The following is a 72089-nucleotide window of genomic DNA, read 5'->3' as shown; positions in this document are numbered from 1 at the left end:
TCGGCGTCGCCGGCTCCCGGCAGCGGCCCTCGGGCAGCTGGCGCTGGCCGCCTCTCCGGGAGGGAGACGCGAGCGGGGCGGTGATGCTGAAGGGGCCGGCCGGGGCTGGACGCTGGGCTCCCACCCGCCGGTGCACCGCCGCGACTCGGCCGGGCGCTCCCCGCCAGGGGGCGGCGCAGCGCGGGGCGAGCGGGCGGCGGCGGGCGGCGGCGCGACGGCGGGGGCGGTAGGGGAGCCGGCTTGGAGTCGCTGGCCTCACCTGGGCACGTCGTCGGCCCCCAGCCCCCACCCCCACGGCGCCTCCTCTAGTCCAGGGTCCGCCGACGCCGCCTCATCTGCATCTCCAACTCGCCACGTTTGCTATGTTGCCTTTTGGAGACAAAACAAGGTACTTCCTTAAGCATCCTCCCCCTCTTTCCCCACTTTCCCCGGGGGCGCGGTGGGGGCCGGGTGCAGGGTGCTTGCACCCAGGTCACACCGGCGGGGCGATGCTTCGTTGAAAATGTGCTCTGTGACATTTCTGTCTTCCTCTACCTTCCTGCAGATGTAATACTTTGAGGTCTTAGATGGGGCGCTTTTTAACTCCGTTGCTCCTAACGAATGTTCAGTGGGTGTCGAGTTGATCACTTTTGGGGGGTTTTAACAGAGGCGATGGCTTCGGGACAGATCTTATCTCCTCTGTTTAATTACTCAGCCTGCCTTTTAAAATCCTCTTCCCGCTTTCGCCTTCTATCAAAATACTAAATCTGGAGCGAGCCAGGGGATAAATCCTGAATGGAAAGTGGTTCCCTTTCGAAGGGCACTTTTCTGCGGGGTTGGGGTGAGGCACTAAGACCATCTAGGTCTGGAATTATCGATTGCTGGGAGCCAGCAGTTTTGAGAGGTCTCCTCCTCCGAGGCCATCTGTCCCCGTTTTCCTTTCACCCTTGCATACTTCCACCCTTCCGCCCTTAATGAATTATAGCGCATAGTATAATGTGGAGTGGGCAGGAGAACGGGGCTGATATTTTAAATGTGTAGAGGGATGTTCTTTAGGCAGATTATTAAGAAAGAACAAAATTATTTATTTTAAACTCAGCGTAAATGTCCTTTTTCTTTTTTTCTCCCCTCTCCCTTTAAATACATAAACTTGGGATTGTTTGGTGGCAGCTTTTAACTCATACATAACAACACTTCACTTTGAGAGCCCGCCAAAAGTTTGAGTAACGTTTTTTTGGTTTTTTTTGTTGGTTTTTTTCCGGAAAATAAATTGAACGAGTTGTTACATTTCTTTTCACATTACTTTTTTCTCCCAAATAGCATAGGATTAAAATCCCAGTTCTCAAAATTACACTGCTTAGCGTAAAATGTAGATCATTGAGACTTTGTTAAAGGTTTTCTCTTCAGTTAGGGTTTTTATATCATAGTTGATGTGGACAATACGCTGAAACGCTTTCTGTGGTATATATATGTGTGTGTGTGTAATCTTGGGAGAAGAGTTTATGTTGAGTTCAAGTTGAAAAACGAAAGTGTAAGATAATCAAGAGTAGTGTAGGCCCTCAATTTTAGGAGTTATACATAAAGCGCTGAAAGTAGTCAGTGTGAAGAATATAATCTGTCTTGTCTGTAGCCAGAGATTTTTCACCGAACAGTACTCCAGTTTGGGCTTCTATTTGATGGCATGACCTGGAGACACAGAATGAGAGGTTGAACATTAGCAAATTATAAAAATGCCAACCTGCTGAACACAGTGTGATTCACATGGTTGTGGTAAAAGCTTATTGGAGACACTTTGTTTACAGCTGTTTTTTGTTGTGGTTTTTGGTTTTTGGTTTTTAACGAAAAGCTCACATTACTTTGCTTTTTCCCCTTTTGTTAGACTATGTATAAAATGAACACTGTATGTGATTTGGGAAACCCTTGAAAGAGAATAGTTCTGTAGAGGCATTTGGTGTGTTTTAAGATTTAAAATAAATTTGCATTCACTTAGAATGGCCAGCTGTGCCTGTAAACAGGCTGGTTGGTAGAATTATTTCTACCTTATTTGATTTAATTGTTGTTTGACATTCATGCATGCTTCTCTGTTCTCTCCCCAAACTGAATGGTCTGCACTCAATAGTAAGTCATTGAATAGAAGGAAGGTTCTGGCCCTCCTTAACTCTCATGTAAACACCTGTGAATTTTGGTTGACCTTGAAAGCAATTATCGCTGCTATATTTTACATTATTTCCTATAATTATCTTTCCTTAAAAGCTATAGCTTGTAGCACACAAATAGATGCTTTTTAGCAATCAAAACCTGTTTCAGTGAATTTTGAGAGTGTCAGTTGAACATTTCATAATATAATCTATTGGCATAAAAATTAACTTGAGACTAGTAACTAAAACCTATGGAAAACTTCCACCCTCGCTATTATAGAAAACTTTGCAGTCCTGCAGGTTTGGGATGCTGTGTTCATTAAGGGCGTTAATGCTTGTACATTCACAGATGGAGCCTTTTTGGTGCTAATGCCACTTTAACAGCTGTTGTTATTCTTGACAGCATATTAGAATAATTTATCTTTCATTAGTTACTAATCAGCTCTGTGATTGTGGGCGATGTTTTTGATCCTTTAGTATTGTAGGGGTAATATGATTGACTTTTATTGCGTTGTTTTGCACTAGGCAAAAGCTTGAGAATATTTGGCATATACTGGAAATAGGAGATATTAAGTGAGGACAACTTTTTATGACTACTTGGATCAAAGTCCAGAAACAGAAGTTTTACACTCCCATGTAGTTTTCTATGATAGACTTTTTATTTGACATTGCAAAGCTGTGGTGAATTAGTTGATGTTTCAGGTCCTGTGTTTGGGATTTTCTTTTTCTCTTTCTTTCTTTTTCTTTTTTCTTTCTTTCTTTCTTCCTTCCTTCCTTCCTTCCTTTCTATCTTTCTTTCTTTCTTTCTTTTTCTCTTTCTCTTTTTCTTCCTTCCTTTCTCTTTCTCTTTCTTTTTTCTTTCTTTCTTTTTCTTTCTCTTTCTTCCTTCCTTCCTTTCTTCCTTTCTCTCTTCCTCTCTATCTCTCCTTCTCTCTCTCTTTCTCTTTCTTCCTTCCTTCCTTCCTGTGTCTGTCTCTCTCTGTGTGTGTCTCTAAAAGCTATAACCTTTTATTTGCATGATATTTATCTTCAAGTCAGATGATGGGTGTAAAATAAATCTTGCTATTCGATCTTAAAAATGTTTCTATGATCATATAGGAATATAAACTTTTCACAATTTTCAAATGAGTTGCTAAGCATATTTTGTTAAGCAGTCACTAATACTGAAGATAATAAAGTCCTGTGGGCATTGACTCAGTCTGGCTTTGATATTATTTCTATTTTCATTATGGTAATTCTGGTGTAATAATGTCCTTTTATCCGTGTATTGCTTATGACCAGGGTCCTTATAGCCAGCTCTAAGACACCTTTTAGTGCCCTAAAAGTACTCATGTGGATTGAATTTGCATAGGATTGAATCTGGAAGAATCCATAGGAGCCCCTGAAATGTTTCTCATTGCTCTTCTATCACCAGTGTTCTCAGGGTTTCATATTCAGTTCCATTTTGAAAGCCCCCAATACAAGATCATGATTCCTAAAACTGTGGCAGAACTAATCAGTGGCAATTAGTCATTCAAATCTATTTGCTTAGTGTAACACTTAAATAGGCTTGTAGTACAATTCAGTAGCTTTTTTTTGTTTTTGATCTGAAGATCTATAGAGATTGCCAGTATTTTCTTAATATTGTTTTCAGTACCTAAAGATGAGCAGTTTTTAGCATTTTGATTATGTTGTGCAACCAAATTTCCTTTCTAAATAGTTCCACCTGAAGAAATGACTTGAGTCTGGTTTCTGATACGATTTCTTTTAAAATATGTGAAAATGCTTTCAAGTTGTATGGGTAAAGTTTGTACCTTCACCCTTATCTGATTACAGAGAGTATGTCTTACTAAGATGCATGCTTCCCTTCTTCTAGATTTGAAAACACGAATTAACCTAAACATGCTTGAACTTCCTAATACTTTTTAATAATGCTTGGGAAAGAGTTCTTTCGTATGAGAAAAGTCTTTAAAAAAACTGCTTGGTATTTATTAGTTTGTCCCTCAAATATTTTTCAAACTAACAATTTATTAAACCCCTAACTGTTGCGTTAAGTTAGATTTTTTCTTTGTTCTCAGGGCTAATTGTAGGATAAAACCTCTTGCTTTGGTAAGGGCTTCAGGGCAATTAAATAAATCACTGAGTTGATTGATAGTGGACGGTTGAAAAATGACTAATTTTTGAATTTAGACTGCACACTAGCTACTGACTTTGCAGGACTTCCTATGAGATTACTTTAGCTGGACAGATGTTGATTCAGTTGATCAATGTTACAGCTGATTGATGTGGCCTTGGAAATATCTGTTAAATCAGATTCTCAGTAAAAAAAAAAAAAAAAAAAGTGCCTATGAATTACAACCTAAGAATAAAAATTGAAGAAACTCTTTCCACATGAGTCATTCGTTTGATATTTAGCTCTGTAATCTTATTTACTGACTTGGTATTCTCACTTTATTTTGAATCATATTTTTTTTCATGGTGTGAGTGCTTTATTCATTTTCTCTAACTGGTAGGAATTTCTACTTATTGCCAACTAAATATTTAAGGCAGGTAAGGTAAACTAAGTGTTACGTTCATAAGAATCATCCTGATGAATAGTCTAAAAAGCTTTATAAAAAGCCTTCTGTATATGGATGTATACATAGATGTATATATACACATACCCCATTTTGTAGTTTGTAGTGAACATGCTTTTTAAAGTCTTAGGTGCCATTGTTAGCTTCTGTATTCTTTGAGACCTTTCCCTTATTTCTGAATTGTAAAGTAAAATTAACTTTTTGCAAATTGTCTTCTCGGAATAATTTTATTATATCTAAACTTGAGAAAGAAAAGATCCCTATCTGATCTCATATCCCTGGTAATAATTAGTTTTTAAAAAGTCATCATTTCTACTTTCTGTTGAATAAGTATACTGAGGTTATAAGAAGAGAAAAAACCCTGATTTTTTAAGCTGATGAAATAATTAAAACACACAGGATCTTTGAACTGTAGAGTTAGAGGAGATCATGTCCAGTGTTTCTCAAATTTAAGTAATGTTTACCTTGTAAGAAAGACATTCTTATTGATCCCCAGTATCTTCGTTAAAAAGCTTTTGGTCACAAGTGACAGAAACTCATCTTAAACTCATACAAAATTAACTGACAATTGACATTCCTGGAGTTTGGTTTGGGTGTGAAATTCACCTGATGAAATAATCTTGTCAACATTCTTTTTGTCTGTATATCTATCTAATCAATCTTCCTTCCTTCATTCCTTCTCTCCTTCCCTCCCTCCCTCCCTCCCTCCATCCCTGCTTCCCTCCATCCCTTTGGCCCTATGCAGCTTTGGCTTTATTCTCAGGCAGGCTTTCTTTGTGCACTGGAAAAGTTTCTCCTTGGCAAGTTTATGTGGGTCTTAAACTTCTGATGTTTGAGAAGTACCTTCTTATCCATATCAGTCATCTCAAGATTACTTGGCCTTGCTTGCATGACTTGCCTGCTCTGGACCTGTCACTGTGTCAGGAAGAATAGGGGTGTCTCACTACTTTTCTGGGGCAGGTCGCCCATAGTGTGATTCGTCAGTGGGGGAGGAGAAATTCCCCAAAGAAAGTGATGTCAGCACCTCCAGAGGTTCCAGAGATCTGCCATACCTAGTACTGACTTTCTCTTATTTTAATGTTAGTTAAATGTGGAATTCTTAAGAGTAGGTATAAGTTAATCCTAGTTATACCAATTATACAGCTAATACCAAAAAAAGTGTATAAGTTAATTATGAATTAAATGATAAAACTCTAGCCAAATGTAAATTGACAGGCTTCATTAAATCATCCTGGTAAGGGTGACTGTGGCCCTGATTCCCCTGCGGGGGTCTGGTGAGGTCCGCTTGCCTTGGCTGCAGTTGCCTCCTGATGATTGTTTCTCCCAATGGGGCCCTCTTAACAGTCGTGCAACTTTTAGTGCCATAGCACAGTACACCAGCTTTGGGGTTTTATTTGGCTTGAAAGCATATTTGCATATTAAATCTACTTTTTTTTCTCTTTACCCCCGAACCATTGGGCTGCAGTGTGATTGTAAACAGAAATATAAACTTGACTGCTAAAATTGCAGGATAGTATTTGGTTATAAGGTGGTCATCCCAATCATTTAAAGTATATGTCTTGTACTTTTTTTTTTTTAGGTTTTAATTGTCATTAGTGTGAAAACGCAAAACTGAAGCATTTCCATAGAAAAACTACAGATCTTCAAAACATACTTGCTTTGGACTGTCCCGGCTTCTCGTACCTTAGATTGAGACATGCCAATCTAGTCCAGTCTTTCCCATATCTAAGCTGCAAAACAAATCGGTTTACATATTTACAGTATAGATTTTGCTTATTAGGTTTTCTTTCAGATGTAAGTAGGTTTTCCATGAAAGAACATTTTTCATATATGTGATTGTGAATGCATGGAAAATTATAAAACATGTCTCTTCCAACTCTTGGTCAAATTTGAATGTAAAAATATGAAGCAGTTGTGCATTTTATTTATATTTGGTCCCAGTAAGCGTCTCAGATGTTTTCATAGCTGGAGAACACTTGGGAACATCAAATAACTTTAGGCAGCATTTGTTTCTAAACCATGCCAGAAGCAAAGGAACTACTCACTGTAACATCAGAGTAGAGATTATTGGAGGAATCACTTGGAGGTGTCCCAGATCGCCCCTGTTTCATTTAATACCCTGTTATAGTATGTGAATCTTTTATTCATCCAAACCATTGCTTTTTTTTCTTTCCTTTTTTTTTTTAATTGAAGTATAGTTGATTTACAGTGTTGTGTTAGTTTCAGGTTTACAGCGAAGTGATTCATCTTTTTCAGATTCGTTTTCATTGTAGTCAACCATTGCTTCTTAAAGGGGATGCTGTTTGGCATTCGGTAGTGATACTTTTTGTTGTTGTGAGAAACTGTTCCGCGTGTTGCAGGATGTTTAACATCCCTGGGCCCCAGAAACTAAATGTCAGGAGCACCCCGATTATTGTGGCACACATTTCCACATGACCCCCAAAGGCTGGCACCACTACTTGGTTAGGAGCCACTGTTCTGAACCCTTTAAAATTTACTTCTATTTATGGTGGTTAAGGGCCCCAGATAAGATAGATTTAAGCTTCAACCCCAGAACTACCGCTTTCTTAAAAGTACCTTTAGGTACTTTATTTGCTTTCTCTGCAAAATGGGAATAATAGCATTGACTTCTAGTGTTCTTAAGGAATTTAAAGGAACTAATACATATTTCCTTATCTTTTTTAGACTGATTTTCAGTAGGTTACTGTTTATTTTACTGAGAATCATCAGTGCCTTAATTATAATTGCAAACTTTGAGAGTCACCCCCTTATTCTGATAAGTGGGAATTAGAACAACAGAACAGGGACTTAATAGACTTTGTGTCCTTCTCATTTTTTAGATGAGTTTTTATTAATGGTTGGAACAGAACCTTTTGTGGATTGTGTAAGGTACTGGAAAGGGAATTGAAATGGGAGTCCAGACCTCCTGCCTGTGTTCCCAGCTTTGTGACTGGCCCAGGTTAATAAATCTTGGCTTTAAAATGGGAGATAGGAGGGGGTGAGAAATCAAAGCAGAGAAATTCATAAATGAGTTTAACAATCTCTTTCAGCTCTAAGCTTTCTTGATTCTCACCAGGAGAGCAGAATATCAGCTTCTCAGATTGAATAGTTTCCTTCTTTAAGTATTTTCCAAGTATGAGTGGTGGATCTAGGTCAATTATGCAAACAACACAACTAGAACTGTGTAAAATTAGGATCCAAGAGCAGAAGAAATATCTAACATTATATTTTATGTGAGTTATTTTTACGTTTTTCCTACAGATCATTTTATCACATTTCCCTATGTTATCAACCATCCCTTTTTAGACAGGAAATTAGTGTACTCTTTGTAATTCTGGTTTTAAGTGGTTAATTCCCATCAGTGATGGAAAAAGGCACTGGAGAGAAAGAGAAAGCGGTCATGTTTTAATAGTAGACTTAAAAACATGATTGTGCACTGTGTTTGTGGATCATTCAGGGCCTGTAACTGTTTCCTTTGTTTTGTTTGAGGCACCCTGCAGATCTCTGTAATGTTACTCAAGGGTAACATCCTTGAGGCCCAGATATCAGCCTACCTATAGAATTCCCCCAAGTAAGCCCCCTTGGGTGGGAGCTAAAGTGGACCAATTTTAATCCCCAAATCTCCTGTAGCAGAGTGTTAAAGCATTGTTTTTATCAAGTGTTGATATTTAAAACCATTCTCCAGTTTAGAGGTATGGTTGTTATGAAATATTGCTATGGTTTTTATCATAAGTAATTAGTTGTATATTTTATCACATTTGTTGTCAAACAGTTTTATTATATCTGTGATGTTTTGAAAAACTCATCACCGAAATTCTAACTTATTTTTAAAAATTAAATTCTGAGCAGTAATAGAAAGACAGTGATTTTTCTCAAGAAACAAAACACAACACTGTTCAGCTCTTAATCTTTGTGCATTATTCAGAAAATTATGTCATATGTAAGTGTAGTTATTGGTCTAGGGAGTCTATGTTTTTTCAGTTCTAATTTGAGAAAATACCAACATTGAAACAATTTTTTTTTTTGCACAAGTGTTTCTATAGAGAAATTAGTGCTTTTAAACTAGGAGCTTAAAAAGAAACAAATGGGTAACATCTCATTATTCTGTAGAAACCCATGAATAAGTTATTTTTATTTTTACAAAATAAATTTTGAAAATATATTTCAGTTAATGTTCGATTAACTTGGGAATTTCCTGGTGGTCCGGTGTTTAGGACTCAGTGCTTTCAGTGCCAATGGCCTGGGTTCGATCCTTGGTCAGGGAACTAAGATCCCACAGGCTGCATGGCGTGGCCAGAAAAAAAAAATTCAGTTAACTTAAAAACAGTAATGACCACATATTAAACACTGTGTACTAGACTCTATGCTATTACTTTATAGGCATCATTTCCCTTAATTTTCTGAAGAACGCGATGAGGGTTAATGCCATTATCTCTATTTTATAGAGAGTGAATAATGCGCCTGAGGTCTTATCTCAGAAGCAGCTCTGGGGTTGAAGCCTCAGTCTGTCCCACCAAGAGCCCTTACCCACCAATCTCTACTGAAGTTTAATATTCAATATTAACGGAAGCAAAGCAAAGACTCATAGATTTAATGTCGTGAGGAATTTAACTCAGGAAGAGGCTAAAGTTTCTCCTAGGGCCTCTTAATGTGCAAGCACGTTACTAAATGAGGTGCCTAAAGACTTTGCCCAAGTGGGTTTCGTTTCCATATATAATTTTAGAGTATGAAAAGTGGGACCTCGCCAATGACATTTTAAAATAGAACGGCTGAAAACTTGGGTACTGTACTGTTACCATTATATTTTTAGTATTAGAACACAAATACCCTAAGTACAGTATATTTTCAAAGAATTTTTATCCTCTGATACATTATTTTAGGCAAGAGTACGAAACACATTAAACTAGTTGCTCTACAAGTAGATTTCATCTAATTATATTTTTAACCCGTGAGAATTATGTTCACATCAGAATTTTACACTGCTTTGTAAATTTTTCTTTGCCTTACTTTTCTAGATGCCAGGAAATAGTCTATAAAACCTAGACAAAGTATTTAAATTATTTTTCCCTTTCAAGGCATCTGGAATACTGAATATGTACTTTAAGGTATTTCTGTCTTTTTAAGATGAGTGAGCACAGTAAAAGCTATTGCTTCGTGGAGCCCCTTTGTACACAGTTGCGAGTGCATGTGTGTTTGTGTGTGTGTGTGTGTCTCCCTTTTGCTAACCGTATTTGAAATGGTATGTGAGAATTTGCATCCCACTATGCAGTAAGTTTTGCATATTCTATTTAATACTTCTAGATAGTAAGCATTTGGAAGAAGCTATGACTTGTTTAGATTAGTGGGAAATTTCTAGAACACAAATTATAAACTGTAGTTTTCCTCCCTGGGATAGGTAATAATATTGAGTGAAAATTAGAAATTGCAAAAGGGGGAAAGTTGTCATTCATAACAGAGTATGTGCCATCATCTGGTGACATTCCATTTTTTCAGTGGATATTACTAATCAGTTTATAAAATTTTTGTAGAATATGAGATGAAGCATAGCTCATATCTAAAACTTAAACCTATTTAAATATCCCGTAAAAAGATATTCTTAGCTTGGTACCATTAAATTTAATCATTAACTTAATTGAATCTATCATTTTAAGAATGATACACTTTTCATCTTCTTTAAAAATATGAGCACACAGGATGTGTAGGAATGAAATATGTAGCACTTTGTTTCTACCATGTGTGTAATTTTGATGAGATAACTCTTTGTTACAACCGTTGTAAAAATGACAATTTACCTCCTAGGCTTTCTACCCCCCAGAATTTCTTCGATGCTTTTTTCTTATCATTCACGAATGAATTTATTCTTTCCATTTCTCTGTGTATTACCAAAGATCCCAAATGCCCGACACTGGAAATGTCAAGCTCAGCCTTTTCCTGCAGCAGCTGCTAGAACCTGGCCGCCTGGCCTTTTGAGTGCATGAACTCATTTAGTTTTGTAGGGTGCTCCAGCCACAATGAACATTGTCTTGAAGGATGCAGTGCCGTTGGGGCTTTACAGAAGCCTCCTGAAATCAAAATATGTTAAACGTTATTCCTCATGACACTGATTTTTGTATTAAATCATCATTGCACGGGTGGGACTCTTGAGCTGCAAGCGTCTTCAGTAAAGTAGAATACTAAGATAGTAGACTTCTGATTGGATTCATTGTTTTAAGAGATTCGGGGTTTAAAATCCAAGTCACATTTATGATAACTCATGGCACGTTTTGATCAGCTTCCAGTGGCTGTATTTCCAGCTATCTAATTAATTTCAATCTTTTGGGTTCTTTACTTGCTCAGGAAGGGAAAGGATCCCTTCGTGAGCCCTGAGCAGCATCTCTGGTACCTGTACGTTTGAAAGCACAGATGGTATTCACATTCATGTTACCTGAGTGAAGTAACTCCCAACATTGATGTTGGCACCCTCCAGGGTTTCTCCAGTTATTTTAAGACATATTGTAGAAGTTTAAAAACAAAACTACATCGAATTTACCCATTTTACAAAGGTGTATAATGCAACTCATTTATGAGGTGAGAAATTTTGTGTGTAATAAAATGTGGAAGGAAATAACTGACTGGAGAATAAGAAAACAGATTTCGGTGAGGAGAGAAGGAATGACTTAGATGGGGTGTTAAACATCGGGATCTTGTCATCGATGATAAATTCTTGGCGTTAATTTTTATTGCATTTCCCTTGGCTGTGGGTTTTTTTCAAGGGTCCCGGGCCTGTTGTCCTTCATTAACCAGGGCCTGTTGTCTTTCATTAACAGCCTTGTAAAAGTTAAATCAACTCAAAGACTTCAAGAGGTCTGTTCTGCTTTCGATTGCAGGGCAGTTAGCAAGGACTTGCTGATACCTGAAAGCAGAGTCACTAAGTTATCAGTGCTTGTAGGAGAGGGTAGAATACCTTTGTGGAACGTGCATCCATTTTGTTCTTTTCGTTCAAGTGGCTAGGATGTAATTTATGTAGAGTTATGATGTAACTCTTCTTTTTAGAGGGAGAACTCAGTGGGATCTATAATAAGTGACAATCTGCAGTATCTGCTTTGGACAAGTACTCTGGATGCTCAGGGTGCAGGTAGTCAGCCTGTTTCCAAACCCTCTTAGGCCCACTCAGCCTGTGGGCCTGTACCACCAGGAATACAACCTTTTTCTCCCTCACTTTCTCTGATTCTCTTGGCTGGACTTTAGGAGGGAGTGAACAGCCATGGCTCCTTACCCCAGCCCTACGTCTCCACTGGAATGAATCCTAAGGGTCTAGGAGATAGCAACATCTTCAATATATGGAAGAGATTTTGAAATGCTTCCACGTGCGTTTTCTAACTTGACTCGCACACCAACCCTGTGCGGTGAGTGAAGGAGGAAGAAGTCTTTTGCCTGTTTAAAAATGAGGAAGCTGAGGGGCAAAAGGAGATGACAAGAGTTGACCAACCTAATCCTCATCACCTACTGGCCCGTTCATCATGTAAGCAGGCTTCATGACCTGTTCATATGGCTGACCGTGTGTACAATGAAGAACTTGTACTCTGGAGAAAATGAACTCCAGAGAAGTTGTGATTGGTTCAGCCTCACGTCTGTGTATTCTTATAGTTGGAACTAGAGTTCTCTCCTGATGGCCAGTTTGGTATTCTTGACTTCATACTCTGCTGAAGAAAGTCAGCACCTTGCGCTTCATGAAGAAGTTAGAATAGGCAGTATTTCCCCTATTATACAGAGGATGAAATCGAAACTCAGAAGAAGAAAATTGTTTGCCACTGGTCACAAATCCCATTGGTAGCAAAAGCTAAGATACAGATTGGAATTTAGGATTTATGGCTGAAAAACACAGCTTCCCGGGGTGTGGTTGTAAGTCCCAAGAGTTTTTAGCACTTAGTCAGCCTCCCTTTTATAAGTAGATTGCAGTTTGTTTTTTTCTCTAGTAAATATATGGTATAGTTTGGACAGTAAAATGAAAAAGCTTGATTTAAGGAAGACTTTTATGCCACAAATTATTAATCCAAGAGCTTTCAAAAGGTTCAGTTATCTTACACAGGATCCTTTGTGCTCTTTCAATGATAAAATTAGTATTAGTGATTTGATAGCCTGGAGCTCATTAGCATGCTGCATAGAACCTGCTTTTTTCTTTGTTGTCTACCTGCCAACAGTTTCACTTGGGAAAAATAGAATATCGAGTGACTAGTGTGGCCAGCTAAAATATAGGACACCCAGTAAAATTTGAATTTTAGATACTGCTGATATTAAAAAATTATTCATTGTTTACCTGAAACTGAGTTTTAACTGGATTATCCAGGATTTTTATTTGCTAAATCTAGCAGCCCTGAGAATTATTCTTCTCTTGAACACATTTATTATATATTCTTTTCAGTGAATCATTTTCGGTTTGTAAAACATTTTATGCTTTCAGAGAAACATAGGCATGGGATTCAGTCAGTTTTTTTTCAGGACACTATCCTTAAGAATCTTGGTTCTCTGAATCCCTTGAGGCAGTGTTTTTACCTCAGTGGTTAAGTGTGCTGTCCTTTTATGATCTGGATGGAAAGAATTTAGTTAGAGGATGTGTATTATAGGTGATTTTATTTTCTCTATGCCTTGTGTGTTTAAATTTGATCTTTGACTCTTTCAGATGCAGCTAGACATTATGAAGTGTCTTCGTGACAAACATTGATGTTCTGGGAACTTTTAGGTTCTTGTAGGCCGTAAGACTTGGATTAGGAGACCCAGATTTGATTCCAGGTTTTGTTACCAGCTTGCAGAATGTGTTTGGTTCAGCCATTTAATTTAGCTTCATAATTTAGAAACTGGGATTGTGCATGCCTGCTTCACGAGGTTTAAATAAAATGGTGCTTTTTTTTCCCTTCCAATATCACTAATGTAAATACTTTTCAAAATCTCAGAGACTCAAGGAAGAGAAAGAAGGGAAAACAGAGATCCTGTCTCAGGCCAAAGAAGTGATTTGCCCCATCAGAGCTACCAGCCAGGTTTCTTGAATCCCATCTGGTATATTACCCTCATATTTGACATGTTCATCTTTCCATCTTTTTTCATTCATATGCAGTTACATATAACTTCATATGACAGCAAATTCAGTGTGTGTGTAAATTAGCTGCTGGACACAATATAAGCTTCAGTTTGGGGAGGAGAGGTCTGGGCTTGCTCACTCCTGTATCCCTAGTGCCTGACACACTCAAGGACCTTCATGAGAATAATTTATTCTAGAAAAAAAAGGACACAGAAGTGAATCCAATTAAAACGGAAAAATATCAGTGAAAAGGCTTTGATTGGAACTTTATCTTGAAAAATGGAACCATGGGTTATAAGAGTAAATTTACCTTATTTTAGATTTAAGAAGATTTAGATTATAATGAAAACTCCAAGCTATTAAAATAAACAATTTTCTGGCAAGGCTGTATCGTAAACACAAGTATCTTTACTTCTTATTTGGCATTCTCAGCAGGATCCTAAAGAGAGTCTTTTTTCCTCAAATATAGTTTTTTAAAATTAATATTTGACGTTTTTCCAGCAGCCTTTCTTAATCTAGAATGAAGTTCTTTGAATAGAATTCTCTTTTCATGTGTTTGTTATATCATGATCCTTGTTGATTTTTTTCCAGTTGTTAGCTGTTTTTTAATTGGACTTAACCCTTAATTATCAGTGGCTTTATGTAATATTAGAATAGTTCTCCAATATCACCTTGGTTTACTTCTAGAAATTCTATATCTTACATAAGAGTGTAAAATTTCAGTCTGCAGGTGATTTGTATTTGCAGAGATTAAAGTATTAAAAAACAATCAACAGGAGATGATAGATATTAGTCTTAGGAAGGAAGGCCCACTTCATGCAGCCACATAGGTCATGCACTGCAAAACCTCAAGGGATGCCTAAAGGGAGAGAGGTGGGAGAGAGGATTTAATTTCATTTATGCTTGGTTTATAAGTGATTGTTTTGATGTTATGATAACATATGTTTTCCTATGCAGGGACATATCTACAGGGACTCAGATAATCAATAATGTGGTCATGAGAAAACCCTTCCCTCCATGACTGGTAGTTAATAAAAATTGTTGATTGAGTCACTGAATATACCAGATCTATTTTTCCTGAGTCATTTAATACTGAGTTCATCTCTCCAAGAAAATATCTAGAAGTAAAACACTTGTGACACAATACAAATATAATACAAAACACCTAACAAAGAATTTTTGGAAACTGGCTTAGTTTAAGACATATATTAGGCCCTATAGGATATCCTATAGGGTAAATTAGCCATGGTCAGTTATGAGACTCACATCCAAAGGAAGATGAACATTAATAGCTAAAACACAATGTTGATTTTCTGTAACAAATATACCAGCATTCAGATTTTCAAAGGACTATTGTCCCTTTTAATGCAGTTAATTTAGGAGGCTTCATTTATTTATTCATTCACACATATATTTATCAAGGACTTAGTATGTGCAAGGCAGTTTCTAAGTACAGACATGCAGCCGTGAACAAGACAGACAAGTATGACATTTACATCTCCTCGGAGGAGGCAGACAATAAACCAACAGATTGGTAAACAAGAAAAATAGACGATAGTAAGAATTCAGATAGCGTGGGGGGAGAACATAGTGTGTCGAGGCCACTTGAGGTGGAGTGATCAGGGAAGACCTGTCTGCGCAGGGGCTGAGGAGCTGCGATCAGCCGGGTGCAGGTGAGTAGAGTGGTCCAGACTGGGGGCAGTTAGAGTTTGATGTGATGAGGAGTATCAAGGGGCCGGCATGGGCGAGAGGGGCTATGGTAGGGGATAGAAAGAGTTTGAGTTTGAGTCTCAATTCAGTGAGAAGCCAAGTAGGGTAGTTAAGATGTTAAGGTTTTCTTTGTTCAAAGATGACTCTGGCTGCTGTGTGGAGAATGGATTGAAGGGAGGCTAGTATAATATCAGAGAGACCAGTTAAGGGGCTGTGGCCACAGTCCCAGGTGAGAGGTGGTGGGCTTGGATCAGGGAGGTAGTACAGGAGATAGAAATGAACAGACTAGAATATAGGGTTTTGAAAGTCACGTAGACAAGACTTGGCTGCTGGATTGGACGTGTGAGTTGAAAGAAACAAATTCAGAGTAACTCCTAGATGTTTGAGTAGCTAGGGAGATCATGGTGCTACTTATTAATATGAAGAAAACTGTCAAGGAGTGAGGTTGAAGCAAGACGAAGGATGGGCCATTAGGAATTCTGATTTCACGATTTTAAGGTGTCTGTTTAGATGTTCACATGGAGTTGTCAAGTAGGTGGTTTGATTAAAAAATTTAAAAGTCGATCACCATTTTTCAATGAGAGGATAAGAAAAGTTGAGGCTGTGTTTCAGGTTTGTAGATGAAATAGTTAAAATGCCTATTTTTTGTATACATTTGAGAATTTAAGTTACATGTACACACTTTTAAATCACATGAGACGTTAAGTTAAATGTATTCTTTTTTCTGTCTTACATTTTATGAAACAGCTTATTCAAATGCTTCCTGTGCATTTTTCACATACATGTCTGACATCAGTGTCTTTGGCACTGCTGCTGTGATTCTGGAGGTAATGCAAGCATTTCCCAAAGTATGTCCCCCTCATTTCTGTCGAAGTTTTTGAGATACAGCATTATTTTATTATCAGTGTATGTTCTCATCGCTGGAAATTTTGTCCCAAGCCTTGTGATGAATTTATAAAACATTAGGCAATTATATTTTAAAAGATTCTGTGCTGTAGGTATACACCGGGGATCTGTACAGTATACTTACTACATTGCTTTTCTAAAAATAAATTTATTTATTTATTTATTTATTTATTTATTTATTTATTGGCTGCGTTAGGTCTTCATTGCTACGTGCGGGCTTTCTCTAGTTGCGGAAAGCAGAGGCTACTCTTCGTTGTGGTGCCATGGGCTTTTTAGTACAGTGGCTTCTCTTGTTGCAGAGCATGGGCTCTAGGTGCATGGGCTTCAGTAGTTGTGGTGCACGGGCTTAGTTGCTCCGTGGCATGTGGGATCTTCCCAGACCAGAAATTGAACCCGTCTGTGTTCCCTGCACTAGCATGCGGATAATTTTTTTTTTTTTTAATTTTTTGGTTATCTTTGTGTCATTTTTTTAAATTTAAGCTCTTTTTTGGAATATAATTGCTTTACAGTGCTGTGCCAATTTTTAAGGTACACCAAAATGAATCAGCTGTATTTATACACATATCCCCAACCTCCCGTGACTCCCTCCAACCCTCCCTATCCCGGCCCTCTAAGTCATCACCCATCATCGAGTTTGTCTCCTTATGTTATGCAGGAACTTCTCATGAGCTATATATTTTACATTTGGTTGTGTATATATGTCAAAGCTACTCTCTCACTTCGTCCCAGCTTCCCCATTCCTTCCCCCTCCCCCAACCCTGTGTGCTCAAGTCCATACTCTACATCTGCATCTTTATTCTTGCCCTGTCACTGGGTTCATCAGTACCATTTTTATTTTTTAGATTCCATATGTATGAGTTAGCATACAGTATTTGTTTTTCTCTTTCTGGCTTACTTTGCTCTGCATGACCGACTCTAGGTCTATCCACCTCATTACAAATAACTCAATTTCATTCTTTTTTATGGCTGAGTAATATTCCATTGTATATATGTGCCACAACTTCTTTATTCATCTGTTGATGGGCATTTAGGTTGCTTCCACGTCCTGGCTGTTGTAAGCAGTGCTGCAATGAACATTATGGTACATGTTTCTTTTGGGATTATGGTTTGCTTTGGGTATATGCCTAGTATTGGAATTGCTGGGTCATATGTTAGTTCCATTTTTAGTTTTTTAAGGAACCTCCAAACTGTTTTCCATCGTGGCTGTACCCCAACTTACATTCCCACCAGCAGTGCAGGAGAGTTCCCTTTTCTCCACACCCTCTCCAGCATTTATTGTTTTTAGTTGTTTTGATGATGGCCATTCTGATTGGTGTGAGGTGATACCTCATTGTGGCTTTGACTTGCATTTCTCTAATGAGTAGTGATGTTGAGCATCTTTTCATGTGTTTGTTGGCCATCTGCAGGTCTTCTTTGGAGAAATGTCTATTTAGGTCTTCTGCCCATTTGTGGATTGGGTTATTTGCTTTTTTGGTATTAAGCTGCATGAGCTGCTTGTATATTTTGGAGATTAATCCTTTGTCCGTTGCTTCATTGGCAAATATTTTCTCCCATTCTGAGGGTTGTCTTCTAGTCCTGTTTATGGTTTCTTTCGCTGTGCAATGGCGGGCGGATTCTTAACCACTGCACCACCAGGAAGCCCTACATTGCTTTTTTAAAAACTAATTATTATTATTATTATTATTATTATTATTACTATTTTGGCCCATGCTGCGTCACATGCAGGATCTTAGTTCCCCAATCAGGGATCAAACCTGTGCCCCCTGCACTTGAGGGCATGCAGTCTTAACCGCTGGACCACGGGCGAAGTCCCTACATTGCTTTTTAAAGAGAACTTTAAAATTTATAACTGTATCTAACACTTGGAATTATGGGGTAATCCTGATCATATCTGTGTTATCTTTTTTTTGACCCATTTCATTCTAGACTGGTGTCATTTCAGGGTAGTACAGTATTTACCAAACAATAGTTGCTGTTCAAAATAAAATAATTAAGGGAACATTCTATAAGTGAAAGACTTAGTAGAGACTCAGAAAAAAGGCTAACTCTTCTTTCTCCCTTCTGGATCTTCTTTTTTCACTTAATAAATTGTGATAACTATTCACATCAGTACCTATGACCATTTTTAAATGTCTGCCTAGTGTTCCCTTTATAAATGTGCCATGATGTGTTTTTTTTTTTTTTTTTTTTTTGGCACACGGGCTTAGTTGCTCCATGGCATGTGGGATCTTCCGGAGCTGGGATCGAACCCGTGACCTCTGCATTGTCAGGCGGATTCTTAACCACTGCGCCACCTAGGAAGTCCGCCATGATGTGTTTTTGCCAGGCTTCTGTTTGTGGTATTAGGTTGCTTCTTATCTTCGCTATAACAAAAAGTACCACAGTAAATAAATACCCTGGTACTTCTTTTCCCACATGCGTAAAATCTGTGGAACAAAGGATAAATGCATTTTAAAACTTGTTAGCTATTGCCTACTTGCCCTCTGAAGAGGTGTTATCAATTTCTATTGCATTCAGAAGGATTAGAGAGTGCCTGTTTCCCTGCACTCTCCAAAATGATACACTGTCAAACTTTTTTATCCTGGCTCCTTGGTGAAGATAATCAGTAAGCCATTGTCAAGTGGAGATTGCATTGCTTTTATAGGCCAGTTCTTTTAAGTATCCTCAGTGGTAGCAAGTTTCTGTCTCTTGAAAGTGAATTTGAGTTTCAGAAAAAGTCAAGTCTAATGCATAAGATATACATTAAGTTAGCTTTTACTCTAGGTTTTTGTGGTTTTACTTGCTTGTTTTGAGAGGAAGGCTTACTGAAAAACAAGATCTAACTTTAAGATAAAACAAATATTCTTTCTACTCAATACTCTGTAATGGCTTACATGGGAAAAGAATCAAAAAAAGAGTGGATATATGTATAACTGATTCACTTTGCTGTACAGCGGAAACTCACACAACATTGTAAATCAACTGTACTCCAAAAAAATTAATTTAAAAAACTAATATTCTTATGTGGCTCTTGAAAATTTTTAGAAGTTAGTTTCAAAAGAAGAGTTCCAAAAATGTCTAAAGTAATGGCACCATCCGTTGGCATGAGAATGCAGCTTCCCAAGAGGAATTATTTGACCTGAACAACAATCATTTGGATGTGTATGATCTGGCATATTTGTTTAAAAAAATCACCCACTGTGAAGGCTTTAGCCCAAATGGGTTCTTTTCATGGGATGGCACATTAATAACATAAATAACTTAAGTTTTCTTGGACTGAATTTTCTATATGTTATTACCTACCTTTTTTGTTTTCTCCTTTATACAAGGAGTAGATACTCTAGAAGAAGAAATCATCTTTACCATTAATTGAACAAATCTTATTAGGATGATTTTAATGGAAATCTATAATCTTTCTACCACATACCAGATCAAATGGTTTATATTTTCCATTTCCCTTTCTAAATCTAATCTATATGTAGCGATATAGATTAAAACAACTATCTACAATTAAGCATATTAGCTAGCCAATTTTATATAAATTTTTAAAAATTTTTAAATATTTAACTTCAGAAAAAGTTGTATGTTTTAAATAGCAGATAAATTTCCATATTTATATTTTCCTAAGACTCTTGTCAAATTTAGTGTCTTTTACTTTAACACAAACTGATTTGAGAGGAGCAGACTTGACAATGTGTTATAAATCAGATATCTGAAAATACACGTTATAGGAGTCAGGCTTTATTAAAATGTTCACTGAAGCAATTGTCCTCTAGAGTTTTTCAAAATAAAACTGTCTTAAATAAACCATCTTGTTTTTATTTTCTATGACAAATCAATCATTACCACATCAGTTTACCATGAGCGGCTTTTTAGAAGCTTTCGGGGGTAGCAGTATTTAAGAAGGGGTGTTCCTCAAACATTTACTGTGTCTACATGTTCTTTTCTGCAGAGAAATGGTCAATGCATGGTTTGCTGAGAGAGTTCACACCATCCCTGTGTGCAAGGAAGGCGTCAGAGGCCACACGGAAGCTTGCTCTTGCCCCTCGCAGCAGAGTCTCCGTGCAGAGAGCAGCGTCCCTGGAACACCAACCAGGAAAATCTCCGCCTCCGAATTTGATTGGCCTCTTAGACCTATTGTCGTCAAGGATTCTGAGGGAACTGTGAGCTTCCTCTCTGACTCAGAAAAGAAGGAACAGATGCCTCTAACCCCCCCAAGGTTTGATAATGATGAAGGGGACCAGTGCTCAAGACTCTTGGAATTAGTGAAAGATATTTCTAGTCACTTGGATGTCACAGCCTTATGTCACAAAATTTTCTTGCACATCCATGGACTCATCTCCGCTGACCGCTATTCCCTGTTCCTTGTCTGTGAGGACAGCTCCAACGACGAGTTTCTTATCAGCCGCCTCTTTGATGTTGCAGAAGGTTCAACACTGGAAGAAGCTTCAAATAACTGTATCCGCTTAGAGTGGAACAAAGGCATCGTGGGACATGTGGCTGCTCTTGGTGAGCCCTTGAACATCAAAGATGCATATGAGGTAAATAAGAAACAGAGGCGGGGTGGGAGGTGGAGCGTGGGTGGGGCCTTGGACAACTACTGTGAATTGTGGGGATATTTGAAACTGAGATGTAAAAATGTGCATACTTGTTAAAAATGGGACTGTATGGTAAGGACCTCCCATCTTTTAAATGCCAGAGTTTCTTCACTGGGGGCTGAATCAAGGATAGAGGCCTGAGGGAAATATTGTCTTGTTTTCCTGCTTAATGATAATTTAACATAGCTCATCTCACAGTTGTATTCTTTCATCTTTTTACCTGATCACTATACATATCCCCTATCTATGTTATCTCCACGTGAACTTCTGGGGACTTTACTAAGATTCTAAAATGATAGGTCCAAAAAGTGTCAGAAAACCAAACCCATAGTCTTTTTAAATTCATTCACTCAATTCATCATATTCATTCATTTGAAGTCCCTTTGACACCAAAGTCTGAGTTTCTTTCTTTCCACTCTTTCGTTTCCTTAAACAAATAAATGTGTGGATAGCTCTAGAAAATGGACATTTTTGCCCTACAATATTTCAGTGGAAAGATTTGATATTTCTTCCACTTTTGCTTCCATTATGAACAGATCTTTATTATGGACTTAAAGTTTACACTGTATGATTTTTCAAATTTCTCATTTAAAATGATTCTTTTATTAATTCAATTAGAGGTTTTAAACAAATCATCTTAATTGAATGACACTTAGTATGTTTATGAATTATGTTCTGGCATCATGCTAGAACAATTTTGCTAGTTACTTATCATGTGGTACACTTTGAAGATTCCATAATAATACCAGCTTGAGGCTCCTCTGTGTCATTTGAGGGGTCATAGATGTTTTATTCACTCCTGTACTCCTGATGCCTAATACAGTGCCTGGAACATAGATAAGTGTTAATAAATATTGATTGGGAGAAAATTATAGTAGATGAGATAAATAAGTAGACTAGATAGCAGGTCATAATTGATCCAGGGAAAATGTGTTAGGTTCAGGGAAGCAGGAGATCACATATAATTGGGGAGATGGAGAGAGGTTTCTTTGAGGAAGCAATGATTGATATGGACCCTGGAAGACGGATAAGATTTCAGTAGATTGAGTCGTGTGCATATTGAGATCCAGTTGCAAAAAGAAGTTTGAGGAAGAAACAGGAAGTTGGACCATGGGGTGCTTGTAAGGAAATGTGTGGGTGATAGTATAGACGTTGAGGAGCTACTGGAGATTACTGGGGTCTTAAATGCCAAGCTGAGGAGTATTTATTTGATTCAGAGCCATGAGGACTAATTAAAGATGGTTTGAAAGGGGGACTGGCATGATTCAGACTGTGCTTTAGAAAGATGAATATTATGGTGGCCATAAAATGAATTAGAGGGAAAAATACTGGAAACTGGGAGGACAGGTTAAATAGCCTGAGGGAGTAAGCACCTGAACCAGAGCACTGGCCTTTGAGACCAAAAGGAGGGACTGGATTAAAGATGAAGAAGCTGAATCTGCTAGTCTTGGCAGCTAACAGGAGGTGGAAGTGAGGAGAAAAGAGGAGTTGGAGAAGACTCAGGTTTTGAAGTTGGGTGAATAAGTAATAGTAACTGGTGAGAAATCCTGAGGGCAGGTATCTGGGGAAAGATGTGATAGTTCAGATTGGCTAAATCCTGAGATAGCTTTCAGAATCCACTCTATACCAGCAGTCTTTTCAATTTTGATTCTTCACGGAGCTATCTCCATGACCTCTTTGAGCTCTGTAAGTAATGTCACAGCATAGCAGACTCCAAGAGGGGTATTAAGGACACAGCTGAAGGATGGCTGCCAAATTTGCAGAATTCCCTTCCTGTCTTAGGTGACAGCTGGGTTTCCGCTTTTCAATGGCACTATAGTCCCAAGTACAGTAGGACCATAAATATGCTACAGCTTTGCTGAGAAAGCCTTCATCTGTTTGCATGGTCCTAAATTTCTCCAGCCCTGAGAATTTCTTCACTTATATGCACGTTATTTAATCTGTTTACCATCTTTAGAGTTGTGATGGTGTAATCTTTGTTTTGCAGTTAGTAATGATTTAATGCTTGTACTGCCATCTAAAATAGGCTCAGTGTCCTTGATCTGCAGTGACCCCAGACTGAAGCCTCTTAGTCTGTGGATTTCTCATGTTGCTGCTTCACGCTTGACACCCTTGATCTGTGTTTATAGAGGCCTTGCAGAAGTTATTCCCATCCCAGGAATTTCATTAGAAGTTGTGGGATTGATCTGGGCCATAATTTACATTGGTATTAACAGTGGAAATCAGTTGGCTAGTGGGTAATTCATCACTTAGCCCACTCATAATTTGAATAGTCAAAATACTGTCTCATAGCCGTTTATGAAAATAGTCAGACTATGAAAGTACATTCTATGTTTTCTGAGTCCTACTGCTTTAAATTCGTGTCTGTGAAAATGACACATTTCTTCAGCTTATGAGACCACAGAACACTTAAAAATTAATAATGTAGCAGTAGAAAACCAAGAAGTGGCCGTGAAACAAAGTAGTGCTCAGATTGAAGCTAAGAGTAAAAAAATAGTCTCCTAGATAGATTAATTGTAAGAAATGGTCAACTTTTGATTCACTTTTTAAAACTTTGTAACAGAATGATATAAATTTAGGGATTCAACTATTTTGTTATTAATAAAATAACACATTCATATGTTTAAAATAGAAGACAAGGTCCACAATTTAGACCAGTGAGTTTCAATTAGACCACAAATACCAATGGTGTTCAGTCACACATCATCTCCTCCTTCATCAGCCCCATCATTCGTGCAGATTTCTTGAATGTGGCACAGTGTTTATTAATAATAAGATATTAACACATAATAATCAGAACAACTATATAAATGTGTTGGCATTATCCTCATATGTGAAAACTAGATATCATCCAATATCTAGATTGAATTGTGTATTAGTCAGTGTTCTTCAGAGAAACAGAACCAGTAGGATATCCAGAGATAAATAAGTGATTTATTGTAGGGATTAGCTCACTTGGATATGGAGGCCTAGAAGTTCCACAATCTGCCCACCATCTGCACAATCTGGAGAACCAGATAAATTGATGGTATAATCAACTGAAGGCCTAAGAATCAGGGAGGGGTCAATTGTGTAACTCTGGTTTGAGTCCAAAAGCTTTAGTTCCAAGAGCTCTGATGGACAGCAGGAGGGCAAGAGAAGATAGATGTCTTAGCTCCGAAAGCAAATTCGTCCTCCCTCTCCCTTTTGTTCTGTTCAGGTACTCAAGGGATTGGGTGATGCCCACTGCGTTGATGAAGATCTTCTTTACTCATTCTCCTGATTCAAATGCTCATCTCTTCTGGAGACGTCCTCATAGACACACCTAGAAATTACATTTTATCAGCCACTTGGGTATCCCTTCGCCTAGTCAAGGTGACACAGAAAATTAACCATCACAAATTGCTTTGAACCCCTGGTTCCATGACCTGTGGAAGCCATAAGCCTCCCCAAGATTTCCTATGTCAAAGGATTTACATTGTCTAAACAACCCTTTTTCCTAAGTCAACTGGAATGCAAAACTTGTACTCCTCTCTTGTTTCCTGGAGACAGCCTCTCCATGGATACCATGATTTCTAGGGAGGAAACTTGGAAGGTCTTAGGGAAGGGTCACATTGCCACTCATGTGGCCTTCACCCACCCCTACTTTATTCCTCCCTTTTCAGTCCTTCTCCAGATAAACAAATCTTCACCAGCTCTCATCCTACAGGTCTCACTTGCTACTCAAGTGAATTTCTGATGAATGAAATTATTTCTAAAATGAATTTTCAGAGGAAAGAAAGAACAACAGCAACTGTTTTAATTTTGATAAGTCTTTAATTTATCAAAATTATTAATTGTGATAAATTTGATAAATTTGTCATGACATAATTGTACTCCAGGAAACACAGTTCGGGAACTGCTCTATCTTTGTTCAATGTTCTAATAATCTTTAGGTATTCCACTTTGCGGAAGAAAACCGACATATAATTTGGCAAGTCTACTGTGTTATTTCCATTTTCGTTTTCTTTTATCTTTTATTTTTATATTATTTCAAGCTTACAGAAAGGTTGCAAGACCAGCATCACAAACTTGTGTATACCCTTTACGCAGATTCTCCAATTGTTTATATTTTGTGCCATTTGCTTTATTATTTTCTTTTTCTATATATAATGCATGTAAGTAATATATGCATATTATTTTTTTCTGAACCATTTGGAGACTTTTTTATGAGTATATATTTTCTAACAAGAATATTCTCTTACACAATTGTGATACATTAATCAAAATCTGGAAATTTTATGATACAGTACTCTTATCTGACATTCTATAGTCAAATTTGGTCAGTTGTTCCATGATGTCCTTTATAGTTGTTTTTTCCCTCTGATCAAGGCTCTAATTCAGGACTGCATATTGCATATACTTGTTCTATCTCTTTAGTCTCCATTAAATCTGGAATAGTTTCTCAGTGTTTATCTTTCTTAACATGTATTTTGGAAGAATACAGGGCAGTTATCTTGTAGAATGTTTTCCTTGAATAGATACAAGTTAGGCACTTTTGGCAGGAATACCACAGATGTTGACCTTGAGACCTTGTTTGGTTTTACAAACAACAGTCAGTTCTTCACTTCTCCTGCACCAGCTTTGAGCTACATTCCAGCTCAATTCAGACACTAGCTACCTGGAGTTAGTGCAGACCCCACAGGTTAAGGACTCAGTGCCACAGTATTGTCCCCGCTTCAGATGCCAGCCATAAATAGGATCCCCACATCCATGTCTGGCTAGCTACAGATTCAGGAGTTCCCTGCTCAGATTTAATGATTTCTTAAAATGACTCAGAACTCAGGAAAGCACTATAATTAACATTATAGTTTTATTATAAAGGATACAATTCAGAAATAGCCAAACAGAAGAGATGCATAGGGCAAGGAACGAGGTGGGGGACACAAAACTTCCATGCCCTCTCGAGTGGGAGGAGGGGCAGTGCATCACCATCCCAGCACACAGATGCCGTCATAACCCAAATCTCTGACAAACGGGGCAAGAATATACAATGGATAAAAGACAGTCTCTTCAGTAAATGGCGCTGGGAAAACTGAACAGCCACATGTAAAAGAATGAAATTAGAACACTCTCTAACACCATACACAAAAATAAACTCAAAATGGATTAAAGACCTAAATGTAAGACCAGACACTATAAAACTCCTAGAGGAAAACAGAAAACACTATAAAACTCCTTAACATAAGTCATAGCAATATCTTTCTGGATTCATTTCCTTATTCTTTATATATGTGTGCATGTGCTCAAGCCATGTTCCAAGCTCTTTACTCCTCTCTGTAGAATCTCTTATCTTTCTCTTCAAGCTGAAGAGCTTTCATTAACTCTTCTTTAGTACCCGTGTGGTGGTGACCAATTCTCTGATTTCATTTATCTGAAAATGCCTTTATTTTGACTGTAATCCTAAAAGATATTTTCACTGCCTGGACAATTCTTAGTTAATAGTAGTTTCCTTTCAACACTTAAAATGTTCTCCCACTTTTTTCTGGTTTTAATTTTTCTTATGAGAAGTCAGCCAGCCTTCATTTTTCACCTTATGAGTTTCACAATATATGTCATTTTCACACTATGTGTGTATGTTTAAGGTTTTCACTAATGTTGGGAAATTTTTGGTCATGTGTTTAAATATTTTTTCTGCCCCATTCACTTCTCTTTGAACTCCAATTGTATATATGTTAGACCATTTGATGTTGGACTCAGAGAACACTGAGGCTCTGTTAACTTTTTTATAGATTTTTTTTTTGTCCTCTCAGTCCTTTTGACTAGATATTTTCTGTTGATCTATCTTCAGGTTCACTGACCCTTCTGTTGTTTCCAGTCTGTTGTTAAATCCATCAATGAACTTTTGTTATTTTTCAGTTCTAGAATTTCCATTTGGCTTTTTTAAAATACTTCTTTCTTTCTACAGAGATGTCCATCTGTTCATTATTACCATATTTTCTATTCAGTCCTTAAACACACTTATAATAGCTGCTTTAAAGTCCCTGTTTGTTAATTCCAACCTCTGAATCATCTTGAGGTCATTTTCTATTGACTGCTTTTTTTCTTTACTGTGGGTTTCAATTTCCTATTTCTTCACACATGTTGTGATTTTTTTAAAATTTTTTTATTGTAGGTTGGATATTGTGAATGTATTGTTGTGGGGCATTTGGATTATATCAACTTCCTTTAAAACAGGACTGACCTTTGTTCTTGTAGGCAGTGGAGTTATTGGAAGAGGCTTTCCGTCTTGTCAGGTTTGGTATTATTATTTGTTAGGATGGATCTACTTTAGTTTTAAATTTAGTCTTAGGAAATGTTGTCTGAATCTAGGGTATGGTCCTTACTTCCAAGGAGTGGCCCTTCTGTGTCTCAACTGAATGCCTGAGGTGCCTAGTAAGGTATCTCCTCTGGTGGGTGGGACCCCAGTGTCTTCAAACATTGTTATAATTGGTATCACCACTTGCTTTCAGGCTTCAACAGGTAATTTTTGCTGCTTCTCTTAGAGTCTTGCCAAATACATGTCTGAAGTGACTAGCCACTCAGTCTTCTGCCACTCCTTTACACTCCCTACCCCCACCCACAACACTGCCTCTCTTATCAGGTACTTTGCCTTGCACATTCCAGCCACTTTAGAAGCCCTGAATTCAGTTCCATTTGGAACTATTACTCTGGATACCAATTGTCTTCTCCTCCTGGGGGAAAAGTGCCCCCAGGAAGAACCAGATTAATGCAAGTCAGTGGTGTGTATTCCCCTCTTCACTGTGTGTGTTTTAGTTATTGCATGTATGTGGTCTAATCTTATATTTTTCAGCTGGAGGGCAAGTCTGGTACTAGTTATTTTATTATGAGAGATGCGTATCTAAGCTTTGTGTTTTTTTTTACACTGTCATGTTCTCATAAACAGTGAAAGAAATAATCACAATAATAGTTGTGCTCTATTTTTCTTTCGATGGGGCTTAGAAGTTCTCTATGTGTTTACAACCCCTGCAGTGGGTGCATTGTTAAAGGAGAATTCTTTGAGATGCTAAAATTCGCTTAAAGTGATTTTGAAGCATACATTCCTCCTACCTCCTTCAATAAAGAGTGAAATCCAGGGCTGCTGTTTATTTTAAACTTCCAGTATGCACAAAAAAATTCTGTGAATGTCCTTCTAATTTCAGACTCTTGCTTTGCTTAGATAGTTGGGTTGAATCCTCTTTTCTATAAATTGGTCTTGTAATTCAGATATTCATTAACAAAATAATTGCTGAGGATGCATTACTATTCATATTTTGATTATTAGCTTGTAGAATAATTCACTATATAAATTCATAATTTTTAACTTCTTTTACTTCATCCATGTCAGTATCCTGTCTGCTCTCTTTAGATACCTAGCAATATAGTATGTTATTTAAGAACTGCTTTTTGGAAACATTCAGCCAAGGTTTTCTCTGTCTTTCAATATAACTTTGAGCACTTTTGCAGAAAAATTAAAAATGCAATAGTGTTTATTTATAATATAAAATATTCATATTGATTTTCCACCATTTTATAACTTTTCTTCTGAAATTTTCTTTACTGCCAAAGTTTGGTCCTCTCAGGGGAAAATTGGCCTCATTTCTGACCCTAGTTGATGGAATCTAGTGTAATCATTTACTTCATTCACAGCTTTGGCTTTGCGTGACTTTAGACTAATTAAAAAAAAAAAAACAGAAATGACCTTCAAAGATGAGGATTTTTCCAGTGTGACTATTCCATATTCTCTGAAGGGAATACCAAAAGCAGAGTTTTTAGAACAATAATGCTATTATTAGGTTGAGCATGTAAGTTCCCAAGGCAGTTGCTTTGAAGGGAACAATATGCATTCAGATGTTTATGTTCTGGTATGTTTGCTTCCATTCTAATTGTATCTCATATACTGGTCTCTGTCCATTTCCTCAAGTATATTTTTCCTCCTACCTATAAGATTTGCTTTAAACTATAGTAAGCTAAAAATGATCATATTGGATAACTATGATATCATTTGTTAATGATATCATGATTTCCTTCATTTATTGAACAAATGTTTCTGAGTTCCTGTGCTAATAGTGGGAATACAGTGATGAACCAAAAAAAAGCCCCTCGTAGAGTTTACAGCCTACCTTTAATCTTCTCAATCTGGTTTAATGGAAAATAGCCTGTATCTTTCTTTCTTTAAGCCACATTTAGAAATTTTACACTTTTCAGAAGTCCTTTGTGATTATTGAATGTGCAAGGATGTATTTTGTAAAAGGGGAGAGAGATTCAAAAGATTGAGAAATTGATTATAGATGAAGGCCATGCAGTTTTATTATATACAAAAAAGGTAAGATTTTAATTCTTATGCACATCTGAGATAGAAATACAGAACAGTGAGGAAATATATAAACAGTCATTATGAGGGAAGTCAAGTCAGTATTGGAATGGTCATTTTGGAGGTGATGGGTTTTACAGGAAAAGTTTCAGACCAAAGATGCGTTTCTTTTTCAGAAGAATCAGTGAGATGGGAATAGGCAAACTGTATTACAGAGGGGGAGAGTTGCCACTTTCCCCCGAGTTTAAGTGAGGCTGTCTAAATTGGTTAATATTTTGAATTTCTTTTATTTCTTCACATTTGTTTCCATCTGTATTTTTTCATTAATACTAGCTGCTAAAAAACCCTTAAATTTATCTTTGTCCAAGATGATGTATACTTATATGCTTTGATGCCTCTTACAATGATAAAATTGTCATTCAGAGCAACAAGGTGAGTCAAAGGTTAGATTTCTCTAATCCTATAAAGCAGAAAAATCAAATCAGTCTTTGAACAGGTCAGTCACTAAATTGAATTTCTTCTTCCTTACTAGGATCCTCGGTTCAATGCAGAAGTTGACCAAATTACAGGCTACAAGACACAAAGTATTCTTTGTATGCCAATTAAGAATCATAGGGAAGAGGTAAGCCAGTTTTCCATTTTATAAAAGGTCATTTGGAAACATTTTTCTTTTTTGAAAAAAATTTTTTCACTTTGCGCACTTATGAAATAATGCTATAGTGACAAGTTAACTATAAAGTGCTTAAATGTTCTGCTTGATGTGTTTTATTTAGACTTTAGTAATAGGGTTGAATCCTGATACTTTACTTTGACCTAGAAATAAATTTTAGACATGTCATTTCTGTACCTCTCTTTCCTGAGGACCTTACTGACTCCTAAGATACATAATTGCTATTGTGGTTGTAATCAGTTTATTTCATATTATATTTTAAACATCTCAAAAACGCTTATTTCATAAATGGTTATCCATTGCAGTGGTCGTCAGCTGATTTTTTTGTTTGGATGCAAAATGAGGTTTTGAAAAAATGGAAATTGCAGCCAAGTCCAAGCAAAATTTATTGTGAAATTATAACAAGCCATTGAAAATAAGTTAGTTTATATTTCATCTAACTAGAAGGTTTGGATTCTGTAAGCACTGAATTCTCTCTTCATTTTACATTTATTTGAAAAAAAATAGTTACTACATTATCATTTAAACTGAGCGCTTCAAATGAATGTTCTCAGTCCTGTCTGCACATTACAATCAACTGTGAAACTCTAAAACGTTACCAATTAAATCAGGATCTCTAAGAGCTGGGTCTAGATACTGATACATTTTTAAAGCTCCCCAGATAATTCTGAAGTGTAGCCAGAGTTGAAAATCATTTCTTTAAGTGAAAACAAATAGATTGGAAGAGCCCATGTTTGTGGTTCTTAATCTTGGCTACACATTAGAATCACCTGTGGAGCATTTAGAAGTTCTCATGCCCAGGTTTCACCTTAAATCAGAATCTCTGGGGTTGGGACCCAGGCACATCAGTATTTCTATTTTTTTTAAGCTCTTTATTGGAGTATAATTGCTTTACACAGTTGTGCCAGTTTCTGCTGTACACCAAAGTGAATCAGCTGTATTTATACATATATCCCCGTATCCCCTCCCTCCCACGACTCCTTCCTGTCCTCCCTATCTCACCCCTCTAAGTCATCACCTATCATCCAGTTGATCTCCCTGTGTTATGCAGCAGCTTTCCACTAGCTAGCTATTTCACATTTGGTAGCGTACATGTCAGTGCTACTTTCTCACTTCATCCCAGCTTCCCCTTCACCCCCCACCCCGTGTCCTCGAATCCGTTCTCTACATCTGCATCTATATTCTTGCCCTATCACTGGGTTCATCAGTACCATTTTTTTTAGATTCCACATATATGAGTTAGCACACAGTATTTGTTTTTCTCTTTCTGGCTTACTTTGCTCTGTATGACAGACTCTAGGTCCATCCACTTCATTACAAATAACTCAATTTCATTCTTTCTTATGGCTGAGTAATATTCCATTGTATATATGTGCCACATCTTTTTTATCCATTCATCTGTTGATGGGCATTTAGGTTGCTTCCATGTCCTGGCTATTGTAAATAGTGCTGCAGTGAACATTGTGGCACATGTTTCTTTTTGGATTATGGTTTTCTCAGGGTATATGCCCATTTCTCCAGAGAAGACATGCAGATGGCTAACAAACACATGAAAAGATGCTCAACATCACTCATCATTAGAGAAATGCAAGTCAAAGCCACAATGAGGTATCACCTCACACCAGTCAGAATGGCCATCATCAGAAAATCTAAGAACAGTAAAAGCTGGAGAGGGTGCGGAGAAAAGGGATCCCTCTAACACTGTTGGTGGGAATGAAAATTGGTACAGCCACTATGGAAAACAGTATGGAGGTTCCTTAAAAAACTAAAAATAGAACTACCATATGACCCAGCAATCCCACAACTCGGCATATACATCAGTATTTCTTAAAGCTCCCAGGTGGTTATCATGTGCTGCTAGGGTTGAGAACCACTGCCAAGAATACGAGAAACACTTTGCTGGTTCTACTTGATTTATATTCGGATTCTGATATCTTTCCTTTCCCTCCCCCATCCAGTCCTTTACCAAGTCCCATCGCTTTTTTTTCTGTTAGTGTTTCTCATTTCGATTTCTTTCTTTTCATTCCTGCTGCCTGTACCATAATTCAGATCTTGAAGTAATGCCTAAACTTTTAAAATATTCTTGTAAGGGGTTTTTGTACTTTAAGTCAATTTTCCTTTAATCCACCCTGCATATGCCCTTGGGAATTTTCCTGAAACACAGCTTTCTAAATCAGTGTTTCTAAAACAGTAATGTGCATATGACTTTATTTATTTATTTATTATTTTTTTGGGGGGTACACCAAGTTCAATCATCTGTTTTTATACACATATCCCCATATTCCCTCCCTTCCTTGACTCCTCCCACCTTGAGTGCCCCCCACCCTCCCCGACCCAGTCCTCTAAGGCCTCTTCCATCCTGGAGTTGGACTCCCTTTGTTAGACAACAACTTCCCACTGACTATCTATGCATATGACTTTTAAAATGCAGATTCTGAGTTCAGGCGGTCTAGGTGAGACCTGAGTGAGGTTCTTTTCTAACAAGCACCAAGTTGATGCCAGTGTCCGCAGATCACAATTTGATGAACAGGATCCTAAATCAGTCACTTCTCAGTCGTCTAAGATAAGTTCTCAGTGCCTTAGAGTTGCTATGTGGTTTCTTAAGAGGGTAGTTACAGCCACAGTTACTGAAAATCCCTGTAGCTAAAACATGCAAATGAGCTTAAATAATTGATTAGCTAATTAATTGTGAATGAATAAATAAAATTGAAAAGGCCACGCATGGACCAGTAGTGGTCTTCATCGGATCGCCAGATAAAGCAAATAAAAACCATGTCTTATGCAATACTGGGGACACAGTTATATTAAAAAATTATTTGTTGTTCATCTAAAATTAAATTTGACTGGATGTCCTATATTTTATCTGGCTGCCCTAGTTATAAACCAAGGACTATGATTGTGTGCACTTAAGAAGATGATGTTCAGCTTTTAATTTGTAAGTATGTTTTAAAACCATGGCCTGAAAAAACAACTTTGTACTGGCCGAGAGACTCAGCTTGAATCACACTCTGGTGAAATATCTCTTCCTAAGTAGCATGAACGGTGGGGATTGGGGGGAGCCATGAGCAGCAAAAACCCCAGGGTGAAGCAGGTGAGACTGCCCTTCTGTAAGAGAGCGTCCTCTGGATCCGTGCACTTCTGTCTTTATGGTTACCAGTGAGGGTGATGTAAACTGAAACACCAATAACAAAACCCCCTGCTGTAGTGAGGTGTAAATTACGTACCATATAATTCACCCATTTGAAGTGTATAATTTGATGAGATTTTGACAAATGCATGTGTAGTCATATAAACACCACTGTCATCAAGATACAGAACATTTCTGTCACCTCAGATAGTTCCCTGTACCGCTTGGAGTTGATCTGCTCCTCCTCCCTCAACCCCCAACCCCCACAATCACCGCTCTGTTTTCCATCACTATTGTTCTGCCTTTTCTAGAGTGTCATAGAAGCCATATACGTGGAATCATACAGGAGGTAGTCTTGTATGTCTGGCTTCCCTCACGTAGCGTAATCTTGTGAGATTCATCCATGCTGTTGCATGTGTCCGTGGTGTGTTCCTTTTTATGGTGGTTATTCCATGGTATGGGTGTGCCACAATCTGAATATCCGTTCATCCATTGACAGACATGGAGTTGTTTCCAGGTTTTGTCTTGTTAGGAGAAAAGCCGCTGTTGATGTTTGTGCGCAAGTCTTTCTGTGAACATGTTTTCATTTCTCTTTGGTAAATATATGAGGGGAATTTCCAGGTCATGGGTGGGTATATGTTTAATTGTATGAGAAACTTGCAAGCTCCTATCCAAAGTGGCTGTACCATATACTTTCTTACCAGCAATGAATGAGAGTTCCAGTTGCTTCACATCTGAGGCAACACATGGTATTGTCAATTTAAAAACATCGTAGCCATTCAGTTTGATTACGTGAATGAATAACCCCACTCTCAGTCAAGAGCCGTCCGCTCACCTACAGACCTGATTAAAGTGGATTCAGCTACAGGTCCCCAGATTGGGATTGTCCAGAGCTCTCCCTAAGCGTCCTGCTGGGTTCCTCAGGATCCTCAGGGCTGTCTGCCTCCACACTCCCTCATCCTCTCCTGCTGCCTCTGTTTTACCCTGTGATGACTTGATATAAGGCTGGGCTCTTCACTTGTTTCCACAAAAGTTTTTTTCACACCAAGCATTTCATGAGATTACAAAAAAAAAAAAAAAAAAACCTTCAGTAACTTCACTGGAGTCTTAGTAACTTTACTGATGGGAAGGTTTCCAAATACAGCTTTTTAAACATCTTGCTGACCCTCCCCATTCTCTGTCCTCTCCCCCTTGTTCCCTCTCCTCCCACGCTCACACTGCCCGGTTTGAAATTATTTCCTGTGAGAATTATTTCTTCAGAAAAAAGGAATGAAGAGAAACAGTCGGAAAAACAGGCATACGCTCAGCATGGCTGTTGTAGAATAAAAAGTAATCTGGCTGACTGAGAACCATGGCCCCTAAGAAGATGCAATATATGACTTCCAGAATTATCTTTAAATTTACAGCTACTTAAACAAACTCAGGGCAATGTTTGCTGTTGTGTACACACAGTAGAAAAGTACTCTTTCTCCCACGAGCGTTTGAAATCAAAATAGAGAGTCACAGTAAGGCTTTTGGGAGTAATTCTTAACATTGCTTGCTGTGGGCGTGAATCCCATCTTCACCACTTACTTGATGAGTAGCCAGGATGGAATTGGTGAATCCCTTCGTTCTTCAGTTCCCTCATCTGCACAATGAGGGTTATAAAAGGACCCACCTCCTAGGGTTGTTGTGAAGATTAAATGCGTTTGTGCATGCAAAGGGCTTAACATATTTCCTGGCACACTGGAAGTGATTGATAAATGTCAGCTGTTACTTTTGAAAGGAGATCTAGAACTAAGCAAACTCTTAGGAGAAACAAGGAATGATAAGTTGTATGCAGAGGTCATCAGCCACATTATAACCAGTCAGCTGAGATCAAGTGACAACCCAGCACCGTCCCTGACTTCACTGGTCTGTTACCCTCTAACACACTTTACGCTTAAAAGAAAAAGACTTTTCATTGTTTTTCCTCATAAATGAGGCAAAGTGAATTTGGTTTCTTCTCTTTGTGTTAGTCCAATTGTACTCATTCCGACTAATTACCAAGGAACCTAAGATGAAATGTGGTTGTTCATAACATGTCTTGGTACCTTTTCGTGACTCTAATTTCTTAAGGTGCCACCTCTGAAGAGCTGCTTGAATGGAGCAGTTGACTATTGAATGCTAAAGTCTGAACTACAACACAGTCCAGAAAATTCAGAAAGATTTTTAAGATTCAGTAAAATCTGTAATCACTGCATCTGCCTCTCTTCTTGGGAAGTATTTCAACTAATTAAAATTTTTCGAGAGTTCTTTTCATCCGTGGTATAACCATAAGTGTAATAGCACAATGCCTTTTTAGAAGTCAGGATCATAGATATTCCTAAAACCTCTATGACAGAATTATTTTTGAATCATAAAGGATAAGCTTTTGCAATTTTCTCCTCTCTGTACTCCCTTCTAAGACAATGGAATTAATGGGCAGTGTGGTGGGGGTAGGGTGGGGACTGGAGAAGCTAGAGGAAGCTAAAATAATTTATTTTGGAAAGGTCACAGAGCTATTGGCTAGAGAAAATGAATGAAGACAAAAAGTAAAGGGGTCAAGGGAGAGAAGAGAGACAGCCCAGGCTGTATAATAGAATAGTTAGAGGAAAGACAGGGTAGGACTTTGGAAATAACTGCCTATCCTGTGGAAGCTATTCTAAGGACTTGACATATATTCTTTCATTTAATCTTCATAACAACCATAGGAGGTAGTTATTATTTTATTCCCACTTAACAGATGATGAAACGGAGACACGGGACATTTAGGGAACTTGGCCAAAGTCACAGAACTAAAACTGGCGAAGCTCAGATTCAAGCCTAGACAAGAGGGTTTCTTAAAATTCTGCCGTGGATGACGACTGCACTCTCTTTTCTTCCCCCTCAGTGTTTTCTTGAGCCACTGCAGTCAACATGTAGATTCCTGTTGATTTGGGGGTGGGAGGTACACTGATGGGAGATGCGGCTTCACATATTGTAGAAGCAGGGCTCGAAGGTGGAAACAAGGAGAGCTGGCTGTACCCTGATGGTTCTTCAACGTCAAGTGTTGAGACCACTCTGCAGACAAACTTTTTAAAAAGAGAGAGAGGGGTAGCAGGGAGAAAGAAGGCAGGGAGCAGGGGCGGGGGAGAGAAAGAGGGATCAGAGTCACATCCTCTGCAATGTCTTAAGGGGACTCCATCTAGTAAACAAGAAGAAATTTTTACCAGGGATGAAAGAGTTACAGGAGCATGTTTCATGTTCATCTGGGCCAGTGTGCTCTGTGATATGCACAGGAAGCATCATGAAAAAAATTTGCAGCAAGTGTGTGAATGTTTAGGGCTGCTGTTACATTTCTTTCAGGCTTAACGCTGGATTTTTCAGACCTGGGCACTTGGATCCGTTTTTTATTTTTGTCACGTGCATTATTTATTTCTATAAGCAGACGTTTCTTTTATGTTTAGTAAAGAAGTGCAGGGAAACTCAACTCTTTCTAGCTCAGATGACCTATTCCTGAAATCCTGCCCTCTCTTGAAGTATTGCTTGTTATGACATGGTAGCGATGAGTGCTTTTTTTTTCTTTTTTTTAATGTGTAGGGGCTGCACCAATGAGGTAGAAGCCAGGACATTGTGAAATAATGCAAGTTCTATGAAAATTTTGTATTGATCTGAGGTAGAGATTCTATCCAATAATATCAGGCTAGGCATAACCTGTTTTCTCTTGGTTGAATGTCAACTCCAATTTTTATTAAGTAAAAATCTAATTTGGAATCAGAGCTCTTATCCTCCTTCTCTGTTTTTATCATTTTGATTTTATTTTATCATATTTGATGATATACTTATAATTCTTTGATGAAATGTAACAGTTATAATAAAAGATTTATGGTAAGTTTTTTTACAGTATAAGGGAGCATTTTTAGCTAAATATCCAGTTGTTTATATATTCTTTTAAAAGAAAACTGACAAACTTCAAAAAATATCAGCTAATTTTATGAGATTTTTATGAAATAAGTACAATACTTTGATGAATCAAAGAGATTTAATGTCTGCTGAAAATCGTAAAGTAAAGCATTAATGGAATCAAATGTGTAATTCTAGCTGCAATATACAAAAGTAAATGTTTTCTAGAATTTAAGGTACATAACTTTATCTGCTGATCCCCTCCTAAATTATCTTGCTTTGAAAGTAATTGTTGAATCACTGCACTAAGTAGAGCCCTGGTCTAGGCAGTGAGGATATGAAAAAAAATGAAGCAAGGAAGATACTTGAAACTTTTTTTTCAATTTCAATGAGAGGGAGACCTTATATACCAAAAAGCAAATATCAGTGCAAGGTAGCAAGACAGATGTTAAATAATGCCGGGATCAACTCGGAGACTCGAGGTGAGTGACGGGTGCCGCAAGCTTGAAGAACACACAGACACAGACTGAAGAGAAAGATGGGACCGGGGGACTCAAGACCTCTAGGATCAAGAGCCTCGCTGATTGATCCCATGTTGCTTTTACTGAGTTCTCGGCATAGCCTAAGGGTCTAACACTCCCAGGTTAATCCCATAAACAATCAAAGGCCTCACATGACTGGGGGCAATGATCTTTGTTTGCCTCCTGGGTCCTGATTTGAGCTGGGCATGGAGAGCAAAGCAGCCCTGGGGGCAGGAGACCTCTCTCAAAAGGATTAAGGGTCTGTGCCCCACCCGTGTTGGCCCCTCTGCGACTGTGCCTGTCTTAGGTTGTTCCTCCCTTGAGGAATCTTACCCGTCTCTGGCTAACCAGTCATCCTCCAGGGCCAAACAGGGTGATATAAGGAAGGCTCTATGCACCACCCCAGTTGGCCCCTCTGCGTCTGTGCCTGTCTTAGGTTGTTCCTCCTCTGAGGAATCTTACCCGTCTTTGGCTAACCAGCCATCCCTCAGGACCAAACAGGGTGATATTAGTCTCCACGCCCTGCACCCTCAGCTCCTCCACTGCTCAAGCAGGACATTCTGAATCCCATCGCTCGGCCCACATACTTCAACATTTTCAATGTTTCAAAAAGGTTCCAGAATGTCTTCCCACAAAATAAGTTCAATATTCAACACATAAGTTCGAAGGAAAGTCTGTGGATTTCAGGAGCTGGAGGAATCACAGAGGAAGGCCGAAAACTGTGGTTTCATACAGCAGATTCCTGCTGTGTTTATCCCACAGGCTTAAGAGAGGAAGCTCGAACATGCTTTCTGTGAGAGGGTGGAGGCAGGGTGGGTGCTTGCCTATGATCTTCAGCTCGCAGTACTGACTAGGGCTTTTCTTAAACTTGACCTGTAAGCTTGGAACAGATAAACGTTACAGCTTTATACATAATCCTACAATTCGAAGTCAGACTAGATGAAAATAGAGCTACAAGAATAAGCAGAGTTTAATTGCAGACTGTCAGTTGATCTAGATCTATTTTAGTCTTAAAGAATTGGCTACTTATGTGTTTTTTTGAAAACTTATAAATTGTGCATTGCATTTATTCCCCTGTGATATTTGTTTTAGAAACAAAACAGAAATACTCCGAAAAGTTTCCATTGGTTCTGGACTTGATATGGTGATGGTGAAGATCTTTTCCTTTTTTTTTTTTCCACATTACCCTTTGAATAACAAACAAGTGTATTTTACAAAGAAGAAGATGGTAACCACTTTCCTAAGGAAAAAAACATTTCTTAAGAGCATCAGATGAAAAACATAGTGCTAGTAAGTTAAATCCCTGAGGCTACACTGCTGATCCAGGAGAAGAAAGAATGAATAAAAGCTTGAGACTGAAAGTTAAGTTAATGGTAGGCTATATTTACCCAAATCTTATTTTCAATGCTCAGAAAATTTGGTTCAGACTGAATGCTATGTTTTATTCAATATAAAGTTAATCTTCATTGGTACTTTTAGAATTCCAGCAGTTGTTGGAATGCCTTGCATTTTTCATTTGATAGAGCATTTGTAAGTTTAATTTTGAGAAGTTTTATATAGATACTGAATTATGGCTAGTAGAGGTCTGGAACCAGCTGCAGGTAAGCGAAAATAATTTCTTTGTATAATATCTGACCCAGAACCACATAATGAGACCTTGGGATGGATTTTGATTATTAAATAATGTTCATGCATTCTTAAAGAGTTAAGGTAGTTGTCAGTGAAATTGCTGCTCTCAATAGATATATGTATGCAAACATCTTTATTCATCTAAGAGCTAAGATTATATAGGCAAAGTGCTTTAAAAACTATGTACTCTGTATTCCTTCTTATTAAATCCTCACCTAAAAGTTCTTACTTGTTTCTCTTCTACCATAGAGTGAAAATTAATATTCTGGGTGGAATTCAAATAAAAGTATAGAGTTGGTGATCTTATAAAATTTTTGAATCATATCTTATCTCGCTCTCTCTTTTTTTTTTTTTTTTTTTTGCATCACTTGGTAGCAATGAAATAAAGTGAAGATGACCTGGATTTAGAACTTCCAGATGCATTTGATTATTACACATTATTTGATGATCCTGTGTATGACATTAGTGATCTCTTACAGCATAACAGATTACCCTAAGCTTAGTGATTCTGAACACGAGCCTTTCCTATCTCGGTTTCTGTGGTTCAGGACTGCCAGAGCGGCCTAGCTGGCTGGGTGGTTCTGGCCCAGGTTCCCTGCCCGTGGCTGCACTCAGGATGCAGCAGGGAGGCCTGACTCACGCTGGAGCGTGCACTTCCCAGAGGGCTCGCTCGCGTGGCTGCTGGCAGGAGGCCTCAGTTCCCGGCCAAGCAGGCCTCTCTGTAGGTCACTCTGTGTCCTTGACACACGGCAGAGGGTGAGCAAGGAGGAAGCAGCAGCGCCTTGTAAGTCCGAGTTGTTCACCTTCGCTTCACGGTAGCTGTTCATTAGAAGCCAGGCCTCACGTCCGGCCCAAACTCAGGGAGGACAGTTAGGTCCCACCTCTTGAAGAGAGCAGCATCAAAGGATGTGTGGAGATACTGTGAAACCACCAAAAGTCCTAAGAGTACTTTGAGGCTTTAGTCTCTTTCCTTAAAACTGGTCAGATGATAAACGAGGAACTCTGCTTGTTAATTAAAATAATATCTTAAACAATAAGGACCTACTGTATAGGACAAGAAACTGCATTCAATATCTTCTAATAACCTATACTGGAAAAGAATCTGAAAAAGACTATACGTGTGTGTGTGTGTGTGTGTGTGTGTGTGTGTAAAAACTGAGTCACTCTGCTGTACACCTGAAACATTATAAACCAACCATTCTTCAATTAAAAAGATCTTAAAAAATAGTGTTTTCTCAACCTTTCATGTTCTAAAAATAACATCAGCTACCAGAGACAGCATAGACTGGATTTAAAATAAGGTGGTAAGTTGGAGTGTGTGCCCTGCCGGGTTGGCTTGAATCAAAGGGAAAAGAGCAAGTAGAATTACAAGAGGAGAACTGAGGAGGAGAAGAGGAAGATCCCTGCTGTTTGAGCTGCGACAAATGATTGGGGTATTAAAAGTCTTCTAAAATATTATGTCACAAATGCAGGTCTTCGTGAGGTCACTGTTTGTGTGTAGCTTAAGTACTTTGCTTCTTAATACCTATGGAAAATGCTCACTGGTATATCCTTATTATCTCTCTGCACCATTGTTTTTCGCCTCCCTCGTGGATCAGGATTGGAGGGAATGTGTCTAGTATTTCGGCACAGTGTTTGCTTGGGTGTAAACTGGAGGCGAGGCCATGCAGGCAAGCTGAGGCGGGATTGTGAAGAGTCGGCAAGTTGCCATGCAAAAGAGGTGCTGGATTTTTTTTTTTTTTTTTTAAGCCAGGAAACATTTGCTGTCATTTAAAGATCTGTGTGGCCAGAGTGTTAAGGATGAACAGTTTTCTTTGTTTAATCTCTAACCCAGAGCCACATGATTTGACATGATAGATTTTGATTTCCATATTTGTTCATATGCAGGGAAAACCCTGGGTCTGGAAGCAGGGAAGCTGGTAAGGAGGCTTTTGCATAATCCAGACTAGGGGTGGATTCCTTACACTTCTGTTTGGGCGATTGAGGGATTGATTTGATGGAGGGTTAAGTAGAAGGAAGAATCTAGAATACTTTCTAGGTTTTTTAGATAGATTTAATGGGGTAGAATTGTGATATTCCCTAAAGTAAAACATGCTACAGAGAGAATTGGTTTGTGGGGATCAAAACCATTAGCTCTTTTTTGGGGGGTATGTTTTGCTATCTGTTCCTTTCTCCTCTCTCCTCAAATCTCAGTGCTGCATCCCCATCCTCACTTTCAGCCAGTGGTCTTGCTTACTGAGAATTTGAAAACAGGAGCTAGGTTATTGATGGGGCAAGTTTTCTGTATAATTTGGAGGAGATCCATAATAGCAGTGGTAGAAATTTGCTGAGGATCGGAAGTAGGACCTAAGAAAATAATTGCTTTGTATTTCCGTGAACCAAAAAAGATGCTTTGTTATGTATTACAGAATGGTTATACAAGTGTTCAGTTCAGAAATTGGTGGTAGTCATCTCAAATATTGAAAGTGGGGAGGTCCTTGAAAGATGGCAGTTTGATATTGAGTGTGACAAGACTGCAAAAGATGACAGGTAAGTAGGAATTTAAATTATTTCCACCTTAATATGCTTGTTCTAAAACTTGTTGTCTTTACTAAATGAGTTCTAATGATATTGAACAAGTTTCATATAAGGTATAGTTTTTTCTACAGTGTTTAATTTGATCTTCAGTCTCCTGTGGAAAAGAATTGTGCTTATGACTTTAGCATGTCATTAACTTCTAGTACTTTTAACATAATTGCCTTTAGTCTAAATTGGTGAATTTCAGATTGTAGTATTTATGGTGGTATATGCAAAACTACACATGATGTACTAGGTGGCCCATTTAATGAATTGTTTAAAACTGCTTTTAACCATAAGGGATTATCCTAGACTCTCCCAGCTTAAGATGCAACTCTGTTGCATTGCACTTAATGCCACAGATTTCCTAAAACACTTCATAAACCCTGAAGTTTCCAGACCAGGGGAATGGGAAATGCGCATTGTTATATGCTGATGTCTAGCATTGTCCTAGGCATACTTACCTGTAAATTCAGAACCATTTCTCATAATGAAATGTAGTTTGCTTCTGAAGCCTTTGGTCTATTTTAGGAAATGTTTAGCTTATAAAAATAATTTGATATACAATTTAATATCTTATTTTAGACAATAGGGAATTAGACATTTAGGCATTACTAAAAATGCCAAAATGACTGTATCCGTTAAACATTTTAGATACCACTGTTATTTTTATTTTTTAAGAGGTGCTGAAGCTTTCCTAACTTGAAGCACTTGGCAAATTTTCTGGTCATCTGATACAGAATGACCTGATACTAAGACCAACCCTAAAAAAATGATTAGAAGGATAAATGAAATAATAAAAATACATAGTATGTCTACTGTGGTATGGGTCCTAATGACACACTCATTTTTTAAAAACACTCCTTTTTAATGTATTACTTCTTTGATTTTGGAGTCATTAAATCAGATAAATAACCTTACAGATGTTTTCAGTAAGTCATTAAAACTTAAACTGATTTGATCTCTTTGATAGTGCACCCAGAGAAAAGTCTCAGAAAGCTATCCAAGATGAAATCCGTTCAGTGATCAGACAGATCACAGCTACAGTGACATTTCTGCCACTGTTGGAAGTTTCTTGTAAGTATTATACAACTTCACATTGACTTAAATTTGTTGGGGAAAAGACTAAGCTACTATTTTAAGAATTACCATTTTATTAAATTTTTTCTTAGTTATCAATATCATGTAATAAAAATAAGGAAGCATTATAAAGGAAAAGTAATGTTATATGCATTCTGTAAAATTTGGAAATGCTGAAAAGAAAGGAATTAAAGTATTCCACAGTACTCACCCTTGAATGTTTTAATGTAATTCCTTCCTTAATTTCTTATACATTTTTATGTATTGATATATATTTAAGACTACAGCTATAATTGTGTCTTACTTGTCTACCTTCCTTACTCCTTCAAACATCACATGTGTCCTGAATACCGATTATGTGCCAGACTCTGTTCTAGGCACTAGGATACTGCAATCACAGAACCAAGATGTCAGTTCTCCTGTAGGTTATATTCATGTTATCCCATGTTACTGATTATATACTTTCTACAAATATCTTTAACGGGTTTCCTCTTTAAAGAAAAGAAAAAAACTTGAATTTTTCATAAGATAAAGTGAAAGGAGTGCAATATTTTCTGTACTACAGTAAATTTCCATTGAGGAAAAGCAATTAACTAGTTATTACAGACCAGGCTAAACTACTTTTCTAACACTATGAGTGGTTCAAAATGTGAGGGAGATAGGGCAGGCAGTTTTACTTTTGAAAAAATAATGTAGTTCAATGATTTTATCTGCAATTTAGGTTCATTTGATCTCCTGATTTATACAGACAACGATTTGGTTGAACCTGAAAAATGGGAAGAGTCGGGACCACAGTTCATTACCAATTCTGAGGAAGTTCGTCTTCGTTCATTTACTACTACAATTCACAAAGTAAATAGCATGGTAGCCTACAAAATTCCTGTCAACGACTGAGGATGAGATAAAGACAGTATAATGTACTTGTATTCTCAAATGTGGTTTTCCTGAAACCAAATCAACTGTAGTTGATGTGTTTTATTTCACTGGTTAATTTTTAGATGGGGAAAACTTAACATTATGCTTTACTGAATCTGTGCATAATCGTTCCATTCCTTGGTACCTGTTTCACTTTCCATAGGGTTGACGTAAGTTATTGCACACTGTTCCAAAGGGAACTAGCAGATTACATCAGCATTGTAATGTCAGTTCCTTTGACGATGGTAACTGTAGATGGAAAAACTTTTGCAATACAGCTAAATGTCTTTCTAAATCAGACCTTTTGGTCAAGCACCTTGACTCAGAGTATACAGAAATATCTAAATATAAAATAGAGCAAAAGAAATATGACTATTGAGAACATGTGTTTAGATCTTGAAAGGAACTAATGATAGTCCATAAGTAATGAAATATTGATCCTGTTAGGTCCCTTTGCCATTTATTTGTATAGTTTCCATATTGAAAAGTTTTCCAATTATTTGATTTTAATTTATATAACTCGAATCTATGAAGCCATGGATAGTCCTGCTATTCAAATTCCTGTGATACTGAACTTTTCAGAATGTCTTTTTATGTTTTATAAAATCAAGCTTTAAAGGACAATGATGAAATAAAGTTAAATGTGTATGTTCTAAATTTGTCTTAAAATATTCTTATATTGGTGTGGTGTTGATACAGTTAAATAGTTATAATGGATTCAGTGCAGCATATTATTTCTTGTGCCTACTATGGTTAGCCTAAGAATTCAAAGTTGAGTAAGTCTTGAGGTACTTTCACTTTAATGGACAAGCTTTTATTGTACCCCCTTCATCTCAACAGTACATTTAAAATAAATGTTCTTTTTATGAAATGATAAATGTCCTTTGGAATTAATTCAGTTTAGCAAATGTTGAGTTGTAGAACCTTTCTGTACTCTTAGCCTACTGCCAGTCTAATGTTCCATATACAGTTGACCCTTGAACAGGGCAGGGATTGGCTCACTGACCCTCCAAGCAGTTGAAAATCCCAGTATAACTTATAGCCAGCCCTCCACATCCATGGTTACCCCATACCCATGGATTCAACCAACCACAGATCGTGTAGTACTGTAGTATTTATTACAGTACTGAAGCTTGAGATCTTATGAAGGAGAGGAAAATACACAGCAGAGGACTATGAAGTAACCAAACAGTTTACTTCATTATGTATTGTCTTTGTTGTTTCACCTGGATAATCTTCTCTCTGATCCAACAGTGTGCTTGTTAAGAATAAAGGGCAATGTCTTATATTCTTCCATCTCTTAGAGCTGCTGGACAAATAGGTGCCCGTTTTTGATGATGGGTATCATGAATGCTGTTGCAAAAGCCAGTCTCTAAAGTGTTGTTGAAGCTATCTAACAGGTTCACCCACAAGTCTTCCTAAATAAGAAAGTAGTTACTCGGAAATAATGTTGATTTAGGGATGGTCAAGAGTCAACATTTGAATTCTTGAGCTGTTCATAATCTGTTAACATTTGAAATATGCATTGAGAAGGAAAGCAGAAATAGAACTTGAGTAAAAATATGGAGAGTGTTGAAAATCATGGTCCTGTTTTTAGGAAATACGCTTGAACGTTTTTATAGAAAGCAATGACTGCTTCAGGGAACGCCGAATGCGCCCTCTGTTAGACAGTGGGAATAATGATGTGGTTCTTCCCCTCCCCGCCCCCAAAAAAGCTCACCATTGTATATTACTGATGACGCTTAAATTTCTATCATGGGTATTTTTGACAAATTAAGTGACCTTTAATATTAGTACTTTTCATTTGTGATTTATTATGTTACTTCTCCTTTAAGAGTTATGTCCAAAAATTAATGCTCTGGATTTGAAATTCTCAATAACAAGCTTCTGCCATACAATCTGTTGCCCACAGGTTACGCTATAGTATCAGGTCTGCATCAGCTAGGCTCTTCTTTTTTTGAAAACAGCAAAAATTGGTGCTGAAAAATTTAATGGAATAATATTAGCTACGTAAAGAATCAAAGGGAAGGCTGAAAACCAGAGGACTAGGGCAGCCCCAGGGATTTTCAGTGACAAATTTGTGCGATCTGTATATCTTTATGTAATAAATGGGTCACTAGTGTTACTCAGTGATCTATCCAAATGACTCAGGTTGATGGTTTAAAAAAAAGTGACAATGAAAAGCTTTATTTCCATTTTAACAAGTTGAGATGTAAGACTAAGAATTCTGGGAAATTGCATTTTAAAATACCTTGATCATTTCATCTCGGCCAACATCCTTAACATGGTTAAATTAGACTTACCACACCATTTGCATGTTAATATTTACTCTTGTGAGAATTCTGAGGAGCTAGTCATGATCTCTCTTACCTCTTATAGATTATATGTCAATTCAGAATTACACATATTTGAGTTGAGTGGGAGCCAAGCTATAAGCTTTAGTGATTAAACTAGATTGGGAAAGCTTTGGTCTAAGGTTCCAACTGGACTTGTTCCACCCTCTTTCTATACCGTGAGGCACACCCTGGGAGGGAGGTACTTAAACCAACAGATGAAAGAATTGTGACTGACTTCCACACCGTGTTAAATATAGAGAAGCTAAGATCCCAAGAGTCTGGTGGGCCTCTAGAGCTGCCTGGGCTCTGACTCAGTTTTGCTTACCAAGGAGGTAGAGGAATGAAACCAGGTTCCAGGGGAGCCCATCAAGTTCTGAAATAGAGCCCCAGAAGGGACTGAACCATACCTGGTCTTCAGGATCCTTCTCCCAGTACCATCAATCCGACAGAGAAGCCAAGCCTGTGGGAATTTTTACACATAGGTTTAACAATCTCATGTATCAATTGGCTTTTGTTGTAGAGCAAACAACCATACCATTAGCAACAATAAGCATTTTTTCCTCAAGTCTGCAGGTCAGCTGGGGTGTTTATCTCATTCTCAGCTAAGCCTGCAGGTCATGTGTCTTGTTCTACCACTGAAGGGGCAGTGACTAGCCAGAATTCTCGAAGCTTCGGTTCAGAACTTGCACACTGACACTTCTCCACATTCCACTGGCCAAGGCACGTCTTATGGCTAAGCCAAACGTCAGTGGGGAAGGGAAGTGTACTCCTCCCAAGGAGATGGGGGGAGAGGTATGACAATCCCATGACAGGATCTAATAGACCAGGGGTTGGCGAACTTTTTCCGTAAAGGGTCAGATACTAGTTTAGGCTTTGCAGCCATATGGTCTCTTGCACCCACTCGAGGGATTCAGTTGTAACTTGAAAGCAGCCTTAGACAACAGGTAAATGAATGAGCATGGCTGTGGTCCAATAACAAAAACCAGATGGCGGGCTATATTTGGTCCATGGGTTGTAGTTTGCTGACCCTGTAATAGATCTGTTTGCTGTTTTGTTTACAAATATTCAAACCCCTCCCTGGTTCAGAGCAATTGATTCTATGATATTCAAGGCTCACATTTAAAACAGCATCATTTGTTTTTTCCATCCATGGTACCTCAAATGGGACAGCTCTCTGTCTTATCTCAATCCTGTATTCTGTGAAACACAACTGGCTATTTCTTTAAGGTACTCCTCAGGACACCCCACAGTGAATTATGATCTGAAAACTTGGGAAGGGAGGTTCTTTAGCACATGATGCATACAGAGATTCCAAATAGCATAAAGACATAGACATTACCTTCTGTTACCATTTAATTGCTTCATCTGTGAAATTTACCTTAATTTTATCTGTGAAAGATCAGAATAGCTACAATGCCATATTGTAATACCTGTATTTTCCACCAGGTGTCACTAATGTTGGGATCCTTAAAGTGAATTTCCTCTGACTCTAAAGACTACAATATTCAGCTTTTCTTACTGGAAGTTAACACTGGTATTTCTGTCTACAAAAATATAAAGATATCGGGGGGGAAACACAGCATCTGTCTTTTGCTAGGCACTTCACATGAACTATTTCATTTAATTCTCATGCTTTAGTGCACAAACAGAATTGCAGAGTCAGTGTGCATGCAAACGGCACCATGTTTTTTAAAGTTTAGATGGTCTCTTTTGACCACAGCCAAGGAAGCTCATTTGACTCCACAACAAGCACATCAAAAGCAATTCTTCTTCCGCCTTTTCTTAATGGTTCTTACCTTCTACATCCTTTGAGCAATTGAGTGTCCTGAACAAATTACTTTTTCTTTACTGGGCTTTAAGTTTCATTGGTGAGTTTGTATTTATGCTTTCCTCAGATGACTTTGACCAATGAATGGAAAGAACCAAAACACAGAGGACTTTATCCTATACCTTATCTATACTGTTTACAGAATAAATCAAGTATGAATTTTCAAGCATCTGTGAAACAGTTTTCCAACTAATCAGAAGAATTGTTCATTTAACCATCTCAGTTACTCCTTGGGGAATTAATTTTTTTGCTTAACTTGTAAATAATAGTTTCTCATTCTTTTTCTATTCAGTGTATGAAATTGTAAAGTTATTTTGTTCAATGTAACCATGATAAAGGTTTGTGTTGGAATAACTATGAAATAGAACCTGTCTGCTAAACTTCAAATTTTATGAGTTATAGTTTCTAAAAACAGATCTTCAGTGATCTTTCCGTTCTTGAATGTGGCTTTGAAAGCCAGCAGTATTAACCTACGCTTATTAAAAAAAAAAAATCTAGCTGGGAAAGCTACTTAATCTCCATTAGAGTTGACAATCCTGTTCCAATCTGGCAAAAACACTGTAGCCCTAGCAACAAAACTATTAGAAAAGGCCTAGAGAGAAAAATGTCAGAGTTGACCCTCTGATTTCACAAGTCAGTTTATGTTACCACTTCACCTATTTTTGTCCTCCTGCCATTTGATCTATTTTCATACTAGAGAAACATAATATAGTTTCATTTATTTGTGTAAAGTCCGTTTTCATCCACGTTTATCTGCATCATTTTGCTATGCAAGCCTGTTTGCACCAAGGAACTTGCATGAGATCAAAATCTTTATTATCTTGGAATTTTATCTGTGCTGGAAAAGGCCGCTGAGCATAAGGAGGCAAACCATACTCTTTCTATGCAAGGGAAAGATCTCAAAACGTCTTTAAAAACTATCTAGATATGGACATATTGAGTGGATGCCTAGACATGGATATGATTTCTATTTGAATGGCAGTCTCACTAAGTGCAGAAGTTAGTGGTTTTAAAGATTGAGTCAGTGATATGCAAAATATTTCATTTCTAAAATACAGTTCTTGGATCACTGTACTCAATCATAATAGTCAATACAGCTCTGTAGAAAACAGTTCAAAGCTTCCAGATCTAAGAAAAGAAATTTATAGGTAATGAGCATCTACTGCGTGCCAAATACCAATTCGGTGCTTTACACCTGTTCAGCCTGGTTCCTTCTAGGTGGGGAAGTGGGACACTTAGGCTACAGCCTGTGGTCTTAGTACTGCTCCCTGAACACCAAGGGCAGAATTAGAAAACGCTGTACCTGAGCTCCTGCAAGTCTTAGAAACTGAGTTCTTCTTTGTTGCCTGGGAAGGTGTGAGAGAGAAGGTGTAGAGAGGGGCCCCAAATATTTATCCAGTACCACTTTCCATCATCAGGATTAGAACAGAAACCTGAAGAGTGAAGCAACACGCATCCCTCCCCTTCTCTGCCAGGTTTCTCATCTTGTAGCATATTACAGTGTGTGTCCCACTGGCATTATGTCAGTTGATTTCAGGTAGCAGGGTGATGGTGACAGGCATTTTTTTTTTTTATTTTAGTAATTATGCATTTTAATCTGTATTCAGAAAAATATATATTTTAACATATCGTGAGCTAAAGAATTTTAAAGTACACATAATATTTTTAAAAATGTATCAGTATTAGCATGGGTGATGCGCAAATAAATAAAAATCCCAAAGCAGCGCGTATATGAAGGAAGGCTGGGAAAGGATGTCATAAGCCATTGTTCTTAAGCGAGTTAGAAGTCAGCCAGGGCTGCCGTCCTCTCAGCAGGGCAGGCAGCTGCTCACAGTGCTGCTGTGCTCTCACCATCGTACACTCTGCTCCTTTCTACACAACGATCCCCTCTGGAACTGCTGATGGGCATTTCACCTTTTGCCCACAAAAGACTCTAGCAACATGAGTCAGCCAGGATTCCATGCGGCACCCTAAGCTCAAAATTCACTCCCTATTCTATTCTTATCAGTAATTATCTCCTGTCATGTTGTCCAGAATAGATCCACCAGATTTTATGAAATGAATACAAAGACTGGATCAACAACATAAACATGTCCCAAATTTGAACAACAGGAAACTCTTATTATTCAACGTCCTCAAAACTAAATCCCCTTGCAAATAAAAGCCCACAGAAATTAAAGTCCAAATGCCTTCATTCCCAATTTTATACGACTGGCTCCGTCTCAGCCAGAGGGTCTTACTTACTTGTCTGGGTTCCCACATCTGCAGCTGTGTCCCAAGCTGTCTTTCATAGGTATGTAGCTTCTTCAGCCTCTTTAAATTCAAATCTCTGGTTAGTTTTACTCTCCAAGGGGTCAGTAGCCACAAAGGAAACTGCAGCTCCACTGCAGAAGTTATCACAAACAAAATTATGATCCCCAAATTAAATGAATGGTGGAATGTCGTTCGATGTTGCTATTCTCAGCCAAAGAGCATGGCAGGTCACTTAGTGGTAGCTGTGTGGGAGACAGTGAGAACCTGAGAACACCTGGTTTCAGTCCCATGGCAGGCCAGCCAGCTGCACCAGTGTTGAGTCCACAGCCTGGGCATCTGTGTGTACTGACCAGAAACTGCCCAACAGTTGTATTTCTACGTGTATAATATATGTATTTCTGTGTTTCTTCTTGTTTTGTTTTGTTTTGTTTGGGAGATGCTTGTGGGGATTCCCCCCGTATGTGTTGCCTACTTTCTCTCAGAGAGTGACATGCGAGACATTATTGCCTTCTTATTTAGATATTCTGGTTTCTTCATTTCCTCCTGTCTATTGTCTCATGCAAGACTGTGGTCTAGAGAAAACCTCTACTCCCAGATCCTTCCAAGTGTGTTCTCTGTAGGGGTGAAGTACACTATTCTCCATGAAAACGTGAGGAATAGAGTAGAGACCATCACCCTACTTCCTTCGCACTATGTTTTAACTTAATAATGTACACTGTTTTATTTACTCTGATACTAGTAATTGTCGTCACTTTTCCATAAACGTTTCCTTCCTACCTAGGCAGGCTGAGTTGGACCCAGGTGGGCAGTAGGTAACTAGAGTCAAAATTAAAAAAAAAAAAATTAAAACACTAGGATCAGGACTTCCCTGGTGGTCCAGTGGGTACGACTCTGCACTCCCAATGCAGGGGGCTGGGGTTCAGTGCCTGACGGGGGAACTTGGTCCCACTTGCGTGCTGCAGCTAAGACGTCTGCATGCCATAACTACGTTCGCATGCTGCACCTATGACCTGGAGCAGGCCAAATAAGTATTAAAGAACAAAAAACAGAAACAAACAAAAAAACACCAGGATCACAACAGAGGCCAGTGAGTCAGGATTACTCTTGTGCACTGTTGGTAGGAATGTAAACTGGTTCAGCCACTGTGGAAAACAGTATGGAAACGCCTCAAAAATTTACTAGAACTTCTAAATGACCCAGCAGTTCTACTTCTGGGTATTTACCTGAAGAAAACAAAAACACTAATTTGAAAAGATATATGCACCCCTATGTTTACTGCAGCATTATTACAACAGCCAAGATATGGAAACAACCCAAACGTCCAAGGATGGGTGAATGGATAAAGAAGATGCAGTGTATATAGACACAACAGAATACTGTGTAGCCATAAAAGAAGGAAATCTTGCCATTTGCGACAACATGGATGGACCTTGAGGGCATTATGCTAAGTGAAATAAGTCAGAAGAAAGACAAATACCATATAATTTCTCTTTTATGTGCAATATAAAAACCAAAACAAACAAAACAAAAGCAAACTCACAGATTCAGAGAACAGATTGGTGTTTACCAGAAGGAAGAGGGCTGGAGGAAGGGTGGAGTGAAGGAGAGCAATTGTATGGTGATGGATGGTAGCTAGACGTACAGTGCTGATTATTTTGTAGTGTATACAAATATTGATTTATAATGTTGCATACCTGAAATTTGTATAAATGTTATATACCAATTTTACCTTGATTGAAAAAACAAAAAAAAGAAGAAAAAGTAACAGGAGGATACCAAAGTTTAGCAAAACTTTAAGGAGATTCTAGATATCACAGATGTAAGTAGTCAAAAGTTAGTGTTCCAAAAGGTTGGGCCACTGAAAAGACAGAGCACAAGCACAGACAAACAAAAAATACTTACACCTAAACTTCAGGGTAGAAACTTTTCTGTTCTTACGCATTCCTGTCTCAGTAGGATCTGACCATCAGTGTAAGGAGAGAGACTGCAGCTGTGGAGGAAAATGGTGCCAAGAGCTGCAGCTGGAGAATTTTTTTTGTTTGTTTGTTTTTTGTGTGTGTGTGTTTTCACTTTTTACTTTAACCTGTAAAATTAATACATGCACAAGTTAAAAAAAAATAAAACAGTACAGAGTGGTACTAAAAAAATGTAAGTTCTCTACCTGACCTCGTTCTCCCACGGCCCATTTCTAACCCAGCTTCCTACTTTTTTAATTAATTTTTATTGGAGTATAGTTGCTTTACAATGTTGTGTTAGTTTCTGCTGTAGAGCCAAGTGAATCAGCTATATGTATACACATATCCCCTCTTTTTTGGATTTCCTTTCCACTTAGGTCACCACAGAGCACTGAGTAGAGTTCCCTATACTATACAGTAGGTTTTCATTAGTTATCTGTTTTATACTTAGTAGTGTATATATGTCAATCCCAAAGTCCCAATTCATCCCACCACCCCTTACTCCCTATTTTTAAACATCTTTTATTCTGTTGCTGGTTATTACCATACCTCTGAAACTTATGCTAATTCCTCCACTTCTCATTCATCAACTTTAGATAGTATCTATTGAAAGACAATAAACTTAGTTCATATTTCCTTATCCATTACTAAGTTTTTCCAGTTATAGTGCTTTGGTTCTTCTGGTGGTTATCTATAATTTTAAAGAACATGCTTAAACCCCATATTTCGTTACATCAATTTTAGATAGTATATCTGATTCATTACTAGATAACGTGAGAAAAATCTGTCTGATATTACCTTCCACATCTCTCTGCTGCCTTAAAAGTCAGACTTCCATTTTTATACATTATCAATGTTATTAATATTAGATTCTCTTTTATAGCTACTATTGTCTTCCAAGTTTTGTTTATATGTTGATTCTACAAACTGAAATAGCATTTACATTATTCTGATTATTAAATTACTCCTTCTTGAAAGACTGAATAGCTCTACCTATTGAGGAAAAAAAGGTAATCTATATCATTAAAATGGAAAGATGAATGTTCCAAGTGTCAAGCTCAAATGGGATTCCTTAAACCCAATCTTCAAGACTTCCTACTAAATTATTCATTTAGCCAAGGATACCTTTAATTTCCAAGAAATCTTTCTTCTTTGATTATTCTCATTTCCCAGCCACCTATCCTTTGGCTTCTTGACTCTGAAGATGTTAGGGTTTGGGGTGTTTTTTTTTTTTTTTTATCAATTTTTTCTTCAGTTCTCTTAACTGTTTTCTTCAGGAGTCAACTGTTATATCGGTTCCACTTGGACCCTATCATTTTTGCTGCTGGTTTCTACTACACTTTCTGGGGTTTTTTTCTCATACACATGCATGATGAAAAAGACTGATCAATACTGTTAGCATGATTTTCAACTCTGCTATCAGACCTGTCCCTTGAGTGAAAAGATGGATGGTAGGGTCTATGTACATATAAGATGGTACAGTCAGCCCTATGCATCCATAAGTTCCACGGATTCAACCAACTTAAGGTCCAAAATATTCCAAAAAAATTCTAGAAATTTCCAGAAAGCAATACTTAAATTTGCTGCACACTGGCAACTATGTACCTAGAATTTACATTGTATTAACTATTATAAGTACTCTGTAGATGATGTAAAGCATACAGAAGGATGTGCACAGGTTATATGCAAATACTATGCCATTTTATATAACAGACTCAAACATCCGTGGATTGTAGTATCCACAAGGAATCCTGGAACTAATCCCCCACAGATACTGAGGGATGACTGTATTCTTTAAGGATACATTGAGATATTTTGTTAATCATGTATTTTTTTTGAAATTTGAAATATATTTTAAAGTATTTTTTTGAAATTTGCCTTTTAAAAATAATGCATGAAAATATCACTTACTTTATTTACTTAGTTTTTTTGTGTGTGCCAGGATTCACTCACTCTATTAGGAATCTGGCTTGGACCAAGGGCCTGGGGGTTAAACATAATTCCCAGGTATGGTCAGCAGGGGGCAGAAAAGGGTAGTGGAACAAGTACTCACTGCCAAGGCCTGGGCATCCCTCTCTTTCCCCTTTCTGCGGAGGTAAAAATCAATTAGTAGGTAGTAGACGGTCCAGAGTGCCAGAATCAGGAGAGAAATTACTCACAGAGACAGTGACCCAGAATGGCGAGTAGGCTGAGGAGGCAGGGGAAAGGTTTAGCCACCATTCACAGCCTGGTCTGTGTCACAGAGACGTGGACAACCAGACATCAGGAGGTGAATCATCAGAGCACTTTCACAGTCCTGACTGCTACTCCCAGCCTGCCCGAAGCCCAAGGTCTGGCTCCTTAAAGTAACAGGAGTCGACGATCCACCTTGAGAGCTGATATAAACTTCCTGTCTGAGAGCTAGTCCATGCTGCCAGCCAAGGGTTCCACAACCAGCCATTTTAAGGAGGACAGAGTAGGGTATGGGCACCAAATGCAAATGCTGACAGTTAATGAAAACACTTAGATACATTCCAATTAAATAATTTGGGAGCCAACCTAAACCTGATGTGGCTTAAATATATTTTCTTCCCTCCTCCAGAGGGGAAACATTGTTCAGTTGTGCAAACATTTTGACTTTGAAATGAGACAAACGTGACTCTAAACTGTTTGGTATATGGTTCTCAGTTACTTAACCTTTCTGAGCCTCAGTTTCTCCATCTCTAAAACTAGAAATAATGATTCTCACCTCACAAATCTGCTGCAAAGAAATGAGATGATGTACATAAACTGCATGGCAAAGAGCTTGGCAACTTGTAGTCAGTCAGTCAACATTGGTAGCTGTTCTAGCTCCCTGTCTTTGTCTTGGAAGAATATCCACCATGCTGCTTGCTATCTTTGAATACAAAGTTTCAGTCTCCTAAAAGTATGACTAACATTAACTGAGGGATTACTGTGTTAGGTACCACAGTAAGTTTTCTGAAGTATAATCTCACTTAATTTTCATGATGTACTTTTATCATCATCTCTATTTTACAAATAAGGACATTGCACACCGATTTTCCTAGTCTTTCCACATGGTAAAGAACAAGGAAGGATTCAAAACTAGGTAACTGGATTCCAGAACTCATGCTCTTGACAATACCCAATCTGTTTTCCAATACAGACATTTAATCAAAGAGTTAAAAATCTAAAGGGAAAAACAGAATAGTCTCGTCTTTGCAACGTGTTTAAATGTTGGTACTATTGTCATAGGATCACCTCTTCTATTTGATACTTAGGGCAAAAGTTCAGTGTTCAATGAAATAAATGAAAACGCGCCTTGTCGCAGACACAGAGAATGGACATGTGGACACGGAGGGAGATGGAGAGGGTGGGACAAATTGGGAGATTATGATTGACATATATACACTACCATGTGTAAAATAGATAGCTGGTGGGAACCTGCTGTATAGCACAGGGAGCTCAGCTCGGTGCTCTGTAATGACCTAGATGGGTGGGATTGGGGGTGTGGGTGTAGGGAGATCCAAGAGGGAGGGGATATATGTATACATATAGCTGATCCACTTCATTGTACAGCAGAAACTAATACAACATTGTAAGGCAACTATAGCCCAATAAAAAAATTAAATAAAGTTAAAAAAAAAAAAGAAAACACATGTCACTGTTTTTCCATTTAGAATTCTTTCATAAAATTAAAAGAACTAACAATGGTATTTTGGAAGAAATTCAGCTTTAGCTATTACATTTAAAGATTACTATTACATGACTAAGGAACCCTTCCTTGATCTTTCTGAGAAGTGTTCTCTCTTTTGCTTCACTAGAAAGGGAAGATGGTGTAAGAATACTTCTTCCTCAACTGATGCCTAAAAAAACAATCACAGTCCTGGTCCTATGTAAGGATCACGCAAAACACTTTTTATAAATACAGGTTTTCTGGATCTGGTAACTCAACATTTCTGGGAGAGGACAGCCTAAAAAGCTCCTCGACGAATATCAGAACTGATTACCAGTGACTAGATTCTAGAAGGGGAGACGTCTTCCTGGCCCCTAACCTCTCCAAAAGGGAGAGGCAGAGAATGGAGACAATTTGGGAACTGGGGAAGGTGCAGAGATATGTCTGCCTACATTTCTTGCCTTAAATAGATTCTGCCAAATGCTTGATGAGAGGCCAGAAAGTGTTGCCCAATGAGCCTCCACGGTTCTAATCACAGTCAAGCATGTCCAGACCAGCACTGTCCCTTTAAAAGTGCTGAATAGTCTCTGGAGGCCACTGTCTATATGCCGCTTCTATGCTAGTTCATTTTAAGAGTGAAGACCTTAACAAAGTCACAAAGGACTAAAAAGACCCGTGCTTCTGGCCTCCACCCACCTTTCCTGACTTACTTCACCTTCCCGTACCTTCTGTTAGTGTCTCCAATCTACCAAACTCTTTCACGTCTCTGAAATTTCATATATTCAGATTCTATCCCTTCAGCAAGAAATATGAAACATCCTCTCCCAACACACATTTTTCTCTTCTCTTCTCTTCTTCTCCCTCTTTCCCTCTCTCTCTTTCCGCTCCTTCCCTCCAAACCCCTTTACCTCTCTCCTTTCCTCTCCACCCTCCTAATTAATTCCAAATTATCTTTTTAAAAAATCTATTATTTATTTTGGCTATGCCGGGTCTTAGTTGTGGCATGTGGGATCTTTAGTTGTGGCATGTGGAGTCTTAGTTGTGGTATGCATGTGGGATATAGTTCCCTGACCAGGGATCGAACCTGGGCCCTCTTCATTGGGAGCACAGAGTCTTACCCACTGGACCACCAGGGAAGTCCCCCAAATTATCTTGTAAAGCTCATTTCACAGGAGCTGTTCAAAGAAGCCTTCCTTGCCTGCCCTCTCCACAAAGTCAGGTGTCTGGTCCGTCTTGTAATTGCTCATCTCACTCTTTAATTTTTCTTTGTAGTACCTACCAGAGTCTGACATAAGAGTTATTGGTGAGATTCTGTTTAATTTCTGTCTCCCCCATTTAAATCTAGGTTTTGTGAGAGAGCTGGGCCAGAGTCCCTTTTGCTCCCTGCTGCCCAGACCTAACCAAGTGCCTTTCCTTCAGTACGGGTTCAAATACTCTCTGTTAAATGAATGAAGTAAAAGGAAGAGAGACTTTTAGATTCTCTCTTTTTTTCCTTCATCCAGGGCAGAAAGCTATATCATTGATTTACTCAATAAAATGTTTTGAATTCCTCCAATGTGCCAATGCCTGTGAGAATTTAATGATACATCAAAAAATAGACTCATTCCTTGAGGTCCTTAGAGTCTAGTGGGGAATAAAAGATATGTATTCAGATAACTATTACAGGAGCCTGCCAGGGAAACCACAAACTTTCTTACATAATCAAATTTCAGTCCTTCACTGTTATCAGAGCAAAGAGACCATCCCTGTGAGAAAAGATTAGGGGCCTCACTGCCCAGAGGCTGTGTGACCTCCAGAGTCAGCGGGATTTGAATCCTTCCGTTACACTGTGGCTGCTTGGGTTCATGGTACCTAAACTATCTGTGCAGCAGCCTCCTCAACTGCACAATGGTCAGTTTTCTAGTGGAAAGAGAAAGGTGTCCTTACAGGAAATGTTTTTAGCAGATTACCGTAGGTTCGTAAAACTGAAGAAGATATACAGATGGCAAATAAGCCCATGAAAAGATGTTCAGTGTCATTAACTATTAGGGAAATGCAAATTAAATCCACAATGAGATGGAGCTACCCAGCTATCAGAATGCCTAAAATAAAAAATGACTGATGAACTCAGTGACAAGAACAGGGAAGCAGATACAGGGAATGGACTGGAGATCTCGAGGTATGGGAGGGGGCGGGGGGTGAAGGGGAAACTGAGAAGAAGCGGGAGAGTAGTACAGACATATATATACTACCAACTGTAAAATAGTCAGTGGGAAGTTGTTGTATAACAAAGGGAGTCCAACTCGAGGATGGAAGATGCCTTAGAGGACTGGGGCAGGGAGGGTGGGGGGGAATCGAGGGGGGGGCGTCAAGGAGGGGAGGGAATATGGGGATATGTGTATAAAAACAGTTGATTGAACCTGGTGTACCCCCAAAAAAAATAAAATAAAATAATAATAAAAAAAAAAAAAATGACACCACCAAATGTTTGTGTGGATTTGGGGAAACAAACACATACAGTACTGGTGAGAATGTGAAATGGTACAGCCACTCTGGAAAATGATTTGACCGTTTCTTTAAAAACAAAAGGTACAACTACCATACAACCAGACATTTGCACTCCTGGGCATTTAGCCTAGAGAAAGGGAAACCTATGTTGACACAAAAATGTGTACACAAGTTTTTATTGCGGCTTTATTTGTAACAGGCCAAAACTGAAGACAACCCAGTTGGTTAAGCAAACTGTGATACATCATTATCCTGGACTACTACCAAGAGTTACAAAGAAACGAACTATTATACCTGCAACAATCTGGATGAATCTCCAGTTATGCTGAGTGGACAAGAGCAAATCCCAAAATGTGACATACTGTATGATCCCATTGGTATAACATTCTTGAAAATGGCAAAAATTAAAGAAATGGAGAAAGATTAGTGGTTGCCAGGGATTAAAGAGGTGGTAAAAGTTGGAGGGAAGTCTACATAGCTGTAGAAGGGTAATTTAAAGGATTGCTGAGGTGATGGAAATGTGCTGTATCTTGACTGTTTCAATGTTAATATCCTAGTTATGATATTGTATTATAGCTTAGAGACATGTTACCATTGGGAGAAACTGAGGAAAAGGTTATAGACTCTGTATGATTTCCTATAGCTACATGGGAATCTACAGTTATTTCAAAATAAAAAGAGTAATTTTAAAATATGAAAAGGTGGAAGCAAAGTCAGCAAAACCAGTATGGCGTTTCTCAGTTATAGCATAAGCCTCAAAACTCTGACATCATAATGGCCAGTGATCTTGACTACTACGGAATCCTGAGCTTTCGTGGATTTGTCCACAGTACTCTGCCAAGTGCTGTAGACATACTCTGGTTTCAGTGCCAAGAATTGGAGAAAAAACGATGTTCGCATCAATCAGAGAGCACTTTGAGCTTTTTGGTGGTCATTCAAGGTTTCGCCGCCTCAGGTAGTCTTTTAATATACTATTTTTGATCATCAAAACAGATGGTGGTCACAGGAAGTGTTTTGTTTTATTTCCTCAAAGACATATGAACTAATTTTTAACTTCAGCACTGGTTTCATGAAAAGCTACTGGTGTTCATAGGATTCAGTGCTGCTGAACACAAGTGAGCAGCTTTACATTCCTGGGGTGGAGTGGGGAGTAGGAGACACTTTTTTGGCTCCACGGGGGAGAACTTTCTGTAGATCTATGAAAATGTCTGTTCTATTTATCAAAGAGTATTTTCTGTTCAACTTAGTTGTTTTACCTATCATGACCTGAGAGTTATGTTAGAGCGTAGTCATAGCTCAACCAAATAATAGCTAAGCACTACCATACTTAGAAACTTTTTGATGTTTCCAGCATTATTTGCTGATCTTTGAGAATTTTCCCCCAAATTTGAATACTTAGATAAGATTGGGGTCAATCTTCCAGAATCCTCAGTTATGTAAATTTTTATGTTCACGTGAAACTGAATTGTAATTACTTCTTTGCAAATCTCCATATCCTTTTATTTTATCTATATGAGGCCACACATTGTCCTATTTTGGGTGGTTGTTGTTGGTTTGGTGGTGGTGGTGGTTTTTACCTTCTTGTCATACTCTCTACCTTTGGCCTCTTGGTTCTCCTCTTCCTAACAGTTCCTGAGCAGCTTTGCTGCTTTCTTCTTTTCCCCACCTTTAAGAGTCCACATGCCCCAGGGTTTTGTTCCTGAAACTGTTCTCTGTCCATATCAACTCCCTAGGTGACCTCATTTCTTTCAGTAACTTTCTATAACTTACTGACTCCTGAGTTTGAGCTATGAAGCCCTGTTTGGGAGATTGAGTCTAATTTTTAGAGATGTGTCGAGCTTGACATTTAACATAAACTCCATCACATATCTGACCAGCGACTAGCTGTTCTATGGTGTTTGTGTTTTGCAGGAGAAGCCCTTCCGTTGAGGTGGACACCCACAGCCAAAATACTACATCCTCTGAGGGAGCCAATCATACCCTGCTGATCCACAGCCCCGTAGAACTCAAAAGAGGCTGGAGGAGGCAGAAGCAGCACCTCTTCTTATACAGCGATTTGTTGCTTATATCTAATACCAAGTGCGTATACATGACATGCTCTCCCGGGGATCATAAAATTGCACATTCGCTAACCCTTATTGTAGGAAAATATGACAGTGTCTCTCTTGCCCGGGGCTTGCAGACAGATGATAAAAATAAGAGGGGGAAATTAAAGATTGTGATGAGTGCTTCTGATACAAGGGAGATAGGGTACCGTGTAGAAGATGAGACCATCTTAGAGAGGGGTTGTGCAGGAGAACCTCTCAAGGCGGCAGCCTCTAAACTGGACCTGCGGGGTGAGCAGCAGCCACCATCCCCAGCCAAGGTACATGAGTCTCCTAGGCGTCTAGGCCCAAGTGGGTGCAGCTCAGTCCCCTGGAGGGAGGAGTTCAGGGAAGGCCAGTGTGACTGGAGCCTAAAGCAGGGGGCGTGACATTAGATGTGATATGGTAGTCAGGTCACAGAGGGTCTCCACAGGCCTGGAAGGGGTTGAAATACTATGCTGAAGGGTGTTTAACTAGGATAGGAGCCATATCTAGTGTATATTTTTAGCAGAATGTTCTAACTATTGGAAGATGATGGATTTTTGGGTAAGCAAGAGTGGAAGCAGGGAGACTAGTTAGAGGAGGCAACAGTCCTGATGAACAGTAACAAAGGCTCCATCGTGGGGTTGACAGTGAAAATGAAAGATGAGGCCAGACAGATCTGGAATACATGTTGGAGACAGAACCAACTGGGTGCACTTTGCTCTCAACTCTGAATACAAATGCAACGAATACCATAGACTTGGTGGCGTAAACAACAGAAACTTATTTTCTGATAGTTCTGGAGGCTGGAGGTCCAAGATCAGGCACCAGCGTAGGGAAGTTCTAATGAGAGCTCTCTTCCTGGCTTGCAGATGGCTGTCCTCTCACTGTATGTTCACATGGCATTTCCTCAGTGCATGGATGTGGGGGGAGTGGAAGAAAGCTCTCTCCCTCCTCTAACAAGCCCATCCATCCTACTGGATTAGCATCTTAGACTCATGACCTCATAAGCCTTAATTACACCCCAAAAGCTCCATCTCCAAATATAGTCGTGTTGGCAGTGAGGGCGTCAGGGTGTGAAGGTGTTGGCAGGGAGCGGGGGGAACACAATTCTTCCATTGCAATAACTAGCAGGACTGAGTGCCACCAACCTTGCACAAATTTTCTCCACAATTTTTAGAAAACTACCTACAAGATCATTCCCATAACACATTTAGGTATAGTCATGATCATTATTAATATGAAAGAAAAATTGTTTTTTTTTATTCCAGAAAGAAACAACAAAAAAGAAATAGCCGTCTGTGATAACAAACGTACTTCTTCCCTGTCGTGCCTCATCTTTTTAGATGGAGGACCGTGTTATGCCCTGAATCAGTCTGTTCCAATTAATAATCTGAGTTTAGCACCCAGTTTTTCCACTTGCCGTAAGAAGGGGTGGAGGGACTGAATGAAGTTTCCTTTTACCTCAGCTCACCTTCAGACTTCAGGTGAAAACTCACTCATCTTTAGACTGATGCTACAGAAATCAACACAAATGGAATAAACAGCTGATTGCTACCTATGTAGTTGGTCAGAATAAGTAAATTTTAGCTTGTATGTAATAATAAGGGGGATTAAAATGTTTATTTCTTCACAAAGAAATTATATTTCTCCAGTTGTGTGGGATGTTAATATTCAGTGAAAATTGTTTTGAGGTTTTTGTCCTTTCTTTTTCATACTGCATACACTAGAAAATTCTGTTCTCAAGAATTAAACTCAGATGAAACCTTCAATATCACTTTTGATATTCATTAGAATGCTTAATAAGTTATTTTTCAAATAAAATGATTACCTCTGTTGTTTAGAACAGGATCTGCTTTGTAAATACTAAGATATTAATACTAGTAGAGGTCCATGAAGAATTTACAAATGGGAAGGGACTGTACGTAGCTCACACCGTCTTTAGACATCACTATCCTCATGTTTAGTTATTGAAGAATACAGAAACAATGAAAAAATGAATTTTATTTAGGTCAAAAGATGACGATTACTATTAATTTACCAGTGAAATGACAGATACTTACAGAATACACCACAATCCCTTCTCCTAAGCATCTAAGGGGACACCCCTGTGTAAAGAGAAATCTCCCTAGACTCCTATAAATTCCACAAACCATTGGGGCTTACTCCCTGGTATAAAGGTTGAGGTAAAGGAAAGGAGAGGGGTATCCATAGGAAGGGACACACGATAGAAATGAAAACTGCAGCCCTCCTCTCCCTTCTTCTCGAGTTAGTTTACATTAGCTTTGTTCTTTCTGGCTTCTACTGAGAAAATCTCACTGAGTTGTGACTGAGTGTGAAGAAACACAATGAGACCCTAGGAGAATCACTGTAGTATAAAGCTTTGTTGTGATACAGTTTAAACATTTCCAAGCTAGCATCTAGCTCTGTTGGTATAATATCATGAGATATATCATCTCACTCCACAAATAAAAGAACAATCCCATCAGAAAGCCTGGTGGCTCTGTGGGAAGAGGTGGGGCTGAGGACAGGCAAGAGGAGGAGGCTTCTTCAGGGACCTACAGGTCAACACCCATGGAGGCCAAGTGGTTACGAGCACAGGCTCATGAGTCAGGTTGTCTGAGTTCAAACCCTGTTTCTGCTGCTTTTGGCAATTCACTTAACCTCTCTGTGAGTTTCCTCCTCTGTAAAATGGGGCTAAAAAAGACTGCCTGGTGTGGTTGTTTGACAATTAAAGGAAATAGTGTTTATAAAATATTTACAACAGTGCTTGGCATATGCTAAGTGCTCAATGTTATAGGAGAGTGGAAACCATGCTCTGGACTTTTGGATAACTCCTAGGTTTGGTTTCAAGGGAGTGGATAATTTTGGCACTTCATTTCACTAAGAAGAGAATTACTGAAATGACTTTTGCAAGGTCAGTGTATTGGGAAGTTTCTGCACAGTACTTTGGGTGTCAATACACATGGATATCTACATCAGAAAAAAAAAATCTATAAAATCCAGCAGATAGGTGTCTATCTTCCCCATTGGCCATATATTTTTAGCTTCATAATGTCTTTAGAATTACTATGTAGAAAAAGAATGTTATCTGATAATTGTGTTTCATAGAAATCTTAAAATACACAGGGTAAAACTGTTGAAATTAAGTGTAGAAAAAAGCCACCTCGAATTATAAGGTATGTTTCCATATATATATATATATATATATATATATATATATATATATATTCATAGTGCCCACTGAATCTAGATTATCCTTCAAGTGGGCTTCCTGCAAAATTATTTTCATTTCATAAATCCCACTGAAGAGTTGTAGCTTTAACTGTTCCATGAATCAGTAGAGTCACAGGGATTTCTGCACATGAGGTGCCTTTGATCTCATTCTACCTTTAGTGTTTCTACATGTGGTTCTGGCTAGTGGGGAGTTCCAGAGCAGTGTGCCCAAGTCCCCTAGGCATCTTTCATAGGACTTGTAAAGATCGAAATCCTAGGCCCACCTAAGTGTTCAATTTGTGAATTAACCAAAAGATATGGTAGTTTCTATATCAGAAGTCAAAAGAGAATCAGCAGAAACTGTCAGAAAGCAGTTTCACTGGTGACAATCACCATCTGACTCCCCAGAGATAAATGGGAAGTATGTCTATCACTTACACATGAGACACCCTAGCCACTGGTCTGAGACTGACTGACTGATTTCTCAGTTGGGGTTCAGCCTGTATGCTAACAGTTTTTCAGTTTTAGCTATAATCAAAGAGAAAATTGTATGAACAACATCTTAAGAAAGGAAACTTAAAATAACCTATACTAAAAAATCTTTTTAAAAATTAAGGTTGAAAATGTATTTTAAATCTCTCTAATCCCAGCTTTTATTTTGCCTGTCTCTGCTAGGAAAAAGACTGTATAATTATTTTTACAAACCATGTACCATGTATCTTTGTTCAGCCCCTCAATACTTTTTGAAGTAGGCAAGACGTGAATGTATAATAAATTATAATTACAAAAATACATATATAATATATAGTGTCATAAATAACAAATATAAGAATGAGTTAATGGTTCTCTAAAAAAAGCTCTAAAATATAAACGATGGTCCATACTCAACACTCAACATTCAGAAAATGCCTATTTCCTGCCATCGAGGAAGTGTTTTCAGGGCCTTCCTGGACCAGCCTCTGCTCAGCACACACTTTGAAAAGGTCTATCAAACTACTCGCTATGCTGTGCACACAGAGTAACAGAGATGAAGGAGACATGCTTTGCCCTGGAGCAGTGAGAACTAGCATCCTTAGCATGAACACAGCTTCTCCCATTACATTTAAGAAACAGACTAACAGAAGTGTTGTTTGGTTCTTTCCAGGTATAAAAAGAACTTGAAGGTAAAAAATGAAATACCACTGAGCACCATGTGGACTGCCAACTGTACAGACAAAGTTGGTGAAGCCAACATTGGTGCCAGGAAGGCCTTTGTCCTAGGCTGGCCCACGGTGAACTTTGTGGCCACCTTCAGGTAAGACCTACAGCTTGGTCCTGTATTTGTAAGGGTTAAAAAAGGAAAACATTTAAATCTGATCGTATATCACGCCAGTGACTCACCTTTTGACAGCCCATGACACTTGTATGCCTTGTACTTTCCCCAAAAACGGTTTTTATGTGCAAATACGTGCATATTGATCATAAATAGTGGGAACTACTGGAATAACTTCCTTTGGTTTTGACCAGCGGTTTTTCAATGGGCCATGTGAGCTTGGGAAGTTGCATCTTCATGTGTTCATGGTGTTCGTGTATCGGGAAGGAGGAGCATGAGAGCAAGACCCTAGGAACCCGCTCCAACTTCCTGCCCCCTAATCTCAAGGGAGTATCTGTGTCTTTAAATCACTAGAATATCTTTCTTGAGCAAGTACAATTACATTTGAAAAACTGACTTTATATTCCCAAATTAATTCCCTTAAAAACAGGATTTAATTAGACACATAACATTCATCATTTCATCAAATACTAGGTCACCTAAATTGCTGTGTACAGGTTATCTTATTTGGTGTCTGCAGAGGGGTGACAGTCTAAAACAAAGGTATGATTTCATGGAGTACAGGTCAGTTTTCCAAGATGCATCCTTAGGCTGGAGTGAGGATGGGGAATGTGGACATCCTAGGTCGACACTGCTGGGTTCCCAGGGGTCACGCAACACTTATGCCTGCCCTTTGGGAACAACCACACCTCAAGTCTCATTCTTATGCACACTGAGTGCTCATCACAGGCACTCAACACTCCTCTTTCTTGTCCCCCCCGCCCCACTCCACCAAAATCTCTGGCACCATCACAAAGACAGGACAACGAAAATGTTGCCAAGTTGTTAATTTATACTCTATTCTAGAATGCAGCTGTTGACTTCAGGAACATTTTCAAAGCTTTTTGGGAAGAAACATGTATTTGTGTCATTCTCTACATGTCTACTTTCCATGACTTACTTCTCGAAAGATTATCAGCTCCTATGGCTTAACATCTTTTCCATGTTGCAAGTGAAAGGAAGCAGTTTCAACTGGGAATATTCAAAGATTATGATAAGGGAGGGTCCAAGATTCTTGTTTTCTAGTGAGGGGGGAATGCGAAAGGCAGGTTCACACGTGTCATACTGGCTAAAAATCTGTGTAAGAACATATACGGCATGTATGACAATGCCTGGCACCTAGCGCTTTTGCCATTGGCTGTTTTGCTCTCCCGCAGACTGCCATGAGTAATTAGAAGCTGTGTCATGTACATATGTCGGTTGCGGAGATAAGTGGGCATTTCCACTTCCTGATTAAAACACGTCCTGAAATGGTGATGGAGGGGGCAGGAGCAGCGTTGCGGACAGGAAAATAAAATGTGGCAGCCCCTGGAGAACATATATATTCTGGGTATATACCCAAAGGAAATGAAAACACACATCCACACAAAAATGTATACACACATGCTCACAGAAGCATTATCCACAATAGCCAAATAAACAAGCCTAAGTGTTTATCAGCTGATGAATGTATAAACAAAATGTGGTCCAGGGCCTGAGGGTGGGGGGATGGGGAGTGACTGCTTAATGGACACTGGGTTTGCTTTTGGGTGACGAAAATGCTCCAGAACCAGATAGTGGTGAGGGTTGCACGATACTGTTAATGTACTGAAGGTCACTCATGGTCAATTTTATGTTATGTGAAATTTACTACAATAAATAAAAGCTAGTAAGTGATAAGTCCACACATGAATGAGACTTAAAACATTTTCAGCTTTGGATAGTAAATGCTGCACAAACTTTAGCAGACAAACTACTACTCTTTAATAACTTAGCAGTAGGTAGACTGATCTCAATCAGAGGATCACAGTACTGAAAAACGTGTTTTCTAGAAACTAATTTAATGTATTACAATCTGCTATACGCTATACACATAAAGGAATAAAATACTGTAGGGTTTTTTCCCTAAAAAGATACTCTTGTTTCTGGGACAAGACAGTTCCATCCAAATGCCAGTTCCTAAGTATGATGTAATCTGAATAATAATGTTCTTTATACCTGAATCGCACTTCCAGCTGCAAGAACACTCTGAGGTATAATTAACCCTTCTTCAGTTCTGAAAACTGAAGCTCAGAGTGGTTAAGCGACTTGCCCGTGATGACACAGCTTGCATCACACAGCTGCAATCAAGTGTTTAGATTCCAAACCAGTTTCTCTTAAGATCTACTTGCGATCGCTGTAATACTGCTTGAAAAAGAGCAGAGTCCATCCATCAAAAGCCCAGTTATGAGGAAGGTACAACTTACACATGCATACACATCGGTTACCAACTGGCTGCTGATATTTTTACCTGGAATGGCACTTGATATGTTAGTACAAGTCTTAATATGTTAGTGTAAGTATTTCATGTAATTTTTTCTCCCACTTTTTAATATTACAGTTTTTCCGAACTAAAGGAAAAATGGCGCTCTTTCCTTCAAAGGTATTTTGCATACATATCTTAAATCTTTAATCCATGATAGAAGAATACAAATCTCTTCAAGGCAGTGCCCCCAAACTTTTCTCCCTCTCTTTGGTAGGAATTGTTAGACTACCCTCTTGTGTAGATTTATCATGGCTCCTGCTGCAAATACTGTTCTCTCATTTACATGTATGTTCTGCTTATTTTTGAGGAAGTTCTGATGATCACTCTCATCTTTCCCTTTTCTCCATCCTGATGGCCGGAGCTAACATTATTCTCAAAACATATATTACATTTCCATAAGTGCAGGTTACTGACTGTACTGAATGATTCTCAAAGCAACTGCTACTTCCTACCCTTGAACCCAGGAAGGCACTGGGCCTGCCAACCTAGGCAGGAAAGCTTTGAGGACTGGATCTGCTGCCCACATCTCACATGACAAAGGAGACCTGTTATTTTCTGGGTCATATCTTATTTTCCTGAAACATTTTTGCATATTTTCTTCCAACCCCTAATTTGATTTTGTTGAGTCTATCTACATGCTTTGAGAATAAAAAAGACTATTTAAAATATTAGCAACACAGATTGATTTGAAAATAAGCTAATAGCTAATTCGTCTACTCTGTTTTGGGTTATGACTGAATTTTATTAGGTACATCAAGTTAGCCAAAGAGAAGGACCAGCCAAAAAGCATTCCCCTCAAAATCTTCACTGAGGACATCAAGAACTGTGCCTGTGTAAGCGTTTTTAAGATCAAACAAGAAATTCCAAGTTCTTGGCTTAGCAAAATGAAACTGATAGAGATATACAGGAGAGAGAAAGAGAGAGAGAGAGAGATGGGATGGGTGGGAGGGAGGGAGAATGAAAGAGAGTGGAAAGAGAGAGGGAGTATTTAGAAAGTACTATGTGGGAACATGTATTTTCCTATAAAAATGTGTGTCTTCACACACACACACAGGGGTGAGTCAGAAATGATCTGCACTCTGGCTGTAGAATTTAACTTTCAGAAAAGACAAATACATCATTTTTCGATGTAATCTCCTCGCTTTTCAACACACTTTGTCCATCTGTCAACAAGCTTTCGTATTCCCTCATTAAAAATGTTCAAATGCACTGCTGTCTTCACTTCTTCATCAGAAGTGAATCTGGCTCCTTCTTGATGGCTAACACTTGTGTGACCTTCCTTGAACTCCTCTATCCATTCATACACACTTCGTCACAACAAAACACTTTCTCCATACTACGCACAAAGTCTTCGATAAATATCGGCACCGGGTACACCCTCAGAGCACAAAAAACAAATCACTGCATGCTGCTCTTCTTTTGTGCAGATCACAAGTGGAGCATCCATTTTTGCTTGCACTGCAGTTACAAATGAACTGATGTAACACGTTCACACCTCCACACCAGTGACTGGGGAGACAGTAGCCTTGAACAGAAAGCGCTGATAAGACAGTACAGCCAACAGAAGTTTTAATATAACCGGAGTGCGGATAATTTTTGACTCTCCCTCATAAAAAGTGAATCCTAGGCAATATGAAGCAAGAGGAATCCACGACAGCTACACTGTTTAAGCATGGAAAGAATACTGACCGTTAAGTGTCCATAATATTTCTCTGGATTCTTCTAATAACGACTTTAGTGGTTCACTGTAATAAAGTAATTTTCATAAGCAGGTATTTCCTATCGAAATTAAACATTTTTTCTTCTAATTGTTGCTACTTACATACATTGTGGTTTGGATTGTTTCCACAGTTTTCTTTTTTTCCTGTGATGTTTTTATTTGGAATAATTGCAAACTTACAGAAAAGCTACAAAAATAAAAACAGTGCAAAGAATACTCCATATACCCTTGACCTAGATTCATCTATTTATGAACACTTTGTTCCATTTACTTTATCATTTCTCCCTCCCTCTCTCTCTCTCTCTCTGTAGGTGTATGTGTCTAACTATTTTTGAGGGTCATACATACACCATGGCCCTTTATGCTTAAATACTGAGGTATCTCCTAAGAATGAGGATCTTCTCTCATATAACCACCACACAGTTATGACCTTTACTAAATTTAACATTGATGTAATACTTTAATCAACCATTCATGTTCCCATTTTGTCAGCTGACCTCAGTGCTGTCCCCTTTCCAGTACAGGATCAAGGGGATGGTGTTGCTTTTAGTCATGTCAAATGCAGAAGACTTCTGAAAGGTCTTTCATTCTGAAGAATGTCAGGATCGAATTGAGCTGAAAGGGATGACACTCTGAAATTACCAGCATATTTCTACCTGATTTTGTTTCCGCTGTTGGAGGAAAAAAAAAGTCACACCATTAGCCCCAGTTATCTGTATATCATTTAATTTCTGAACGTGTACTGTAGTAGCCAAAACATTTACAGTGACAAGATATTCTGGGTACTTTTTATGACATTCTGTTCTGCTCTAGTTTACAGTAGCTCTAGATCACACAAAATAGTATTTGCAGACAGAAGAAGAGGTAGTTTAAGACAGTTATTTCCTGGCCAACAGCAAAAGCCATGCAAATATTCTGATCTGTTTCTGAGCACCAGATAAATGCAATGGTTGAGGGAGATGAGACTAGAGAGTTCTCCTGTAGCAAAGCCCACTCTTTATCTCCGCCAGCTTTGATTTGTGGCAGCAGGTTACACTCAGAATTTTTCACAGAAAATCACCTTGAAATTTTAAAAAATCAACTTTATATATAATTTACACAAAATAAACATTTCTGATGTTTTTCATTCCTGAAGATCCAAGTTCCCCTCTGGTACTACCTCATTTCATCCTGAGGAAACTGTCCTTAGCTTTTCTTGTACAGATCTGGTGCTAACAGATTTTCTTAGTTTCTTTTATCTAAAAATGTCTTTACTTTGGGAGACTTCCCTGGCAGCCAAGTGGTTAAGACGTTGCCTTCCAATGCAAGGGGTGCAGGTTCAATCCCTGGTCAGGGAGATAAGATCCCACGTGCCTCAGGGTCAAAAAAAAAAAAAAAAAACAAAAAACATAAGACAGAAGCAATATCGTAATAAAGTCAATAAAGACTTTTTAAAAAGTCTATCTCACCTTAACTCTTGAAGGCGATTTTTGCTGGCTATAGAATTTTGTTTGCAAATGTTTTCCTCTCAGCACTTTAAAGATGTTCCATTGTCTTTTAGTCTCTGTGTTTTCTGATGAGTATTCTGTGCTCAAACATTAATCCCCTGTATGTGATTTGTCATTTTTCTTTGGCTGCTTTCAAGATTTTTTCTTTATTTTTCGTTTTTAGCAGCGTGGCGATGAAGTTTCAAAGCATGGTCTTTTTTGAATCTGCCTGTTTGGCATTTTCTGAACTTCTTGAATTTGTAAATTTATGTCTTTCACCAAGTTTACAAAATTTTAATCATTATTACCTCATATTAATTTTCTATAAATTGTCTTCCTATTTTTTTGGAGCAGCTTCTTAATGTGATGTGTGGTAGAGCTATTATAAATACCCTATTCACGGGCAGAGTTCGGAATGGAACTGGAATCTTTAAAATTTTCAATCTCATTTCCTAGATTCATTGATTTTATTTAATTGACTCAACAGATTTCTTTTTTTTAATTAATTAATTAATTTGTTTGTTTTTGGCTGCATTGGGTCTTTGTTGCTGTGCACGAGGGCTTTCTCTAGTTGCAGCGAGAGGAGACTACTCTTCATTGCAGTGCGCGGGCTTCTCATTGCGGTGGCTTCTCGTTGCAGAGCACAGGCTCTAGGCGTGCAGGCTTCAGTAGCTGTGGCACACGGGCGGAGCAGTTGTCACTCTCGGGCTCTAGAGCGCAGCCTCAGTAGTTGTGGCACACGGGCTTGGTTGCTCCTCGGAATGAGGGATCGTCCCTGACCAGGAATCGAACCTGCGTCCCCTGCATTGTTAGTTGGATTCTTAACCACTGTGCCACCAGGGAAGTCCTCAACAGATTTCAATCATGAAAATCTTAGTAACCATGATACCTGACACAGAGAAAGTACTCACTAAATAGTAGTTTTTTTAGAAATATATTTTATAGCCAGCTCTTATTCTAATTTTACTAATTTACTTTACTATGTAATTGCAAAGCAATAAAACCATACTATAAAAACACAACTCAGGAAGAGAGAAGAGGGTCCAGATCCTTCTTTTTAAACTATCCTTCCTCTATTATAGACACAGCCTTAAGGTGCTGAAGACCAGCCCATGTGCCCTCTCAGAATTCTGTCTTTCTCTTTCTTACTTAAGCTTCTATATTTTGTGTGCCACAAATCCTTTAAGAGAAATATCTGTTTTACTGAAATGCTTTCTCCTAGCTAGCTTCATGTTATATAAAGAAATGGAAATCAACTATAATTAGGGGTTTGTGTTCTACATGCGCTTTACATTGTCATTACCTGAAAACAAGCTTTGCCTTTAGAATATGGATAATAATTTGACAATAGTTATTACTCACCTGTTTAAAACTTATTTATAGCAACTTTTCTTGCTTCTTGCAGTCTGTCACTATAACAGTAACAAATTCAGACACAGTGAATGATGTTATCAACATGTCACTTTCAAAGCTAGGAATAACTGTAAGTACCTGAAAGTTATTTTTAGTTAAAAACCAACTTTGATTTTTGAGATTCGTGTGTGTGTGTGTGTGTGTGTGTGTGTGTATGTGTGTGTGTGTGTAATGTACCTACCATCATAAGACAGCTGATTATTACAGATATGTAAGTCATATTTTGTCCCCTAAATTTAGAAGTTGAAGGCAGCAAAGCTATATTATTAGCCTATGCATGTTATTCTTGTATTCTCATTTTAAATTTTGTGTGAGTTGAAAGTCACAGCATAATGAAATCGGGCTATAATTTTAGAGTGCTAATGAAAACGTGCTTTTTATTGTCTATATTATATATATAGACAATAAAATCTTATAAGATTCTACACATCTCCTCCTCTCTAGGACT

General features: G+C 38.4%; 1 protein-coding gene across 1 annotated transcript; it reads left to right on the top strand.

The window, feature by feature from the left end:
• The first annotated feature begins 20278 nt into the window (after positions 1-20278).
• On the top strand, positions 20279-60184 carry LOC130834924 (cGMP-specific 3',5'-cyclic phosphodiesterase-like). The gene is made up of 5 exons (XM_057706002.1): positions 20279-20863; positions 29764-29853; positions 41469-41589; positions 42590-42693; positions 60037-60184. The coding sequence occupies exons 1-3, from the start codon at positions 20279-20281 to the stop codon at positions 41505-41507; spliced, it is 714 nt and encodes a 237-aa protein (XP_057561985.1). The 3' UTR covers positions 41508-41589; positions 42590-42693; positions 60037-60184.
• The last annotated feature ends 11905 nt before the right edge of the window (positions 60185-72089 follow it).

Source organism: Hippopotamus amphibius, chromosome 13, assembly GCF_030028045.1.
Source record: "Hippopotamus amphibius kiboko isolate mHipAmp2 chromosome 13, mHipAmp2.hap2, whole genome shotgun sequence".
Taxonomy (NCBI): Eukaryota; Metazoa; Chordata; class Mammalia; order Artiodactyla; family Hippopotamidae; genus Hippopotamus; species Hippopotamus amphibius.
This window is presented reverse-complemented; position numbering and strand designations above follow the sequence as displayed.

Excerpts from the sequence above, each read along its gene's own strand:
- LOC130834924 (XM_057706002.1), top strand. The coding sequence starts at position 20,279 with ATGGTCAATGCATGGTTTGCTGAGAGAGTTCACACCATCCCTGTGTGC. Across the intron at positions 20,864-29,763 it reads ACATCAAAGATGCATATGAG|GATCCTCGGTTCAATGCAGA; the intron begins GTAAATAAGAAA and ends CTTCCTTACTAG. Across the intron at positions 29,854-41,468 it reads TTAAGAATCATAGGGAAGAG|AATGGTTATACAAGTGTTCA; the intron begins GTAAGCCAGTTT and ends TATGTATTACAG.